The sequence below is a fragment of the Haliotis rubra genome, unplaced genomic scaffold, assembly GCF_003918875.1.
Source record: "Haliotis rubra isolate DU_JTF1 unplaced genomic scaffold, ASM391887v1 Scf450, whole genome shotgun sequence".
NCBI lineage: Eukaryota > Metazoa > Mollusca > Gastropoda > Lepetellida > Haliotidae > Haliotis > Haliotis rubra.
In genome coordinates, this window is record NW_025767136.1 from 185,449 (window position 1) to 257,537 (window position 72,089).

Genomic DNA, 72,089 nt, shown 5'->3' on the forward strand with positions numbered 1-72,089 from the left:
AACTATGTCACTTGTAACAGTGGAAGCGGTAACTATTGCAGCTGTAATTGTGGATATGATAACTATGTCACTTGTAACAGTGGGGGCGGTAACTATTGCAGCTGTAATTGTGGATACGATAACTATGTCACTTGTAATATTAGGGGCGGTAACTATTGCAGCTGTAATTGTGGATATGATAACTATGTCACTTGTAACAGTGGGGGCGGTAACTATTGCAGCTGTAATTGTGGATATGATAACTATGTCACTTGTAACTGTGGAAGCGGTAACTATTGCAGCTGTAATTGTGGATACGATAACTATGTCACTTGTAACAGTAGGGGCGGTAACTATTGCAGCTGTAAAAGTGAAGGAGATAACTGTCTCAGCTGTAACAGTGGAGGCGGTAACTATCCCCGCTGTAACAGTGGAGGCGGTAAGTATGGCAACTGTAACAGTGGATACGATATTTATCCCAGCTGTAACAGTGGAGACGGTAACTACCCCAGCTGTAACAGTGGAGACGGTAACTATCCCAGCTGTAACAGTGGAGACGGTAACTATCCCAGCTGTAACAGTGGAGACGGTAACTACCCCAGCTGTAACAGTGGAGACGGTAACTATCCCAGCTGTAACAGTGGAGGCAGTAAAGGCAACTGTAACAGTAGAGACAATATTTATCGGTAACTATCCCAGCTGGGATTTGTTCCGAATGTCAATCAAATACTGGCCAAGCTGAGCAAGCGTTATCAGTTGGTTCTGGTGTTTTATTCGGCGCCTTACCCTCTCCTCTAAGACAAAGTAGGATAGGAGTTCTGGAGTACTGCAGTGTTATACTGCATCGTGAAGGATGTTACAACAGTTACAACATACTGGCGGACAATATCCTGCTCCAACTACATCCCTGCATCGAGGGTAGAAGATGATGTCGGACAATGTCATCCCAGTAACGTACGCCATTCAAGTTGATTTGACAATGATTAACTGAGTTCTCCTATCAATCGTGATGCAACCCCACACCATGACATTTACACCCCTAAACTGACGTCGTTGAGTAACGCAAGTCTTCTCCTAGACACCTTTAAACGCTTTCACGACCATCAGAGCTGCTAAGATGCAATCTGGACTTGCGAACGGAATACTGTCTCTGTCAGTGTTGCCTGGACGCTGCCAGTACCAAGCCGAAGGTGCCTGGCGGTGACGTAGAAGCAAAATTTGGCGTATCGTCGGACCTCGTGCGATCCTGTGATTATCCTGAATATTGCCCTGATTCTCATATTGCGATATATTGCAATAATTCAAGAGATATTGCAATACATATTGTGACATATTGACTGGAAGGTTTCTGCCCAAGTGCGTACATCATAAATTCATAATAGCTCTCTGTGTGCGACATTGTCTTCTTAGTTGCTGTTACACCATACTTTCAGGCTCCCCGTCCCCATTGTATATGGGTGTATGCCAGTGGTGTACAGATAAATGATATAAAGCCTTAATGTGGAATGTTTCATTGAAGTAACTGTATTTCAACAACGTTTCGCGAACATAATGATAAGGATAATAGTACATGTATAACATGATTTTCATGGTCAGTCTTGTTTGCTTCAACAGAATGCACTTCAATGCAGTATGTAATTATTTTTACTGTTTGTCACTGATTCATTCAGAGTCAACTCCAATATAAACATGTGTTAACATGAACTGTTGTAAAATGAAACAAACACATGATTTTGGTGAACTACTTGAGCTTAAAATCTCACGTGACCTCTAATAACTAAGATCCTTCACTAGAATGTCATTTTACAGTCCTACAAAATGTATAAGACTTTGGCCTTTATCATAAATTGATAACATATGTCCCATTATGAAACATATCAAAAATAACAAAATAATGTGAATTGTGAAATGATCACCCAGAGCCAGTAGCTCTACTTATAAGTCCAAATAAAAGATTTGTCAAATGTTTTAAGGGCATTTAGAAGTGGAATGCATGTCAACTTTTTTATTGTGAATATGCATGACCTGATGGAGGAGCAAGCATACACTCCGAAACGTTGTGTTATTCACAACAATAAGTTGATATCCATAAATCTTGCTTTTCGTGAAAGATTGGTCCATTTGATTGGCCCACTTAATTCTTCCAAAACGTCACATATGAAACCATTCAAACCCCAAAACTTAAAGCATTTGGTAGAATATTTGGCACTTTTGCAGCCACTTATAAAGACACTTCCACTTGTAAAAAGTTACATGAAACAGAAAAGTGACAAAAGTATATTTGGCACTTTTAGAGCTCATTCTGTTGCTGTGGAAATCAAGGGTAGATAATTCAAAGGGAGCTAACTCTGGATGACCCAATATATTGCAGAAATTGAACCATGTCGCGATAATCGTATCGCGAGATACTTTACCGATATATACCGGTTTACCGGTAATATTGCACAGCCCTAGTGACTAGCTCATCTCAACTCAGAAATTGTTACTAATGTGGTTCTCTTGAAGAAAGCATCAGCTCGATGAGCTGTAGCTCTGTTTGAAGCTGACCCAGACAAGTTCTTGCAACAATCTTTGACTACAGATGAAACTTGAGTTCAACAACAATCAAGAACAATCAAATTAAACGCTCCCATCAGCTGGACATCATGGTGGACTACGTTCTGATAATGCTGCGCTTTTGAGACAATCACTGCACAAAATTTTTATTACAAGACGGGGAAAAGTGAGATTTTCCATTAAAACATTCAGGACAGTGCATATTAAGGTCATCACCATTGAAATTCCTCCAACATCGTCAGCAGATGTGTATGGGGATTAAGGTGAACAATACATGAAGCCTTGTTGTCTTCAGTTTCCTCTTGACCTCTTGAAATGTGAGACTGAATAAAACGTCTGAATAAAGTTCTACACTTTTCCCACAAGAATACAAATAGCGTTGCCGGAGTTACTTCCCTTGTGGTTGGTGCTTTAATTCTTCACCAACTATAAGTAGAGACGGATGATACTACATGTATGAAAAGCTTTGATATTTCTGAGATTAAATACGCAAAATATTCCAGTAACGTGATATACCACCTTAATATGATTGATTTTAAAGACACTTTTCGATTCTAACATATGTGCGTTGTTCACACTAAATATGAATGTGATTGCTAGTTAGGTTTGGGGATGTATACAGTTATCTTCTCAATGCACAGAATCTTATAGTGTACAAGTAGTAACGGTAACATTTACGAGACGTAGGGGTTCCATGTCTTCCTCTGAACATTCATTACTGGCTGTATTCCGGTTCCGCTGTACAAGGATAACAAATTCTTCCTTCCTGAAAATCATTTCAAATCTCTAACAGTGATACATGTACTTCAAACGATACGCAGTGAACAGCTTATATACGAAAACTCAAAATCAGGACATTCAGAAAAACATTATCTGAGAAGATGTCCTGATGAATGATGGACTTTAATAGTGCTGTGGAAGGCACTGACCGTTTGAATCAAGTCTCCAAGAAAGGGAGACTACTCCTGTATACTTAGTGGTAGCTGACAAACGCATGATAATAATGGCCATTTACAAAGCGCCAGTTTATATGCACTTGTTACCCCGGATAACCCAAACTGCCTGTGAGGCGCTAGAAGGTTAACAGTCAAATGACTTATCCCACCGGGTACCCATTAACTGCTGGGTGAACAGAGGCAATTCATGAACAAACTCACTTGTCTTAGGTGAGACCACATGCGTCATGTGTGTTTCGTTGTGGGCAGGACAGAAGACTAAGAAACTCCCAGGACTCAAGCTGCCAAACACGGTCACCCATCCAAAGACTCTCCGCGTCCTACATTACTTAACTGCGACCGATTTGTGTCCCCGGCTCTATACACAACCATTTCATTAGTTCTCAGTTTCACCAATGATGGGAGGTGTTCAGCTCAACGCCAAAAACCGCCTCCATGGTGTAGTGGTTAGAGCGTCCGCCCGGAGAGCGGAAGGTCGCGGGTTCGATCCCCGACCGCGTCATACCAAAAGACGTTAAAATATGGTACTTGTTGGTCCCTGCCTGGCGCTCGGCATTAATGGGTACAAAAAGGACTGGTCGGCTCGGAGTCAGTATAATGTGTCTGAGTGGGATATTCATGCTTCACTGCGGCATGGTATCTCAGTGAGCTAGCACTATAAAACCAGCTTCAGTCTGGGCTAGTACAAGCAGTCGCACATACACATACACACGCATGCACGTCGTCATATGAGCGAAATATTCCCAAGCACGACGTTAAACCCAAATTCACCTCACCTCACCTCACCTCAACGCCAAAAGACGATCATAAGACGGTGTTACTATGGAATTGTACCCCGTGGTATGTAACAAGACTTACACTGTTGTCTACAGAACCATTGACAAGCCATGTCTTCGATAAATATTACATAAACCGTTATCAACCAGGAGACAAAGTACCCTAGGTGGGCATTTGAGCCCGGATCCTCAGCGAATTCTTTAACCAGTAGGCAACCACGCCGTCCTTCTAAGAGTGAGTGAGTGAGTTTGGTTTTACGCCTCTTGTGGCAATATTCCAGCAATATCACGGCAGCGGACACCAGAAATGAGCTTCACATATTGTGCCCATGTGGGGAATCGAATCCGGGTCTTCAGCGTGACGAGCGAACGCCTTAACCACTAATCTATCCCACCGCCCTTCCTCCTACGATAGCTACCCAGATAATAACATACGATACAGGAGGTATCTTCCTCTCTTGTTAGTATTCATTGTTATTAGTAATAACAAGCTATGTCAAGCACCTATCTCCCGAACAGCCATACTCGGCCTACATTCATTCACTCTAGCTCAAGGGTGGGACGCTCCATAGTGTCGGGTTAGAGCATTCTAAAGCGAGAATGATACACCCCCAATTAACACGCTTGTAGACATTTCTTTTAAAGTTATACCTCTCTATAAATATACATTTCATACTTACATACACACTTATCGAAACAACATTTTAGAGTGAGTGAGTGACTTAAGTTTTCCAGCAATATCACGGCGGAGAACAGAAATGGGCTTTACTAATTGCAGCCATGTGGGGCATCGAACCCGTTTCTTCGGCGTGAGTAGAGAACGCTTTAACCACTGGGCTACCCGACCAACCCTTTAAGAAAAAAGCCACGGAATTTAACGTCGAAAGGGGGCCCAGTGAGAGGTTTAGAATGTGGACATAGTAGACTTGCTTCTTTGAGAGCTATATAGCATTACATTTGTGGGCGGAAGGGAAAATAATACTCTAGGCCTGAGATAGAGAAGCTATACGGACAATATGGGCAGAAGTAACGAATAGAGTGAGACGTATTTTACAGACGCTTCGTTTAACACCCACCGATAAATTTGTTTTCACAAGCCGCACCTGCCTGCTGTTGTCTCGTCGCCCGCCGTGCACGAGACTCCCGACAAATTGAAATAGACACGGTCTCTTGTCAGTTTTTGTGTTTGGTGTACATTTCATAGTCTAGTGAACTTCCGGCAGCGACTGTGCATGTCTGGTTGTCGGTCGAGCATGACCGATAATGCACACGGTGTAACAAGTGAAGACAAAGGCTCTTTATATTCTTGAAACACTTGGATTAAAAATGTAATTTTATTTTATATTTAGAAATGGTAAATAAAGGCTGCACTAAATAAAAGACGTATGGAAAGATGATGCTCATGTGATTAATATACATGTATAAAAAACTGTCGAGCATTATTCTCTCAGTGGAATTTGTAGAGATAAGAAGAAAACGAATAGTAAGAGTGGGTGAGTATGACTTTACGCCGCAATATGACTATTCCAGCAATATCACAGCGGGGGTCAGCCGACATGAGCTTCACACATTGTACCCATGTGGGGAATCGAACCCGGGCCTTTGGCGTGACGAGCGAACGCCGTACCATTAGGCTACCCCCATCGCCCCCGAATAGGAAGAAAACGATAATATGGAGACAGAATGTACAAGAGAGAGATGAGAGAAGAATATGACCACCACCCCCTAAAATTAAAGTAAGTAACCAAGTAACCCCCTGCATGGCATGTACAAATTTAATGCCAACCGCCTCTAATGCCTCTCTCTCTCTCTCTCTCTCTCTCTCTCTCTCTCTCTCTCTCTCTCTCTCTCTCTCTCTCTCTCTCTCTCTCTCTCTCTCTCTCTCTCTCTCTCACACACACACACACACACACACACACACACATACACAAACGACAGTCCTTGAAAAACGTAGACTGTCCTACAGACCCTGAAGCAAACATATCCAAGAAAGCCTACGTAAGTCTGGAAAATGTTGCGAGTCTAGATCCTTTGTATTGTATTTATACTTTTAATTTAAAAACTTTTATTTTCTGTAAAACATGTACATTTCAGAGACTAGCTGTTAGTCTATGAAAAACGTAACTACTGTATTTAGTAGTGTCATCATTGTATTGCCACGTTCCCTGTCATACACCTTCCAGCAGCAATGTACAGTATGCGGCGCGCCTTGAAATATATACAGCTTTGAAATATGCAGCCTGTAAATGATCCGATATGACAGACACAATTGGGGTATTATTACCAGTGTTGTGTTGCAGAGGCACGTATCATACCTATCCCAAGTATAAACTTTACAGTGAGGATTATGTATACAGTACACATGTACGTGTCATGCAGGACCTCGAGACGAGGATGTAATAACGGATGAGAATAATGAAGGATGTAAACTATTACCTTGCCTCATGCCATGACCTTGTCTGATTCCATGTCCGTGTCGACAAGATGACATTATATAAAATATAGCCGCACTAAATGAAACTTTCTAAAATAATTAACAATTAAAAAGAAAAAAGGTGACACATGGTTGTTTTTTTATATATTTTAACAACGTATAAAAATTATACATGAGATGTACACATGTCGCAGGTTCATGTTCAGACTCGATTATTGTATAAATAGTGATGTTTCAATGAGCTATGATGGCTGACATGTTTACCCCAAAATTAAAAATCGACTCATGTCTGATTGAAGTCAACAGTTTGACAACTGAGCAGACTTGCCTAACGACACCAGAGTGAGTTGGAATGGTACAGATGTGGTACAAGGTACAACATAGAGGTACGGGCCATACACAATGTCAATATGACATTCCCGACGAAGTGGTTGATAAAACACATTTCTTTTACTATATGTCGGAAAAGGATATATAACCCACCTCAAAGAGTCTCTAAAGAAACATACTAATGTAAATTCTAAATCACGAAGTGAGATTAAAAATAGTAAAAAGCAACTGACTCACCCTTAAGTTTAAAATAAATATTTGCAGGAATATTATACGTGTAGAAATAAATCTCACAGTTAATGTTTAGAAAATATTTTTAAGAAAAAGGTCATTGAACTTTTAACTCCTTTCTTGTGTTTCTGATTGTTTTAAATTTATTTTGATGCTTTAGTTTGTGAAAACTTTGTCCCTTTGGGACAAGGCGTGCTGTGACTAATGTCATCAAAGCAGATTTTTTTCAAGGTCCGTCTATAAACAGTTTTTATTGGCACAACATTCAGCGCTGCATCAATCAAACAACCATCTATCACGTACATCAAAAACCAAAGTGAGGCCAGTCTGTACACTGGCGTGGTCAGTTTGGGAGACTCTGGGAAGGGCGTCTGTCTATTGATGACAAATTACAGCGTACTCGCATTTCAATCACGGTACTAGTTACATAGGCAGGTACGTAGCTCACCTCTGCCCACTATAAATCTAATAGGCTGTTGATTATGCATACTGTATACTGTAAGATTTTGAATGGGCTTGTTTGATATGCCTGTGGTATTTTGTTGACCCCGAGACAAGGAAATAAACATGGGCGTTTCGAAACAACTTAGATAATTACTTATATTATTGTTCCAAATTTACAATTGGAATCGGAAGGTAGTTCTAACAATCTGTGACACAGTGTGATAAGTATTACACGGAATCGTATTTTCTTCTGGAATCGTGTGATGATATACCAAGCTGTCCACTAACAATACTTTAATCTCTTTTAGTGGCATTTAGAAGTTGGTCTGATGAACAAGCGAAATATTCGCTATGGATATACAACTTCTTTCTTACAATATATGCTTCGTTTCGGTGTAAATGCTAATGCCGTTATTAAGCAGGTGATATATCCATATCCAGAACTATTCCTTTGTTCAACAATACTTTATGTGATGTTCCAGTTGAGAAGAACAAAACTATGCAAAAGTGTTTCAGTTTATTTAAAAACAATCTGAGTAAAGAAAAAAACAATATTCTCGTAGTTTAACACCGCACTCAGCAATATTCCAGCTATATGGCGGCGGTCTGTAAATAATCGAGTCTGGACCAGACAATCCAGTGATCAACAACATGAGCATCGATCTCTACCCAATTGGGATACAATGACATGTGTCATCCAAGGCAGCGAGTCTAACCACCCGATTTCGTTAGTCGGCTCTTATAATACGACAAGCATGGGTTACTGAAGACCAATTCTAACCCGGATCTTTACGGTGAAAATGAAAGGTAGTTTAACTAACCCCAACGAGTGGATATAATAGTATGTGACATTCTCTAAGTGTGAACTGACCTGTTTGACAAACAATTTACACACTGACCCAGAATTTACAGATAAACGATCTGATTCATTCGTTCGGACAGACATCCGAGATAAGGATATCCTATAATGAGGATCTGATTGTCCAGACTACCGACCATCCTTCACCTCGGGCATCTTCGTGACCCACATGTTTCGTCTTGACCTACTTTGTTGTGACGTAAGTTGCGGGGACAGACTAAAGCGACGCATACCTGACACGCTCTCTGATTGTTTGGGTGCAACAGAGAGGAAATACCGTCTTGATATGTCTCTTCTTAAGTTGTGTTCGGTGAGCAAGAGCTCTTAGCCCAACACCATACAATTGTACAAAACTATCCGATCTTGTAAGAATCGTCAAAATAGGCTTTGAGGTCAGCTTTTGAGAAAGATGATCACACAAAAGATCTGGGTTTGAATCTCAGCATGGTAATATATTCACATACAGAAACACAAAGTCGACACTCCTCTGATTTACATGGTGGTTAATTTGTTTTTCAACTTCGATATTAGTTCTTCTGAACCACGATGTTAAAATGTTGGCTCTTTTCTTATTTTCTCTGATTGTCAACAGGATTTGTTCCAAAGTTTCTGTGACAAAAGTCATTTGTGCTTCCGTATTTCAAAGATCTGGTGATTGGACCCCTAAATGCTGCAGTCTTCCCGAAACATTGCCGAATACAATGGCATATTATGAAGGACTTGTTGCTTTCATTGTTTCCATTTTGTCCAATTACGCAGACAGACAGACAGATTATTTATTTAAGTCTCACCTCACTTGTAAAATACAGGACATATATAAGATATAATACAGAATAAAAGTGTACCACCCGTTTAGCTCCTAACTTCATCTTAAATACATGTAAATGCACGTCAGCATCAGCCTCGCTATTTGTCAGCAGTGTGTGCCATGAAAGTTCTGTATTCTCATTGGCTGACAAAATGTCATTCTAAGGTTTTGACCGACTATTCCCATAACCAAAAACTAGGGATACATTGTCCTGACTAGTATTTTATAATTCACCAGTTTTCGGGGAATAACTTATCTGCGTCGCGAATATTATCTCTGGGATCTTGTATGGAGACTTGATACGTTATTAATTAGAACTAGAATCCTAATATTTTTCAACAAAATAATTCCAGTGTAATTTTTGTAGCAGATAATATCTATATCCCCCGTTTGAAGCATAATTATTTTGTTTTTAAATCCCAGACAGCCTACAGTCACCCATTTGCCACAAAAGGAACTGCAATAATAATTTTTAAGGACTGGTCATATATTTATAGGGGTGGGTTTGCTGGTTGGAACTGTATCACATTTTGCTAATAAATAGTATTCTTGTTAAATGATATGGTCTGTTTTTAAATGTATTTTGACCTCAAGCGGTGCCTCCGTTTCGCTTGATTCTTCTTCTTCATCTTCACAGGAAGACTGTCCAGCAAGATGTAAAATCGGATCGTATTGATACGGTCTAACATCCATTTCAGAAATGACATCAGAAACATCTTTTACTGCTTCAGAATCCATGGACACCGTTAAGTTGTGAAGTAAAATTAAAGAGGAAGCCATCAACAACGTTAACAGGCACATATGACGTCATGTCACGTGATACCCCTCTGCTCACTTGCGGTTAAAGGTTACGTAACTCTGTCGCCAGAGCACTGCAGTGACGTCATATGAGGAACGATTTTCAGTTAGTTGTATAGAAAATGTGTAGCACGCTCATCATTTTGATGATTTCTCGACATCAACGACGACATGCCGAATCGTTGCTTTCTCGTGAATTGCTCCTAGGGTCGGGCGATGGTGTCCCCATGCACAGATTTCCACGGTGACCCCACAGTTCGTGCTAAATGGGTTATGTTTGTGGAGTGCGAAGCGAAGCGTTGTGGAAGCCTGAAACGATATCTTACTTGTGTTCAGATCGCTTCACGGAAGTTAAAAGAATCAAAACTACTTACTAATTCTTAGTAAAATATGCATATGATTGATGACCATAAAGATTTTCTATGACACAACTTGTAACATAACGATTTCTTCCTAGGAAGTGAGTTTGTGGTCGAAGTAACAACAATATTGTAAGTAGTATTATCATTCACACCCACCTCGTTGCCACGAGAGAAATTATTTATGATATATGCTATGTCATGCAAAATCCTATTGGCCATCAATAAAATACATATTTATTACCAGTAGAAAGTAGTTTTGATTTTGTAACTCGGTGAAAACAAACCTAAATACCATTTATCCCTCAGACTGAAGCGGATGTTCCCGACAGGGTGCCGCCATTTTAAAAATAAAAACAATCTGTTAGAATTAATGAGATTATAGTTTGTTTTCATCAAGTTAGAAAATCAAAACTACTTTCTACTCGTAGTTAAATATGTATTGGAATCATAACCAAACGGATTTTGCATGACACAACTTATGACATAACGATTTCTTCCACGGAAGCGAGGTGGGGGTCGAAGTCACAATACTGCGCGACAAATTCCTTCTACATTCCATGGTTAATGTCCATCACCAGTATGTAGATACTAGTTAATGTGCGTCTGTATATATTTGGTCTTATAATCCTAATTATTTATTATCATACTTGTATGCATTTTGAAACTAAATAAAAGCAGACGATCTGCTGATACTTATATGATGAATTTATAACAGAACTGTAAATATCTAGACATTTTATAGTTTGCCAATGTGAATCATAATTCGCACACACACCCTAGTGCGTATTATCTGTCTCATTACACTTCGGCGAAAACAATGGATTCTGTTGAATGCTACGACAAATGAATAAAAACAAAATGCAAATATTAAAATTAAAACAGATTAAAGTTATAGGAACAATATCAGGCCATTACCTTGTTCGAGGAATGTATCCATCAATATCCAACAAAAACTGTTCCCAAATGATGTGTCTTTTAACAGTTTAATATATACGAAAAATTGATAAAATCTTTTCAGGTATTGGTGTATGATCTCATTAGTCACCCAAGATAGCACACCTGGCAAGCTAATTGCATAATGTCCGTCTTTCTTTAAAAACAGTAATTTAGTTAGCCAATAATTGGCAATCAATCAATGTATTGCCGGTTAATCCTTTGAAAGAAGGACGTTGTTTTACGCGAACACCGACACGACAGAGTGTATTCAGTATAGAATGGTAGTATCTAACATACATAAACACTACCTTTTTGACAATTCCGCTGTGTAAGATAAAAGTAATTAATCAATCAGCATGTTATCAGTTAATCCTTTGATCAGTATGTTTATAATGTTGAATATTTACTCAGACACAAGAAATGCCAAATAGAGGACAGCTGTCAGAGGTAATCTACCGTGTTACCAATAATTATACCTGTTATAAATTCATTAACTGACCATCAAGTGAATTAGATGACAAAATAACACGTGTAGGTTTATACCACCTAACACAGGTAACAAAAAAAGGAGTATTAATTGCTGTATTGCATGTGAAAACTTATGGGCCGACACTGTACTTTGAGAATACAAACAGATTTTTACATGACATGATTAATTATCGAGGTAAAATGGGATCAATTTGGATCAGTCATTATACAAATAGGGCCTAACGACACCAATCGATTTTGACAAAATCGTCTATGAAAACAAGTTGTAACCTCGGAAACTAGGCAAAGCAGGAGGCAAATTAAATGGACAGTAGATTGTGAGAACATATAGCTTTCGTATTTTCCACAACAATTGTCACGATTTCAGGTTTATACAAGCCTGCCAAAACAAGATAATTTAACCCCTAAAATGTAGATGAATTCTGCATCGGCCCCCAAAGCTATTCCTCATATGACGTCACAGATGCCGCTCTGATTGGTTGAAATTTCGTTCGCGGGTTAGAATTGTGCACTGTTGTCAAAAAGGTCGATTTAAGTCAATTGTAGGTCGGGAAACTAGTGTAGTTTTAATGACGGGGTTTCATTTATAACGATGCCAGTTGAAGTGATTTATGCGTATTTGTACCCCTAGAAGGTTTATGTGACCTTTAACTGTCGGCTGTTCCGTAATAGGCAGAACTACGAGTACGTTTTTTGTGTTTTTATTGCTATTTTACAAACTTTTTGTTCAATTTTAATCACGGAAGGTGACTATTAGAATATCCTTTTCAAAATATATCAAAAGTTTTGTTTTCGTTCGTAATCTCCTTTAAACCAACTAAAGATAATACTTACGAAATGGTTGTAAGATTGCTGAAAATGGCGTAATACCAAATTCACTCAGTAAATGGTTTGTTTGTATTGCATTTGTTTGGTTGATTTTTGTTGTTGTTTCTGTTTGTTTGTTTTGTTTCGTTTTGTTTTGTTTTTGTTGTTGATTTTTGTTGTTTTTCGGTAGGGTTGAAGGTGGTGGGGAGTGAATACAAAGTATCTCGTCATCGTAACCCGACTTTGTTGATCATTCTAATACCCTATGGTCTAATGAGCTGCTGGTTGGTCTGGTGTTGTCTGGCCTCGCTCGATCGTGTACAGGTTGTCGAGATAATTCTATCAAGCTGACCACTATGACATTAAACAACAGTCATCTATTTTAAGAGATAATAGGATCGGGAGACTAACGATTCTAGGACGTTTAATTCAAGTAAACGAACGTATGCTCTTGAAATTGTTATGTAAAAAGTACAAACGTTATCAAAAGAAAGTGACTGAGTGAGTTTAGTTTCACACCGATTTTAGCAATATCACGGCGGGGACACCAGAAATGGGCTTCACACATTATACTCATGTGGAGAATCGAACCCGGGACGAGTGAACGCTTTAACCACTAGGCTACACCACGGCCCCTTATCAAATGAGAACCATTTATTGCTTGCTTCAGTTTAGCTACCATCAGTTAGTGTTGTCTGCAGTCAAACGCCCTTTTGTCGAAGGAACGGTTGTGTCGAAGTAAAAGCTGCGAAGAGTGTGTATTCCTTCCTTTGTCACTTGTTGCGGTTGTCTCGAACATCGGATAACTCGAAGAATTTAGGTTCCTTCGTCTTTTGGCCGTCAGTTTGTGACATGTCTGCCTGTCAATTCACACAACTGGAATAGGGATAACAGCGATCTTGTAGAGTTTGGGGATTTTTGTATCAAATACCAGTCTGTAAAATACTGTTCAATGTCTCCCTGCGTTCTTGACGAGAAGACTTTATTCACAGCACCGAGTCAACTATTAGCGTCACGCTTAGAGCACACAATACGTCCTTTGTAGAATACATGCTTTATTTCTCTTAGACTGCAATTAAAAAAACCGGACCATTACCCGCCATTATATTATCTAGGCTAATACTATATTCATTGTACCTACAGCTTACGTATTTAATACAGAGCAGATTAAACGAAGAAGATATATAATTTTAAAGCCACGCTTACAAACAATCCACTATGGTTGGTTTATATACAGAAACCTTTGTGGCACACTTTTCTCCATATGGATCATTTGGACACATGTCGTTTTGAAAGGAGGCGTTTCGTAAACCATCACCTGCATGCAATTTGTGTTTTAAGGTATACTTGTCACCTATAAAATGGATATATTCACCCAAACAAAATAACAAAATCATTTCCAGTTTCATAAGAAATTCCGACTTTATCATCCAGATTGTTTTTCAGGTCCGCCCTAGTTGTTTCTCAGATCCACCCTAAATGTTATCCGTGGTCTTTGGACTTCCTACCACTCTCTAGTCTATTTTACTATACTAGATATCAGTAGCTACAACATCGGTCTCTCACATTGGGCCTAAGCTAACACGTCATGCCAGAATTGCCCAAGGCGGCGGTAAACCCAAACTTCTAGGCGATATGGTTTAGTTCTAAACATAACATTGATACAGTTTAACTTTAATATCCATTGTCAATATTTCTCCATCAAGAGGGCTTTGTCAATATTACGTTCGCAAACATGCTCAGTGGTCACGCTAGTCTGTTTCTGAAAATGAAGAAAGGCTCTTGGCTCCTTTTCATTATATGTTATGTTTATGTTATATGAACAGTATGTTTCTGTAAAAATATGTTTCCTTGAGACAGAGTCTGTGGCAGCCCCGAGGACAGAGCTAGACATGCTACACATGTTACCGTTTCACGTTTCACACCTATTGTGAAACTCTGACCTCACAGAAACTCTTATGTTCTGTTACAGAACGTTTGTTCTGGTACCTGTATTCCAACAGGTCGCTTACAACATTACAGATCATCAAGCTGCCAGAGAAACAATTTGCCGAGGTGCTTTAGCTTAAAGGGAGTAAGCTTGGGCAAATTGACAGTCCAGCTACTTATTCAAGTCGAAAATTCGCTGTCTTTTTTTCTGCTGACATTTTACTAATTTTATCAATACGTAAAGACCTCCTCTTAGACAGAGAATGTCCTTGTTTCACCGGGTGGTGGGGTAGCCTAGTGGTTAAAGCGTTGGCTCGTGACGCCGAAGATCCGAGTTCGATTCCCCAGATGGGTTAAATGTGTGAATCCGATTTCTTGTGTGCCACGCTGTCATGTTGATAGAATATTGCTTGCTAAAAGCGGCGTTACAGCTTTACTCACGCACTCACTTCTGACCATCATCATCATCATCATCATCGGGGCTGTGGGGAAGCCGTCCCACGGCCTAAATCTTTACTCACTCATATTGCTCCGATCGACACATTGGCAATGGCTTTCCACATAAATATTGAATTATATAAATGTTTTGCTCTACCGTTTGTGGTGTGAGAATATGTAACTCTAAACGTGATTATTATTCTTAGGATGACTCTGGCGATGTCGCCTAAGTAGGTATATATTTCCTGTCAAACCACTAAAGTATTTTGTTTGTTTCAGTGTCCCTTGACCATGGCGACCGCTACTATCACCTCTGCCTTATGGACACTGCCGGGCAGGTCAGTATAATCCTAACAAACACATGATAAACTTCGTTACGTATTGAATATTAGTAGCATGGATAGATTTGTCATGTTTACATTTACAGGCAGGATATTCTGATCAGTGTTTATTTTTCACGCTCCTGGAGGCATCGCGTATTTATTTATATATTTTTTACCGTTTATTTTTATTTTACTCCCTGTGAATCTGTCTGGGGGACAATCGAGACTGGTTGTTTTAAGGTGTTGATGTTTTATAATTACACTTGCGAATAAGTTTGATTTAGCAAAGCTTTCAATAAAATTCTATTTACATCCGTAGTGCTAGACTAAGTCGGAAGCCAGTACAGGGGATCAGAGGCTGGAAAGATATTGTATACTATAAACTGATTAATAAACGTCAACATATATATAGGTATGAATTTATAGCAGACTGAAATAGAAAGTTATTTCTGAAATAGAAAGAATAATCTTGGGAAAATGAACAACCTGTAAAGTAGAGGAGATACGATGTTCATGTTTTTAGTCTCAAAGTTCTTCAAGAGTGAGTGAGTGAGTGAGTGAGTGAGTTAAAATTTAACGTCATATCGACAATTGTTCGACTATACAGTGACGAGAAACAATTTTGTTTAACTATAAGAAATATATGTAGTAATGGACAGTAAAACATTAGCAAGTTATCACAATTTGAGTCTAAAAACTAACAATTTCAAATGATACAATACTTTATTCAATACAAAGATCAATATTACATATAATACCAATAAAATACGAGCTATATACAACCAGTCACCAAAGCCAGACCATCTTACTGGAGATCATGGGGACTTACAGTACCTTGGCTTCCTGCATGAACCACAGCAGAATTTAAGCCATAACTTTGATCACTGGCAGTTGTAGGAAAATCTAGCCATAAATTAAAACATGTCAAAATATGTTAGCATAAAATACTGGTTATCTGCAAAGTGCAACAATACCATTTGGTCTAACATGCTATCATCAGAGGACAATCTTTTACAATACTTCAACCCCATTAAATAACACTGCTACAATAATATTAGTTATCAATTGCATCAACCATAGTTAAAATTCATTCATTCTAAAGCTAGTATACAGTCCTAGTTCTTTTAAAAAAACTTAGAATTAAATGAGAATTTAGGTTGCTAAAATGATCTTGTATGTTTGAAACTTGGTAATAAGTATCGCTTGTGAGAGAAAATTCTACGCGGTGAAGCAAATAGTGCTTGACTGTGATTCTGTCATCACAAGGGATACAGAATGGAGGATCCTCTGCCTTCAACATTTACTCATGATAAACTTCGTTACGTATTGAATATTAGTAGCATGGATAGATTTGTCATGTTTACATTTACAGGCAGGATATTCTGATCAGTGTTTATTTTTCACGCTCTTGGAGGCATCGCGTATTTATTTATATATTTTTACCGTTTATTTTTATTTTACTCCCTGTGAATCTGTCTGGGGACAATCGAGACTGGTTGTTTTAAAGGTGTTGATGTTTTATAATTACACTTGCGAATAGATTTGATTTAGCAAAGCTTTCAATAAAATTCTATTTACATCCGTAGTGCTAGACTAAGTCGGAAGCCAGTACAGGGGAACAGAGGCTGGAAAGATATTGTATACTATAAACCGATTAATAAACGTCAACATATATAGGTATAAATTTATAGCAGACTGAAATAGAAAGTTATTTCTGAAATAGAAAGAATAATCTTGGGAAAATGAACAACCTGTAAAGTAGAGGAGATACGATGTTCATGTGTTTAGTCTCAAAGTTCTTCAAGAGTGAGTGAGCTAAAATTTAACCTCATATCGACAATTGTTCGGCCATATAGTGACGAGAAACATTTGTTTAACTATAAGAAATATATGTCGCAATGGACAAGAAAACATTAGCAAGTTATCACAATTTGAGTCTAAAAACTAACAATTTCAAATGATAAAATACTTTATTCAATACAAAGATCAATATTACATGTAATTCCATTAAAATACGAGCTATATACAACCAGTCACCAAGGCCAGACCATCTTACTGGGGATCATGGGGACTTACAGTACCTTGGCTTCCTGCATGGACCACAGCAGGATTAAAGCCATAACTTTGATCACTGGCAGTTTTAGGAAAAGCTAGCCATAAATTAAAACATGTCAAAATACGTGAGCATAAATTACTGGTTATCTGTAAAGTAATACAATACCATTTAGACTAACGTGCTACCATCAAAGGACAATCTTTTTACAATACTTCAAACCCCATTAAATAACACTGCTACCATAATATTAGTTATCAATTGCATCAACCATAGTTAAAATTCATTCATTCAAAAGCTATTATACAGTCCTAGTTCTTTTAAAAAAACTTAGAATTAAATGAGAATTTAGGTTGCTAAAAGGATCTTGCATGTTTGAAACTTGGTAATACGTATCCCTTGTGAGAGAAAATTCTACGCGGTGAAGCAAATAGTGCTTGACTGTGATTCTGTCATCACAAGGGATACAGAATGGAGGATCCTCTGCCTTCAACATTTACTCATGGGTAAAACGACTATGACCAATTCGACATCGTCTCATTACAACTTCATCATGTCTGGATTGACATCCCAAGTAGGTCTCTGGAATCTGGAATCTGGAATCTGTGTGTATGGTATGGTATCGCATCTCCTCCTGTTTATGCCCTGGTTAAGCTCGGCATATTACCTGTAACATCGGGACAATGTCTGCTCTGTGACTGCGAAAGTGAAGACATTGTTAAGCATCAATTGCTTTACTGTGAAAGCCTCATTGAACAAAGAAATGTGCTAAGTGAGACGTTGTTTGCTAACCTCAACCTTGACACCTATCTCAGACTCGAGGACACTGCTAGTGATGAAGCTAAGGTCCTGACATACCTCGGTGCCATTACGGATGTGGTCCATGATATGACACTTGACAGCTGGGCAACATTCATGAGCATCGTGGCTAAAAATGTCAGCTCATGGAACTTAAGGTGTATATTATTTCTGTGAAATTATGTCACACACAATGTAAATACAGCTCTTTATATTTCTCTTCTGTTGTGAAAACCCTGTTGAACTGAATTGTCATATGTATTGTCTCTGTCGCCAGTGCGACTGACAACTAATATAATCTAATGTACTCTCCAAATCACTGGGGGAAATAAAGAGTATTCATTCATTCATTATCCTAAGGTCTGTTTAATTTCATGAAGTTTATTTATACCTACTTGGACGTTCCACTTTGTTTGCATTAAATGTTTCATGTACTAGTACTCTCTGATATAAGGTTTAAATCGGAGTATGGTATCAAGAGTGGAAAAACGGCTTTTCAAGAGCCGCTTTAGCTGCCGCATCAGCTTTTGTATTGCCAACTATGCTCACATGACTCGGTAAACAGCGAAAGACGATGTCGAACTGGCCAATGGAAAGATCATTATATAACTCTATAATACCAAGAAGCATGACAATGAATCAGAAAAGATAATAAATTGTTTAGTATCTGTTCAGTATACTCCAAGGCTGTCAGAATAGCCTTAGTTTCAGCAGTGTAAATTGAGCTATTATCAGGTATTCCTAAAGATATTGTTTTGGATCCAATGAAAGCGGCACTTGAAACCGTGCCACCATCTTTGGATCCTTCCGTAAATACAGAACGATGAGAATCATATTTCAATCTCAATTGCTGATATTCCTGTTTATAAACCAATTGATTTGTGTCGTCTGATTGTTTAAACTGAGTAACAGTTAGGTCCACGTTTGGCCTGATTAACTGCCAAGGAGGAGTAGGTAACAGCTGAAATGGCGCAATTATGTCAAGGTCAAGATTGGCAGCTGAAATGTGTGGTTTGAGCCGTATACCGAGTGGAGGAACTAGTTTAGTATTTTTCTGAAATAGTGCCTCATACTGTGGGTAAAACACGACTCATAAACAGTGTGTGATGGATTCGAGCGTAATTTAGTAATATACTGAAGAGATATTGGTGCGGCGGGTTTGAGAGAGGAGTCATCAGCTTCCACATACAGACTGTCACTTGGAGAGGTCCTGAAATCTCATATATAGAGTATCAGGCCTTGGTGATGTATTGGATCTTATATTTCTAAATCACTCTTACATGCTCCACCATATATGATAGAGCCATAACCCAGCTTCGAGCGAATAAGAGACCTGTGTAAGTGAAGGAGGGTAGACTGATCCTCTCCCCACATGGATTTGGACACGACTTTAATAAATCCATCGCCTTCAGACACGTTGCAATAAGATATTTAATGAGTATCTTAAAGGTAAGGTCAACAATGATACCCAAAACTTGGCTTCTTGTACTACTTTGATTGGAGTAGCAGCTAGATATAGCTTGGAGTCACTATGCGGTTTATATTTCCGGCAGATATGAATGCAAATCGTTGTTAACTTTGAGAACTTAAAACCATAATTCATCGACCAAGCATCTATCTTATTGAGACAGAGTTAAAACTGTCTCTCAATAGTCCGCATATTTTTCCTCGACATGAAACATTAAAATCATGCACAAACAAAGGCCCGCCAACAGAGTCATGTTTCGATAAGCTATTGATTTTTATACTAAACCACGCTACCGATAATATGCTACTTCGTGGAACACCCTGAACTTGATCATAAATGTCTGACAAAGTGGATCCCACACGTACCTGGAAATTTAAAAACCGTGATAGGAAATTAATCTCAATCCTATCTCATGGAGGTTCTTTAAAATTCCATATTTCCAGGTGGTATCATAAGCTTTTTCTAAGTGAGAACAGTTCAAACACCTTTTGAAATCACTGGTACGTTATTCAGTGACATGAGTGGTTTCACTACAATGTGCACAGGTTATATTATTTTTGCAGGAATTTACACCATGGCCAAATTTCCCTCAGTGGATTAGGGATATATATGTCAACATCTATTTTACAGTATCCTGCTCTGACTGATTTTGGTGCAGTGGGAGATGATAAGGAAAACAGGTACGTATTTGTTTGGATTGTTTCAGTACCTTGACGCCTGGTGAACCTTTTCACAAATGTAACACTTTGCACCCTCATTTCAGAAACAATATCCAGTTCGATATATCATTAAATAGTCTATCCCGATCTCTACTAATTCCTCTCCTGGTATTGAGAGATCTGTGAGGAGATACACTGACGGGGACTCCGACAAATTCATCAATTGACAACAAGTTTGTTTCTTGTTTGGCACATCGTGGCACATCGTCGCGAGAAAGGATGGAGACGTTTGCACAACGTGAACAGCCAGGTGTGCGAGAAAGGATGGAGGTGTGCGACGACACATCGTGAACAGCCAGGTGCGAGAAAATGACGGCACAGCATAACTTTGCCGGCACTTGTGCACGTGCTTCGCGTACACCTGTTCCTCTCTTGCACTCCTCCCTCGTGACAAATAGTGAGTGAGTGAGTTACGTTTTGCGCCGCTTTTAGCAATATTCCAGCAATATCACGGCGGTGGACACCAGAAATGGGCTTCACACATTGTACCCATGTGGGGAATCGAACCCTGGTCTTCGGCGTGACGAGCGAACGCTTTGACTACTAGGCTACCCCACCGCCCCAACAAATAGTGAACTGTGCCAAAATTTTAAAGATAGTTTCTTAAACAACTTTTATATTTTTAGGACATAAATTCTGCCAAAAACTCACAGAGCTGGTCTGATGTTTTGATTATGATCAGCGTTTCATTGAGTATTATATGTTTATTAGTTTTCGAGTTAGATTGCAATTCATCGGTCCACTTTTGAGACAAAAACGGACTATATATAGTCACGACTATATACTGAACAACATAAGTTATGAAACATGTATATTCTAGGGTATACTTGGCAAAATTGGGCGCTCAGTCTTCGCTATGAAAACAAACATCTCCAAACATCTTCATGAGCACTTCTGTTTGTGTAATAGGACATGAAGTCATCTCATAGATGACATCCGTACCTTATCATCATGCTTTGCGGGTTAACCTCTTTGGTCATGTGGACAAAGCTTCCGGTTTCGGATAAGAAGGTCCGTAGTTAGAATCCCAGAACGTGACTTGGAAATTTTAAGGCCGCTATATTTGTGTTCAGTATATAGAACTGTATACCATATCCGTCACAGAGTGTCACTGAATGTTTTCGGACTGTCTGATATAACCATACACGCAGGCTGTGCTGTTGGCGTCTCAACTTGCCCGGGCTGGGTTTTCCATTATGGTGGGTATTTCGAGCATGAAGACTAATTCCTAACAACGGGGAAAGTACTATGGTTATACAACTTTATTATTATTGTAAGTGACTTCTCCTCGTAGATGCTAACACCGTTATCAAGCGTCGTTTAAATTAATAATAAAGAAGTTGTACATCCATAGAATTTTCCCGTTGTTCAACACACCTACTTCTAAATGCCACTCAAAGCAGACTAATTCTACCACAGATAATTGATAACATTTTATTGTACATTCCATTACAGCACAAGGACACATACGTGTCAACATCACATACATTTCTACAGCACTCAGTTGGAACCAATACAACAAAACCCCGTTAATCCGCACATCGTTAATCTAGACCCTCTTCCAGGCGTCTTCGAGAACGTTTCTGTACAACGGGTTTACTTCAAAGTGATGTTTGGCTCCTGGAATATGTTACGGTGGCATGTTTCCATGGTAACTGTATTCCTGATTAACGGCTTTTTATGAAAGACATTGGGCACCCTGACGAGACACTACATGGTGAGATTATAACATGAAACGTCAACTTGCAAACATCAACGGAACATTTCGGCCATAGCATGAAATCAATTACACTGGCTCTCTGGAATATGTGGGAAGACAATGCTAGTATGTATTGTATGAGTTCTGTATGGTGATGGGAAGCGTGCAATCGCTGGAGTAGTACGTCTTTCGTCTGGAAATCCTGATTTATGGGCGAAGACATTTGTAAACATGAACTTGTTTATAAAGGGACATCCCTAACAGTTGTCCGTTAATTACCGTGTACGTGAAATAGGGTTTGTCAACACAATGTCATTTATTAAATGTATAGCGTGAGGTAGCCTTGTGGTTGAAGCGTTCGTTCATCACTGCGAAGACCCGGGTTCGATTCCCCACATTGGTAAAAGGTATAAAGCCCATTTCTAGTGTCACCCATGATATAGCTGAAATATTGCTAAAAGCGGCGTAAAACCATTACATGTTCACAATCAACGGTCATGTAAATGGGTAAGAGTCAACATTATCTATCCCCACATGGGCACAATGTGTGAAGCCCATTTCTGGTGTCCCCCGCCGTGATGTTGCTGGAATATTGCTAAAAGCGGCGTAAAACAAAACTCAGTCAGTCAGTCAGTCAACATTATCTAAATACTCTAGATGTTGAGCAATAACAAAGTCATACTTTGGTCAAATAATGTTTTAAGGTTTATGGAATGTATTAACTGCATTGTGTGCACTGTAAATATTTGTGGTGTGGTTCAGTGTGAAACACGAGCACTAAGAACATGAAGATACGAAACAATTGGTCAACCTCAAAACGAAAACAAGGATGGCATAAATTAAATCACATCTTCTCAAGCATGTAACGAATGTTAACAAACAAATAAACAGGTTATTTCAAAGGCAATATTTTGAGTTAAAGGAGTCGTATTTTTCTATGCTAGAATGTTTTAGGGCTGCCAATTCTGAAACTAGTTGAATCGTTCCTCTCTTGACGTGACGCGTTAGTTTGAATGGAGCGTTTACAGAGTGTGTAGCGGCAGTTAACTTTGGCAGTGTTCGGAGTTTTGTACTTCTATTCTCTGTAGGGAGCCGTGGTGGGTCATTGATGTCACGGAAGGATGTGGAGTGTCCTGCACTTTTATTTCTGTCACGTGACTTTTGAGGTCATTGTTAACAGCGACTATCACACAGATGAGTCAACAACAGCACATTCTCACACAATAACAAGCACCAACGTCCTCTCCTCGATGCAGACACGTCATGCTTTGGGTGAGCACTCCCACATTCTTGAACCAGATTTCTATACATTTCAACATACTTTGTACAGAAACAACAATGTGCAACAACAATGTGAAACAAGAAATTTGGCAAAACAGTCATTCAAAAGCTCGAGGTCACTTCTGGTTGAGCTGCCTGTCCATATGCGCCTGCGCAAAGTGGACGAAGAGTTCTGACATTCTGGACGCCATGTTTTTTTTGTGTCACAGATTTCATCTTCTCGCTCACTTCTCGTTCTTCTTGAATAGCTGCTTGAAGCTTCTCCAAAACTTCTTCTTCTTCTTCGGACACACTGCCGTTGTGAGCGCCCCCTGGAACACGTTCTTCAAACCGTCCCCTGTCAGGGACGAGCACTCTACATAAGCTTCCGCGCCGACCTTTCTGGCCAGCTTTTTGGCTTGGCTCAGGGATACGCATTCACCCGGATACTGAGCATCGTCCCTGAGATCCGCTTGAGTTCCGACAAGGATGAAGCGGGTTCCGGGTTTGAATTCCTTCAGCTCTGGGATCCATCGTGTCCTGACGTTAGTGAATGAGTCTTGACTTGCCACGGAGAAGCAGACGACAAACACGTCAGTGTTGAAGTAGGACAAGGTCCGCAGACGATCATACGTTTCCTGAAATATTGAAGAGAACGTGATTAATCTGACAAACTAACAATGAATAACACTTATCTTCGATACCTACCTCCCTTACGTTATGTACATACATACATACATACATACATACATACATACATACAGACAGACAGACAGACAGACAGACAGACAGACATACAGACAGACATATAGACACACGCAGACATGCATAGACATTTGCATACACACATATATACATACATGTACATACATACAGACAGACAGACAGGCATGCATGCATGCATACAGACAGACAGACAGACAGACATGCATACATACAGACAGACAGACAGACATGCATACATACAGACAGACAGACATGCATAAAGACATGCATACATACATATATACATGTACATGCAGACAGACATACATACATACACACACATACAGACAGACAGACATGCATACAAACATGCATACATATATACATACATATACGTACGTACATACAGACAGACAGACAGACACACACACACACATACATACATACATACATACATACATACATACATACATACATACATACATACATACATACATACATTTCTCTTAGAGACGGTGGACTGGAAATATAGAAATAGAAAATATACAACCATATTTCATATGTTTAAAAATGAATGTTCTCCCAAAATATAACATTATGATTATAAAGGACGGTGAATGTTTACCGAAAAATACATATTTTGTTTTTAAAAGGGTCGTAAAAGCTTTTTATCATTTTTCACAAAGAAAGGAACAATGCAAACCTTCCCAAAGGCGAATAAGATGAATATGTCACAGGTTTGACGATTACGTCACAAACTATAAAAACAAGCATTACCTGCCAACCGTGTTTAAGACAAAAGCACGCACTTTATCAGAACGAGGCTCGTTGACCTCGGCTATTCACCTGTTCATAACTACACCGTGCTATAACTATCATCATCACATCCCAAAACGTGCCTCCGTGGCCTGGGGACACTAATATAGCTTTTTAGCTTTTTATTTCCTTTTAGCAGCATGACGTAACACTAATAAGATGCGTGCCCAGATGGTTCGCTGATTATTTATCCGTGTGGGGGCGCTTCCGACTGTGTTTTACATCCTTGATTATTTTATTTTGACACATTTATGGTTTTCAAACACAGATTCCGGACACATTTGCTACGAATAGTCTCTAGAAATATTCATATTCTTGAAACACCGACCTTCAATATTTCCTGTCTCGGTACTCCCTAATAAAACTAATTATAGGAAACTGAGGTTTGTTCTCATATTTATATTACAAAACGGGACGTGTTTGTTAGGAATATACTGACCTGTCCGGCAGTGTCCATAAGGCAGAGGTGATAGTACCGGTCGCCATGGTCAAGGGACACTGAAACAAACAAAATACATTAATGGTTTGACAGGAAATATATTACCTACTTAGGCGACATCGCCACAGTCATCCAAACTATAACAATCGCGTTCAGAGTTACATATTCTCACACCACAAACGGTAGAGCAAGAACATTTATATAATTCAATATTCATGTGGAAAGCCATTGCCAATGTTTCGATTGGAGCAATATGATTGAGTAAGGATTAAGGCCGTGGGACGGCTTCCCAACAGCCCCGATGATGATGATGATGATGATGATGATGATGATGACGACGACGACGACGACGATGATGATGATGATGATGATGACGACGATGATGATGATTAACATTGTTTACAGTAGTGAGTGAGTTTAGTTTTAACGCCGCTTTTAGCAATATTCCAGCAATATCACGGCGGGGGACACCAGAAGTGAGCTTCACACATTGTACGCATGTGGGGAATCGAACCCAGGCCTTCACCGTGACGATCCAACGCTTTAACCACGAGGTTACCCCACCACCCCTGAATACAAAAGACCGACAATATTTTATTTCACAACAGGTGTGTCAGCGACGCATGGCTGCTTGCCTGGCGTATACTTCTCAAATACCATGCCTTGCATACATACTGCAACCCGATAGCATAATCACTGACACACCTATGTGTATGCATACTTCAATATATCCATTCAGGGTGTAACAATGTCATGCACAGATGATGTACGTACTTCACCTGGTAATTACAGATAACAGATTACCTGTTTACACATTCCGTTGCATCCTAACCAATGATTACCGGTAAGAGGCGCGTGACAGGTGTGTTTGTCAAAACGCTGGGTACTAGATAACCATCATCATTTATCGTAGATACAACTGTATGTAAGTGACCCTGAGGTGAATGTTGTTTTTCACAAATGCTTCAGTCACATGATAAAGGTGAACTCATTTAACAAGCTGTTACTTCCATCAGGCGCCATCATCGTTCGTCTACACCTGTTAGTTACCTACAGACTACCTTTCTATAACAAATTGGTTCTAATAATAATTTATAAAATGGTCATCCCTGGACGCGATATACCTACACGACTGATTCCAATAATGACAATAATGATAATAATAATAGTTATAAATCAAAACACATACAGAGTATGCCTCAGACATCAAGACCTCAACTGAACCCACGTGAAACCTTTAACTCCAACCAGCTACAGCTATAAAGAAATTTAAAATAATTTAAACCCAAACTTGCCAGCGGGGAACCCTAGCGTTAAACGAGGCTGCATCTTCGTTTTTATGGACAAAAAGCGGTGTGTCTTTTATTCTTAGGAGTGGACATACCTAAACCACGTGACACAAAATTCCTCGCAATCACGTGACAACTTATACCCGATTCGAATTTGAATACATGGCCGGGTTACGAGTAAGACAGGTGCTAGAGGTATTACATATTTGGAAGATTTGTACGTGCAAAGCACACAATAATTAGGCTTACATACATACATACAAACTTATTCTCTGCATGTGGTGCATAATAGTCAGGGTATCATGAAATGGTTATTAATTATTTATAATCATATTTTCTTTTGTGGTCTTTTAATAGCTTTACAAAGAAACCCGTGTTCTGTGAAGCTAATTCTAATGCCCTCCGTAGTTTACATTCTGAAACTTCAGTCTGTCTCTCCGCTTCGTTTCGCTTTAAGAATGCCAGTTTTGTATTAACCTTGTCTGGGTTTTTAAAATAAAAAGTCGTTAATAGGATATATATTACACGCGTCAAAGACTGAGGGCAGCTTTATAACAGACTGGGTAGTCACTTGTTATTTGTCCATTTTCGAGTACATTGTATGTCTTTATGGCGGATTAAAGGAATTCCCGAGGCTATTCGCATGTACATGAGAATTGTGAAACTTGGTTTGATCCGTCAAATAAGAATGTGGACTTTGTATTGGTTATTCAACACAGGTTGGTAAGTGCCTCCTCACACTCCCGACAGGCTGTTGACACACACACGCTAATGATCCGCTGGTGAAACTGGGACCGTGAAATTGACGCATGGGTGTCAGTTTTATTCTGTCCAGTGATACAGAGAAGGGGTTTGAAAATTCAGGACGTAACGGAATTCTTTCATAGATTGGCTGCTTATGGTACTTGAAACTATATCAAATATAACTTTATTTGAAATATACTAGTATATTTAGTGTTTAATTGATTGTTTCAGAGTGGAAATATAGCTTAACCGCGTTAAGGATGATTAATTGTGCACGTATTGTGTATATTAAATATGCTAACAGAGTATTTGAATCAGGTTATGCTTCTTGCGGATACATTAGGGAGGAATACACCGGTTAGTGGCTGAAACTTATGTGATTAACATCACTACAGCAACTTGTCGTTATATAAGTACAACAATCAGCTTCATATTTATGTTAACTTTTGGTTCTTCCGAATCTTCATGTAACGCCGAAACAGGTCATACACAACGCCCCAAGGTCGAGTGCATGCACTTAATTTTTCAGCAATCCATTCTCGCAATAAAATATGTATATTTGCTTGATTAGTTTGGTATATTTTACTCCAAGGATATGACTGTAACTGTTCCGAATCCTCATGCAACGCCTAGACAGGTCACACAAAACGCCCCGAGGTCAAGGGCCAGCACTTCTTTTTTCAGCAACGCCCCGACTTTTAGCTATTCTCGCGTGGCCATTCGCTGACCACTGAGGGACAATCGGGAAACAATGTCACTGCCCAGACACTTGACATATGAAAACAATTACGTGGTCTTGAACCTTGGGCGGACTCTCACGTCTCGCGAATAGCTGGGAGAAAAGCTGAATGTAAAACAAAGCGTATGAGGAACAATTACGTCATGCAACGTGCTCCGGTGTGGAAGTCGACGTGAGCGCTGCCTGTACCTAACACTGGGTCTTGATGTGGGATGTGTGTCTGTGTGGCTGCAGGAGGGAGGGTAGTCAAGGTGACTGTGCTGGACTAACACCGTGAGAAATGACATAATCGATTTTACGCACTAAGCATAAACAGGGTCGGAGCTAGAACACAACCTTGCTGTAACCCTGATTTAACCAAGAGCATGAGTACTTTTGTGTCAACTGGTGACTCACACGACCCTTGGATATATTATAAAACATGTGTACCTGACATACAAAATACTGAATATGTATGAAGGTTGTTGTACACATGTGTAGGTACAGCAACATACGTCACACAAGATACTGTATGTCGTATAATCATATGCTTAACATTTCCAGTACCATGTCCAATGTGAGATTGGTTATAACGCAAGTATGCATTTGATGCTAGTAAATAGTAACTAATATAAAACAGCTCCGTGTCAAGTGTACGCTGGGTTTTGAAAAATCCTGTATGAGAATCTTTTAATTTCCGATTTTAGTTTCAGAAAATATCAGTGTTTGTGGATTACTTCGCACACATTACCATACAAAACATCTTATTGTGTGATCCTGTAAGCAATAGAGAAGTTATTCCTTTTAAAAGCAATACCAGAGAGAAGTGTTTCCTTTTAAAAGCAATACCAGAGAGAAGTGTTTCCTTTTAAAAGCAGTACCAGAGGGGATAGAGCTGTAACACTTGTTGAACTTGGTGTTGTCATAACTAACAAGAACATTCGCTATTTCTTGTCCCATTATTTATCAAAGTAACTACAACCGGAAAGCTTCCAGCAGCGACCTCTCACAGCTCACCTAATGTATCAAGTCTTCTGCATTACACAGCAGGGGACAAAAGAGTCTTACAGACCACAGAGAAGAAATAAGAGGATTGCGACGTGTGGGGATATTAATCTTCTTACCTATTATGACTATGAACGGTCAACGCTGGCTCAGAAAACCTTGCGATACAATGCCTTGTATGTGTTAGGGTTAGGTTTTATCATTCATATATTTTGTCTTTCTAAAAATATGTATTCCTTGGTGCATATGCTGCACACATGTGTAGTCTCTGTTACAAACCCCATGACATATATACTGAGAGAAATAAATAAAGGAACACAGGAAAATCAAGCGTTCCTTTGATATTTTCCAGTTTTCACCACCAGCTTTGAATAGCGCTGTGGGAGGAAATCTGAGAAAGAAATAAAGGAACACTGCCATGAAGTGGTGTTCCTTTATTTGTTTCCCTCAGTATATTTAAAAGAACTCTCGCCACTCCTACTCAGTTTTATATTTATCCCTTTAAGCTCAAGAATATTATAAGAGAGGGTTCCTTTGTGAAAGTTTTAAGCCTCTGCATACCTTATTTCGTGGACTGTATGCCGCTCTAATTGTTATGCTTATTACTACCTCTTTGGTAGTGAAATGTGTATAAACATCTGTCAGCTGACTGAAGTTACTACTTATTTTTCATTGTTAATCGTCTTGTTTATCATCCGTTGTCTTTGCCAGACATCATGTGGCCTGTGTATGTGTTCATGTATCCATTGACAACCGTATGTTTGAAAACGGTATCTATACCGAAACGTCGCGATTGTACAATAAAGAATTGGATCAACCATAAAGACTTATCATCCCTATTACTTACAACTTTTAGAAAACAGTTATCTATTTTATACACTGACTGAATTAAGTTATCAGTTATCTTATAAACTGATTGAAGTTACTAGTTATTTTATAAACTGACTGAAGTTATTAGTTATTTCACAAACTGCCTGAAGTTATTGGCTATTTTATACACTGACTGAATTAAGTTATCAGTTATCTTATAAACTGATTGAAGTTACTAGTTATTTTATGAACTGACTGAAGTTATTAGTTATTTCACAAACTGCCTGAAGTTATTGGCTATTTTATACACTGACTGAATTAAGTTATCAGTTATCTTATAAACTGATTGAAGTTACTAGTTATTTTATGAACTGACTGAAGTTATTAGTTATTTCACAAACTGCCTGAAGTTATTGGTTATTTTATAAACTAACAGAATGGAGGAAGGAATTTAACGTCACATCAGCAATACTGTAACATGTACAATTCATACATCAACAGTATTGCATTCAGAATACATCAACACCTGACTGCAGCCACAGACTGTAACATATTTACGTCTAGTCAACTAATGTGGCTCCCGTTCAAGACCGAATCACTCAACGAAGTACATAAAATAACATGTGCTGCAACAGGCTAAGAACAATACATTGATCGTTTGAATATTGCTTCACACTTCTCTGTCAATCAACAGTCAGGACCGTGTGTTGTTATTTGAACTAATTAACAGTCAGTTTACGTCCACGCTTGTTTGTCAGTTCACGTTGACAGGGATAAGTTGACAGATTTATTGTCTGAGACAAATTCGTGTTAATTATTTTCTAAACGACCGGCGAGACGTACCATCAGACGATAGTCTGTTGGTGTTTTCAAATTAAACTTTCAGAATTATAACTTCATGTGGTTCTATTTTATCATACAGTCATATCCAACAAGTACCTTAGATCACGGATATGTATCGACATACAGAATTGTGTTTAGAAAGCTATAACTCTCATACCATTTGATTCATTAGTTTGTGAACTAAGAAGAATATATTAATTGTGAATAAACTTTTTTAAATCATAAACACTTATTATATTGTGTCCTACCAGTGAAAATCTACATGCCAAAAACATCAAATGTTGATAAAAACTCACCAGCGTAACTGTCAAAACAGGTAGGTATGTACTCTTCCAGGAACCGTCCATCAATATATCGGAGAAGCATGCTAGTTTTCCCGACTCCTCCATCGCCGACGACGACACATTTAATTTCTCCGCCGATGTTTGCAACCATGATGTAAGTAATGTCTCAGACAGCGATATATTTGTGCCTCGTGTCTCTTCAGCCGAGCTTGTATCTACTGACTCACTCGATCGCCTGTAGCGGTTTTGACAAGCCCCGCATGACGCCGTAGTCACGTGACAGAGAGGATCCCGGGATTTCCGTTTCTATATTTAGCACTCCAGCGGTGAATTGTTGTCGGTTACACTTCATCTCAAAGAGGATTACTCACAGTGTTTGGGCCCGACGTATATTTTGCGACAATCAACGAGGGTGTCAGTTTTTTAGAAATGGCGACAGGGCGTGTGCTTCAAGATTGGTGTCAATTAGTATTGAGAATCAGTCATACCCCGGTTTGTAGGTGACGAATATATACAGCGCGGCTACTGCTAAAGTTCACATGTATGAATATAGAATCTGAACTTTTTCATTTGAGTAACTTTTTTTTTTAATAAAAAAGTATTTATTCATAAATAAACTATTCCTCCAAAACAGTTTTAAGTAAGTATGTGGTATGGGGTATGAAGAATCTTTACTGACGTGTGATGGGGACTTAAAATATGTTTTTAAAAAACCTTAAATAGTTATTCGATGGTGATGTATCTAGTTGTTTTTGCTGTGCACTGTTTCCTATTAATTGTTTGATCGTTTGTAATTTGTTTTGTTACATCAAATTTATAGTGTTTTCTATATTTTACCAGTCTGTTCATGTTCCAAAATAATTACAATAGAAGCAAAAGAACACATCTAACAATAGACAATTAGGAAGTTCAACAAATACCCCATATATTTTGGAGGTGATTGGATATAGCAGGAAACAATGGTAAATATAGGAAGGAATCTAATTAACCCCACCAACCAAATAACAAGCTGAATTCCAAGATGATTGTAACTGGTGAGGAGAAAACTAGATGACAATTGACTTGTTTTGACAGATTCTGACTAAGTGAGAGGACACCTGACAATCATATGAACTATCTTTATTTACAAATCAGTGGCGCCAGTCCAGATTAAAGAATGTGTTAGTGATTAGGAAGTTAGTGTTTTGGCTGTCTGTTTTGTTAGTCAGATGTCTGATGTTTGTCTGTAAGTCGGTATATTTACGTGTCATGTATGAGAGGTAAAACAGCACACAGTCAAATAATGTCTGTACGTGTTGGTTCAGTTCTTCGTTTTGTACACAAAGCTGTTAAATTGGGGATATACCTGAAAGCATGTTTATCAACAGCGCTTAAAAAATATCACTTCAGCACAAGATTGAGAGGTAACTGTCGTCGTTAAAATCGATAATTGCCAATCAGCTGTAGAGATTGTCATACGTTCGGAAGTGAACTCAAGAGCGTATGATTTGTGCATTGAGTGTCAGTTGTAATCACTGCCACACACGTCTCAATCTGACTAAATAACACTGGATGATTAGTATTGTAATTAACAACGTGTTTAATTATTCACGCGGCCAGTGACAGGAGTAATTAACATATACATAATTAACAGATTCCGTGATAACATAATCAGATGTGTCACATTCGGAGGAGATTACAGTGAAATGCATTGACAACAGTGCATTACACAACATGTTCATTTCACGTGTACTACTGAGGGTGGTGATATGTAGATCGGGAACAGATTGCACTTGTACGACCCGTGAAGATCCGGGCTAGAATTGATCTTTAGCAACCCATGCTTGCCGTAAGAGGCGACTAATTGGATCGGGTGGTCAGGCTCACTGACTTGCATGGTTGCCATCGTATCCCAATTGCGTAGATCAATTCTAATGATGTTGATCACTGGATTGTCTGGTCCAGACTCGATTATTTACAGGCCGCCGCCATATAGCTGGAATATTGCTGAGTGCGGCGTAAAACTAAACTCAATCAATCAATTGTAGTTGTACATCTGTACTCATATACGGTACATTTAACCTGCTGCAAGTGTTTGGTTTAAACATATATTTATATTCAAATTAAATTGAATAGGGATCGGTGAACAAGCAGATGTTTCAGCTGAACAATTTGGCATTGTTGGAGTTAATTACTTCTCATTTACTCCATTTTATTATTATATTTTAAAATAATTATGATTCAGTATGTGAGAAAGACTAACGTCGGCACTTCCTCTAAACTAACCCTAAATACTTCCTCTAATTACATTACTCAGCGTAATTAGGATATTGAAAGTAACCGTAATCGTATTAATTTATGATGATTCTCAATTGTGTCTTTTCATGGTAATTATTATATTTTTGAAATATCTGAATCATAAATATTGACACGCACCTTGTCACTCAGTGCAGCTGGCATCTTGACGCATGTCAGTGTTGTCAATAGTGAAATGAACAAGTGTTACTGTTATGACAGAGTGAATCAGTGCCCGGTGATATCCAGGTCACGCGCCATAGAAGGGAAGCCGTTATAGCGCAAGACGTATAAGGCCACCCGAGCTGGGTAGATCCATATTACGATGGTTTGGGTGGCATATGAAATGGAAAATAATAATCTGGTACGGTGAATCACTACTATTTTAATATTGTGATTCAGTTTTGATGTATAGTGCTAAATGAGGTATATAGGCTGTAATGTTAAACGGATTAATATACTTTGGATTAAGATTAACTTACATTATTAATACACCTGTATGGCAATATCATTTCCTGTATTAGATATACATTGCATTGCCTGTCTGGAAATGTCAATTTTATGGACACTCTTTGTACTGATTTCCTGAAATGAATCCACAGACAACATGATGGTGCATGATGGTTTATCGTGCAAGCCTACTGATACACCTTGCTGTTTGACATGGATACCGCGCTCAAACATTCACTGTGTTCGAGCCTACATGTCCTTGTTTTATTCCAAGGCAGGGTAACAACAAGCAGCATTTTAATGTCTTGTGGTAAGACGCGGCACTGGAATCAAACCACGGACATACAGCCGTCCAGGCAGATGCCTTACCCACTAAACCACCACTGTAGTTTTCATTAAGTTTAATTTTAGCAATATTGTGTGTGCGTGCGTGCGTGTGTGTGTGTGTGTGTGAAGAATCGAACACCCGGTTGTCTTTGGCGTGATAAGCGAACGCTTTAACCGCTAGGCTACCCCACCGCCCTGCAGTTTTCAGCATTTTGTTTAATTACTAGTATTCAAATCACAGGAACAAGTGAGTGAATGAATATTGCTTAAAGCCGCATCGACTAGTGTCCGAAATATTAACAAGTGGTCTACTGGTTTAAAGTGCCACAGTTCGGCTTACAGAGTAGATTCGTTGTGTACAGGGCTATATCCCCACACGACGACTTCGTCAACGTTGGAAACTTGTGTATAAACAAGATGTGAATGTCTGTGTCGTTGACGAATGTTAACATTAACCAGCGTGTAGTCTAAATACGTCATCAGTGGACTACACCGTGTCCTCACATTCATCACTGTCCCTCCGATAAGTGTATACCCCTGTGTTATCAACTACGTACGTGTACTGTGTTACAATGTATACATCTATGTACATTTGGCTACATCACCCCATTTCCTTTTCGATCCAAACTTAGTTTGATAATATCACATCCTTGTCTATGTATGTAGTGTTGTTTGTGTTAGGAAATAATTTGCCTCTGTTCTATACATTTAGCTGATCTAATGCGGGGTAGTGGTGTGGATGTGGAGTTGCTGTTGAATTAGACAATCCCTGTGTTTGCTTCGTTCGTACGTCCGCCTTGTCGTCCGTTCGTTCATTTATTGTTAGCTGTTTAACGCCGCACTCATCAATATTCCAGCTATGTGGCGGATGTCTGTAGAAAATTGAATCTGGACTAGACAATCCAGTGATTGACAACATGAGCATCGATCTCGTTCATTTATTGAGAGAAAGCGACAGTTTGTGGTAAAAATTGTAATTTGTCAAATTGATGTTAAAGTAATAAGTAACAGTTTGTGGTAAAAATAGTAATTTGTCAAATTGATGTTAAAGTAATAAGTTACAGTTTGTGGTAAAAATTGTAATTTGTCAAATTGATGTTAAAGTAATAAGTTACAGCTTGTGGTAAAAATAGTAATTTGTCAAATTGATGTTAAAGTAACAAGTTACAGGTCAACAAATATAACACATGTATTATAATTTAAACCCCTGAATAAAAAAACATTTGAAAACGTATGTTACCTCCATACTGAATAAAAAACACTAGATAACATTAATGTTTGGGGAAATAGTTTTTAGTGATAACTGAACACACGTATTTCACAAATTGGTCTCCAAAATATTCATGATCCAAACATATTTTGTTCAGTAAGATATAAACCATTAGTAGTAAGTAATACTGGAACTTAAAATAATACAATGTTGCGAAAAACCCAACCAGTTCATTACAGTAAATTGTGCCAACGGACCATATCCGTATCGACCTTTGTTCAAGGTTCCGAAAATCTCAAAAACATTACTCTGAAAAAAATATTATTGTCTTCGTAAGTTGAGGAGTGCTTAGTGATTATCCTCACACAAACTCACGAATCGGGAGACAATACCAGCTAATTAACAGGCACAAAACATGTCGATAAACAACTAATCATTAAATTCCGCATGACAGATACACGACTGTTTTGTTAGCTTAAGCTGTACATATCTTGTCAATTTCACGGCGAGTGATGTCGGTTTACCTGTCAGGATTGACGACTCCGCTTGTTAATAGCATGTAAATAAACAAGCTTTGTTACAGAGGACTGACGCGAGGGTCGTTAGACCGACAGAAGATCTGGGTCGAGCGTAATTAGTTTCAGTCTAACGGTTGTCTGTTTTGTTGGTCTGGCATGTATCTGTAAATCTGTATATTGACTTTTAAAGAGACTCTCTGTCTGTATATAACACAAACAAGCATTACTTAATTCTCAACTAAACAACACATATGCAGAAGAAATGTATTGAAAATTATTTTTGGTAGTTACTGTTATATCATTTGGTGAAAAAATATACATTGTATATATTTCGAAAAAAGTAAAATTTTTGGGATTTGGGCTGGCCAAGTACTTAAAGCTGTATCTCGTGGTGCAGAAGACGCGGGTTCGATTCTCCTCATGGGCACAATGTGTGTAGACTATATCCTGTATTCTCCGCAATGATATAAAATCGGCGTGAAAACTTGCTCACTGTCACCAAGTATAGTCTATAAGTGAGTTGATCACTGTATTGTCTGGTCCAGGTTCGAGTATTTATAGTCCGCCATATCGCTGGACTATTGCTGAAACAAACAGACAGTGATCAACAGCATGAGCATCGATAATCCATTGGGATACTATGACATGTGTCAATAAAGTCACAGGTTTCGTTAGCCACCTCTTACGACAAGCATGGGTTGCTGAAGACCAATTCTTACCCGGATCTTCAATAAATGTTTATGGAAAGGGCGGAAAACATTTGCTTAATCCATTTATCAGACCTTTTATATCAATAAAATATACTTATGAAACACACTGTCAACGTGTCAGATTTGACGCCAGTCAGTTACCATATTACGATATATGTGCTTTTTTACAATCCATTTTTTTATTGCATCCTGGTTTATTTCGCTAAAAGCTACAAACGTCCAACGCAGAGTATTTCCATTTTGAAATCTGTAACGCATAACGAAGCACACCAATCACCTGTCATCATAAATCACGGCGTGTGATTTCACTGTCAGTGAGTGTTGTCAGTTGCACGTCAATCACGTCTCGCTGTGTATTGACAGCACGATTATCCAGCCTAGTGTCCGCCCGCGGCCCGGCATCAAACGTCAGCGCTAACTATCACGTGTGTTAATATGATTATGAAGTATGATGAAAATGCCTCTGTCTGGGCTATGATTCCAGGTCATCACCTGGTTATGGGAATGCCAAGGGATAATCGTGTGTGTACGTGTTTCCTAAGTCACGCTGACAATTCGGTCACCGTAAAGGATACGTATATCGGTGATTATGGGTAACAGATGCGGGGACTTGCGTATGCTGAAGATGCATGCATATTCACATAACCAAACACCGCTGTGTCTGAATTAACTTCTTCGAGTTGTCCGATGTTCGACACAACCGCAAAATTGTGACCAAAGAACTAGTACGCAGGGGCTAAACTGTAACTTTGACAACCGCAAGGTCGACGCAACGGTGATGGACTACCACGTGAAAGAAAGTACACCCATGGTTTCTAAAATGAACCAAAGAGACTCAGCAACAGAATGCACCGACCAAGAGCAATCCCGTTAGTCGTCTCCTAATACAGGGGCGGTGGGATAGCATTAAAGCGTTGGCTCGTGAACCGGGTTCGAACCACATGGGTGAAATTTCTGGTGTCCCCGCCGTGATGTTGCTGGAAAGTACGTAAAACCAAACCAGTCAGTGGTACAGACGATCGCGACCCGTGAAGAAAATCAGTAACCCATGCTTGTAAAGAGACTAACGGGAGTCAGGGTCGCTGACTTGGTTGACAGATCGGTTCCCATGCACCGACTCATGCTGTGTGTTCACTGGATTGTCGAGACCGATTAACGGCGTAAAACCAAATCACTCGTTAGTCGTATCTGAACAAACCTAATACATATATCTGTCCATACAATTCATTTATAAAAGTGTACAGAACCATTCAAAACGAATTATGAGAGATAAAAATGGTTTAAAACAAGTTTTAACCATATAATAATACGTTTTAGAATAAGAAAGCAGAGCTGTATTAAAACATATAGAATGACTCAGACAGGTCAAGTATGGACGACAAATTCCACAACGGTGTATTTATAGTAGGAAGTACATTTAATGCAGATCGCCCGATGTGGACTGGTTCGAATCGGATCGCGAACTGAAGGAAATAATCTTCACGGTGTAAAACCAGCACGAAAATTTGATCCTGGAATGTATAGTCTGCTAGCTGTGCTTCAATCAAGCACAAACATTACGGCAACATTTCGATAGGTACAAAGATGAATCCTCTGTAGTGAAAACTCACAAAATATACACGATCCATAATAAAGGTTACACTAGCTGGTCGATCACTGAACCATAAACGGTCGATCACTGAACCATAAACAAGCCAGCCTGATTTTAATCAGATCCATCAAATACTACTTACATACAACCGTTAATCACTCATTGGACCTGGGGATCAAAGCGTCTAACAATGGCCAAACAATCGCTACATTTAAGCAAAGAAAACAAGCAGTCAAGGTACTTGATAACAATCACGGGGTGATTAGTCTTGTAAATCCAAGGTTTGTTTGTTGTGCCTCGTGGGAAAAACAAATGGCGACACACACGGCACTGACATGCAAATATACCTTTGTCCTTGACAAAACCGGAGCGGACAGAACTCGGTGGAAATCGTAAGCTTTCAACATGTTGTCAGATAAGGAGAAAGGTAGGGATTATAACGTAGACGAGGATTAAACCTGGATCCGGGCTTTCAGCTAGAGATCTGATAACTTTATCCAGCCCATATGGCACTTAACTGCGGGCAAGGGAAAGTTTACCCATTTTGTTTCTGTGTACTTGAAAAGTGAAAGAACTAGTAATACATATCATTATGCTGTTTTACCACCACTCAGTTTTGCAACAGTTTCTACAAAGTAAGCTGCAGCTGAGTAATTGTGTGTAAACTGCTTGGGTATCGAAGACAGGGTTAAGAAACGAATTTGTGACAAGAAGACTCAGATCTTGTTTGGAAAATGTAAATTTGCGCGTAAAAATCCCAATTTATTAAATTTTCAAAGACGAGATCTTTGAGATATCATAAGTCACGCGAATGTTTCCGTATCCTTTACTAATTTTAACATTTTGTAATAGTTTTGATCTAATCAAATATCAAAATATCTTTTTATAAATCATACCACCTCCACCACCACGTCATCATCATCATCATCATCACCATCATCATCATCGTCATCATCATCATCATCATCATCGTCGTCGTCGTCGTCGTCATCATCATCATTATCATCATTCCCCTAAACCGTCGCCATCCTATGTTTTTCTTGCGAGTTATGAACACAACATACTTATACCTGATTATTTGCAAAACGTGCGTCAATATTAATGAGAACGCTTTGATGTTGACGGTGATCAACTACACAATTCATTACCCCGTTGACACATTTGGAAATCTGACACCCTTAACACGGAGGTTAATTACAGGCCTTCCTGTCGCATCAAAGCAATCCGAGATTAAAGACAATGGTTACCAAATTCACGCCATGAAATGTTCCATAAAATCAGTAATCCAGTGCAAAAATAATCGTTATGAAATCCCTTGTTTACATAAAACCAATACTTGACATCAATCCAGCCGACGTCGTTGACGCCCGAGGGTGCAAGTGTGTGCCCGGGGGTGGGTGCGAGGCAGGGCGGCTACCCCGGGGAAATGAACTATTGTTTAGTGCTATTATCCGCGGGTTATTGACGTTACGGAATAAGCGGGAGTTGTGTGTGTAAGGTTTTGAGTGAGTGAGTGAGTTTAGTTTTACGCCGCACTCAGCAATATTCCAGCTATATGGAAATTGAAATCAATAAGGCACCATCAATCATCATTTTAGAAAGATAACGTAGCACGGTATACTGGCGACTCATGCCCCAAAATACCATACACAGTAAAGAAGATATATTTGTTACAGCAAATTTAAAGACAAATTTCTTTAGGCATTACTCATCTTTGTTTGTTTGTTTGGTTGGTTGTTTTAGCCGCACTCAGCAATATTCCAGCTATATGGCGGCGGTCTGTAAATAATCGAGCCTGGACCAGACAATCCAGTGATCAACAGCATGAGCATCGATCTGCGCAACCGACCACCCGATCTCGTTAGTCGCCTCTTACGACAAGCATGGGTTACTGAAGATCAATAAAGACCTTCACGGGTAAGGTACTTTTAAGCCGCATCGGGGACTTAAAACAAAGTCATATAGACAATTCATTTCATTACATTTATGACAGTACGCAGTAGATTCAAATCTACCGTTGTCATGAATATTCCGTACAATAGCAAGTCCAATGTCAATGGTTTGAGAGTCACATATGTGTCATATATGTATCACCCAGCACGACGGACACACTAGATTTATTTGTCTGTCTCACAGTCCCTGAACCACATTACTTTCCCTAGTGCCAAGACCTCCCTGCAATGCTAAAGCTCTACATAAAGCAAGTCTAGATTTCCCCAGCCACTCTTGTTCAATTATAATCGGTTTATTTGTTACTATCAAAATTATACATATTCAGGGACTAAGCGTTAGTCTACAGATTTATCTACATGCCCCACATAAATATTGTACAAAAATATATCGTCATTACACCTATCATTTCATTAGTTCTTTTATTTTTGGTCGGTAGTGTATCCGGAAGTGTCATAGATCTAAAGTTATCAAATTTAATCAAAGCAGTAAAATCCCTTTATCAAAATTCTTTCACTAAATCTGTCAAATTGCGACCCATTTCCCGGCTTTCATAACAATTTATCAACATATCCTGTTATTGTAACCGCTAAATCACTGTGAGAAATGTACAATTTCAGTGTATACTATATCGCCCAGCTAGCACTTTCCTGCGTGGCTTAATTCATTTCACTGTAATTAACACCCAGAAGTACTTGACAAATGACTGACACGCCCATGGCGATGTCTATTTCACACCGGCTGCAAGTGCAAGATACGGCTATATCGCTCTGTTTGCGTTTCCGGAAGTGAAACTAACACGTTTCGGAAAACGCAATGACGTCTTGCGCAGTCGTATAGGTCAAAATGATAGAGATTGGAAGTTGGAAAGAACGAATAACTAAAGTGGATATCAGTGCCTTGTTTGTAGAATTGTACTGAAAGTGAAACAAGCTTTGATTTATCCTGTTTCGAGTCAGCTGTTATCAACGCAGTTTGGAAATATACCAAACATCAGCGACATCTATCGTCATGTCTCATCACTGCCTGTTTGTTGTCAATCCATTCTTGTTAATTAGCGAAATTTACTCCTGTCGCCATTCATTTATTGGCGTAATGTCCTTTTTTTGCCCAAACGTTGTAATACAAGCTTGTAATGAAATTGAAACAAGCTTTAAATTATCATTGGATACGTATGGGAAAATCAATTTATTCCTAATATAAACCTTTTATTTCTGAATTCATATCTAGAGCCCAAAACACATATTTACAGGAATGGCATTCCTCGTTGTCTAGTGGCTCAAAAACTTACCTATATTCTCAATTTAAATTTATTTTTGGTGTTGAGCCATATCTCCATTGCATAACTATCAAGAAATTTCGTATTGCCTTAGCGAGGTTCAGGTGTAGTTCACACCAACTGAATATAGAAACTGGTAGATATATAAAGAAACCAAAAAACTCAAGATTGTGTGAAATGTGTTCCTGTAACTATGTAGAAAATGAGTACCACTTTTTACTGATTTGTACTGCCTATGATGATCTACGTAAACGTTTTATCCCTGTCGATGTTTTCACCCATCCAACCTAGTGTAAATTTAATCGACTGATGAGTAATGCTACTCCTCTTGTGTTAAGAAATCTTGCCATGTTTATCTTCTATGCTAACAATCGTCGTCGCTACAGCTTGAAGGCTGCCAATGTATAACGTTGTACCATGGGCCGATGGCCTACATTCACATGAGTAAAGACTATACTATACTATGTTTAGAATGGATTTTCTTTATCAACCCTGTTTGGTAATTTACCAAACATCACCTCTGGTAATTTACCAAACATCAGCGGCATCTGTTGCAATGCCTCCACATCACAGCGCGTTTGTTGTAGATCCATTCTTTAGTAGTTAGTGAAATTTACACCTGTCGCCATTTATCCCCAATACTGCGTGTTCATGGTAAATGCTTGTTTGGTAATTAGCGAATTTGCGGATTATTACAGGTGTGTAGAAACGTTGTATAAATCATATCACTCTGTCGCTTGTTGTCAGAGTGAGTGATTATGCTTTTACGCCGCTTTAGGCAATATTCCAGGAATGTCACGGCGGGGGAATTCTAGGAATGGGCTTCACACATTGTACCCATGTGGGGAATCGAACCTGGATCTTCGTCGTTACAAGCGAGCGATTTAACGACAATGCCACCCCACCACCCCGTTTGTTGTCAGAAATCAGGTGATTGTACTACAAACGTTACAACTGCATAACCTTGTTACAACCTTGTGACCCGTGAAGATCCGGGGTAGAATAGTTCTTCAGCAACCCATGCTTGCCATAAAAGGCAACTATGCTTGTCGTAAGAGGCGACTAACGGGATCGGGTGGTCAGGCTCGCTGACTTGGTTGACACATGTCATCGGTTCCCAATTGCGCAGATCGATGCTCATGCTGTTGATCACTGGATTGTCTTGTCCAGACTCGATTATTTACAGACCGCCGCCATATAGCTGGAATATTGCTGAATGCGGCGTAAAACTGAACTCACTCACTCACTACAACCTTGTACTCAGATCCTGATCCACTCCAGTCTCGTGTACCAAGGGTTACCATTCCATAATGGTTTCCTGACACTGTAGCGCAAGCGCAGCTTATCACCATTGCCAGACTGTTACTATTCCCATATCACCAATTTGACAGGTACAATGACGTCACGAAAATCTGTGATTCGAGGTTACTTTCATACATGACCATTTTGCTTTTTCTTGTGTTTCTTCGAACAAAAACGTAATCGATATTCCTTCTGTTGGGTGATCCGAGGTCAAGCAACTACTTCCGGTTACTATCACGCCGTGCACTAGGGGGCGCTCTCATGCGGCTTCCTCTGCAGGAGGTGGGCCAGTCACAGCAGGAGTTAACTGTGATGTACGACTCAGCAATTTTTATCTTTTCTTGCGAAAACATAACAGTTTGGTAAAATCGAAACAGAGTATCGACGGCTTGCAAATCACGCACCGAGTGCAACTGAAAATAGATTTCTACTGGTGCAAACAGTAAGCGAATAAGTCTCTCTCAGCCATATTACATTCCCCTCTGTCAAACCCTAACTGTCATACAAAAGCCCTAAATGAAGCTTTTCTAGATATTCCAATCTGAAATCTTCCCCTAACTGGGGCTCCTCTTCTACGTAATGTAATCAGTTGCTTGTTTGTCACAAATTATACATTCACGCTTATTGGGACTTATTGGGAAGGCCGGATTAGATTCTCCATAAGTGTACATTGTGTGAAAGCCAATTTTTGTGTGATATTGATAAACGCGACGTAAAACCATACTCATTACTCTTTATGATATATCTTTTAAGTAAATTGTGGTATATTACTGACGATACTTTCAGTCCGGAACTAAAATACACCCCTGAAACGAGAATAGAAATACCTTCTCGGTTCACGAGAATGGTGCCTTTTGATTTGCTACTCTTCAAATATTGAAGGGGCGGTGGGGTAGCCTAGTGGTTAAGGCGTTCCCTGTCACGCCGAAGACCCGGGTTCGATTCCCCACATGGGTACAATGAGTGAAGCCCATTTCTGGTGTCCCCGCCGTGATATTGCTGGAATATTGCTAAAAGCGAAGTAAAACTTAACTCACTCACTCACTCAAATATTGAAATTGAAACAGTCACTAAGTCAAACACCACTCACTCACCAAACTAAAGAAAATTACCTGCATATCCAAATCACCCATCAACTCACTCACTCACTCACTCTACATTTGTGTATACCAGTCTGACCCAGTGTCCCTCTCCGTCCAGACTGAGGTTTAACAATCTACAATACCATCTCTGTAACCATTCAGGAACCCACTGTGTACGTTCACACATGACCAGGTGCTTGTATTATAGGTCAACTGTGCCACAGGATTCCACCTGTTGTCACATCGACGTGCTCGTGCCACTGACCCCCAGCGCCTGCGGTCAGTTCAAAGTCCAGTATCCAACCACGACGGGAAAAGAGCTTCCGCCTCGTCTTTGAGCAAAGTACCAGAGTATTCAGCTGACCGTCTCCTGACCCACGTTACATGCCATCTCACAACGGTCATCGTCTAACAGCATAACGGTCCGTTTGTAATATTAGGCTATTTTAAACCTCGGGCCACCGAGGAGCCGGCTAGATCCGCCAAATCCCACACTCTTTCTATACTTAACCTAACCCTGGTCATCAGTCACACACACGGCGACTGTGACTAATCCTTTGATAGGAGATCAACTGGACAAGACGTGGACTGGGGCAAGGTTCGAACTGTCGGTCAGTGGTTTGACTCTCAATGTTTAAGTTCTTTACATGGAATGACTAATTCCAGTATCAAGACTCCGTTTTCTTAGTTCTATTGCAAATAATATAAAAAGGGCTTTACAGCTCACATTAATATTTTCGTTGTCCATTTTAACAATATTTTTATTAAAAAAACGAAATCTGTCTTAAAGTGCGTTTTTGATAAACAGGAACAACAAATAAATATACTACGGTTGTATCGAATCCAAAGAAACCACAAATTGTAATTCGTTATAACCATAATTCGTTATAACCATATTTCGTTATAACCATAATTCGTTATAACCATAGTTCGTTATAACCACAGTTCGTTATAACCATAATTCGTTTTCGATTAAGATAAACAGAAAGTGGTCTGGCTTTAAAAAACCAGTTCGTTATGTCAGTCAGTTCGTTACAAGCGTGTTAGTTATAAAAGTAGTTTACTGTAGTATACCTTAGAGCTAGGGCAACAAATACTAGACGTATGTATACAGGCTGGCTCGCAAAACAAAGTAATGCTATACACCCCTGTTTGATGGTGGACTAAAATAAAACAAATAGTTATTCAATGGCGATCTGTTTGATACGGATATCACAGTATGTTTGTTGCTTGACGCGGTACTCGGCAATATATTTCAGCCACAGTACTAAGACCCAGTCAGTGACAGTATATACCTTGATGGCAGTTTTTAGCGTTACAAGTCCCTGTTATTTCAGCTATATGACGTTGGTCTGTGAATAATCGAGTCTGGACCAGAAAATCCAATGAGTGACATCATGAGCACCGATCTGCATCTATCGATCTAACTGGGATACAATAGTGAGGGTCAGCGAACCTGACCACCCGATCCCGTTTGTCGCCTCTTACGACAAGCATGGGTTGCTGAAGATCAATTCTAGCCCGGATCTTCACGGGTGTTTGGTTTCACGGGTGACATTTCATGCATCATATCAACGTGTATTTCGCTGTCGATCACTGGATTGTCTGCTTCAGACTCGAATATTAACAGACCGTTGCCATATAGCTGGAATGTTGCTTAGTGCGGCGTAAAACTACAACAACCAAACAACCACAAAGGATTAGCTAGGGGTGGGTATTGCTTTTTATTTTTATATTGCGATATATTGCGATGCGAAAGCATGTATTGCGATATGTATTGCAATATATTGCATGAAGTATTTTTAAACAAAGAACTAATTATAATCGGGTGAATGTTTGATTTATGGAGCAAAAACACAACAAAATCACTATGCATGATTAAGCTTGGCACAAATGAAACAATTTGGCACAAATGAAACAAGGAAATATCCGAAGATTTCCGAGTGTTACGAAGTTTTCCGAATGCAAATCAAAATACCGGTTTTCGATCAACGTATCGCAATACGTATCGTTTTCATGTCTGAACCGGTATATACCGGTAAACCGGTTATATTGCGCAGCCCTAGGATTAGCCCAGCAACTTTCTGATAACATTTGTAAAACTCTAATGTGACGGTATAGGCAACAGAAAGCTAATGTTAGGAAACATTACACGTGTATACAGAATCAACACTGTGTGATAGAAATAGTCTTACTGTGTATACATGTGGGTTTTGAGAGATGAACTTTTCAAAGCGTATGCCATCGTTACAATGTACTTAGTCCCATTCATACATATGCATGGATAACGTGATATCAGCAATGATCATACTAGTTATAATATAGAAAGTTATGTCGATATATCTTCAGTTATTCATGGGTCATCTCGGTCATTGTCCGAGTTGCGGGGGCTGACCATCTGACCCCCATGACGTCAGGCCATGACTCCCGCCAGCAACAGTTATTATTAGGCAAGCCGTGCAATATACGTGTTAACGACCTGAAATATGTCAGATATATTCGTGATATTTGGACAAGTAATGAAACATACATGTTATCGACCTGAAATGTGACATGGATTTATTCATGATATTTATACAAGCGGTGAAATCTACATGTTAGTGACCTTTAATATGTTCCGGTATATACCCATATTTAGACAAGTCATGCATTATATAGTAAAACAAAAGGGAATAGGCATGTAAGCATAGTTTTCAATCAAAATGTTTTATTTAGAACGCAACTTTTGTGGTTGGGATGTGTAATGATGAAGCTATTGCTTATTGAATTTGATCATTATCTTGAAATAAGAATGATTGCTTATGTCTGCTTAAGATCATTTTCAAGATTGAGTGAGTGAGTTTAGTTTTACACCGCACTCAGCAATATTCTAGCTATATGGCGGCGGTCTGTATATAATCGAGTCTGGAGCAGACAATCCAGTGATCAACAGCCTGAGCATCGATCTACGCATTTGTACATGAGGGGTGGCGAGCAGGGGCTTTAATTAGTACATAAATTTTAGGTACATACATTGAAAGCCCGGGTGTGTGTGTTAGAGTGGGGGGTGGGTGGGGTTTGTCATTGACATCGTACATGCTGCTCCATAGAAATTCGCTCGTCACGCCGAAGACCAGGGTTCGATTTCCCACATGGCAAAAATGTGTGTGAAGCTCATTTTTGGTGTCCCCCGCCGTGATATTGCTGGAATATTTCTAAAAGCGGGCTACCTGAAGTGCATCAGGAAAAAAGTCACGATGTCTAAAGGAAGAAAACAATATGCCTGAAATATGTCACGGATATATTTAGATGAGCCATGCAATATACACGCTATCGACACCGACATAGGTTACAATGACATACCTTCACATTCCACCCCCGTCTTTATTGTCACGTTAAGTCCTACCCAGAATATCACAGTAGGGATTGAATTTCAGTATGTAGGTCATCTGATATAGGTTCACAGTACATTAACATCGGAGACATTACTAGAAATGATTAGCGTCAAGAAAATGTGAGGAGGGAGGTGAGTTTGAGAGAAATTGACTGTAAAAGACAATACACAAGCATGTATGAATAAATTTTGAAACGTCACTAGCCAGGAGGGCTAGATCAGTAAAAATGTTCCTACCCCACATCATACTTCATTCATGTGCATTAAATAAAGAACAAATTATCTGAGATTTTCAGCAAGGCCAGTCGGGATAGCTTTAACAATATATTACTGGCCCGATTCACAATCAGCCAGCATTTGGCTAGCGGGCCAGTAGCTATTTCGACAGCTGTACACTAGGGTTGAGTTAACTGTTATCATATTCGTATTAATGATACTAATACTAAGTGTTTGCAAAGTGAATCCTAAAAACTCAGTCTGTTCTCTTTGGAGGTAGAGCTAGTGAGTTAGTAGTGTTTAATGCCGCTTTGGAAAGGATTTCCGTTGTATCACCGTGTGTCAGTGAGTGCGTGAGTGTGCTTTTACACCGCTTTTAGCAATATTCAAGGAGTGAGTGAGTGAGTTTAGTTTTACGCCGCACTCAGCAATATTCCAGCTATATGGCGGCGGTCTGTAAATAATCGAGTCTGGACCAAACAATCCAGTGATCAACAGCATGAGCATCGATCTGCGCAATTGGGAACCGATGACATGTGTCAACCAAGTCAGCGAGCCTGACCACCTGATCCCGTTAGTCGCCTCTTACGACAAGCATGAGTTACTGAAGATCAATTCTAGCCCGGACCTTCACGGGTCAATATTCAAGCAATATGACGGCAAAATCCAAAGTGATGCATACATTAGGCATACATAAAAATAACACCAGGTCGAATGCTGGATTCGAACCCACCAACATAAGGGAGGTAACTCTGCAGGGCGACTGTGCTGGTATGTGAGTGAGTGAGTTTAGTTTTACGCCACACTTAGCAAAATTCCAGCCATATGGTGAGGGTCTATAAATAATCGAGTCGGGCCCAGTCAATCCAGTGATCAGCGGCATGAGCATTTGGGCAACTCGGATACGATGACATGTGTCAACCAAGTAAGCGAGCCTGACAACCCGATCCGACAACCCGTTTTTTCATTGGATTGAAGAGTAGCCATAAGGTTTTTAAAAAAATGTGTGTATTTCTTTTCAATCAAATGTAAACACATTTTGTCGTTAGCGTTTGTAATGATGAAGTGTTTGCTTGTTGAATTTGATCATTATCAGGGGTGATTGTTTATATCTGTATAAGATTATTACACCACACACTTTCAAAATCGAGAATCATGAAACCTTAACCACCCCAACCTCAAAACCACCCCAACACAAATAACAAACAAGCCGAAGACAGACACAAGGTCAAGGTTGCAAACAGGCGCACAGTTCCCATCGTGCGGTCTCAAAATAACGCTCGTCTAAGCCACATGACGCACATCCCTTGTAACCTGCAACCATTAACCGACAAATATACAAGAGGTGGTGCAAAAATCGGCATCAAGTTTCCGGATGACAGTTGTTTATTTGTGTGTGTCGAAAGAATTCGGCTGCACCTGCAAGTGGTAAGGGTGAAGGTCGGAATTCGTAGCTATTATAAATGAACCCTGCTTTCGAGAAAATATATGTCATTCGAAACTTTACATTGGAATGCAGTGGAGACAATTCTCAGATGCAAGGTTCAGACACAGGAATGAAAACTGTCCTTCGTCAGATTCGTCATTGGCGTAGTGATTATATGTGTGCTTCTTGCAATATGTAAACACGTGCGCGAGCTCGTCACACGAGGTCACAGGCTTGTTTCTTTGCCACGCCACGTTCAAGTTTTCAGTTGTATAGTGGTAAATAATCGAGTCTGGACCACACAATCCAGAGGTTGGCATCACGACCATCGATCTACCCAGTTGTGATGCAACGAGATATGATACGGATATCGCTGTTTGTTTGATGCTTAGGACCCTTGAAGATCCGGGTTAGAATTGATCTTCGTATACTTATTGCGTAGATCGATGCTCATGCTGTTGATCACTGGATTGTCTGGTCCAGACTCGATTATTTACAGACCGCCGCCATATAGCTAGAACATTGCAGAGTGCGGCGTAAAACTAAACTCACTCACTCACTGTTTGTTGCTTAAAGTGGTACTCGGCAATATGACATCGGCCTGTAAATAATCGACTCTGGACCAAACAATCCCGTGATCAATAGCATGAGCATCGATCTACCGAACTGGTATACGATGACATGTGTCAACCAAGTCAGCAAGCCTGACCACCCGATCCCGTTAGTCACCTCTTACGACAAGCATGGGTTACTGAGGACAAATTGGAACCCGGAACTGAGGGGTCCCATCTATCAGTATGAAAGAGTAGAGAGATACGTATCAATGTCAACTTCTGTAATATGAGAAACACGACATCGGTGTATATTCTTACTCCTTCATCAGGTTCCGAAACGTTGTGTGCTCGTATTACAGAAGTAGTTATCCAAGAATATCACCCTGCATGTGTATCACGTTAACATATTAAAAAAATTCCAGAAAAAGTATCATTGCGTTGCTGAGGTCACAGCGACCTCTTGATGAACCCTGCAATGGTTAGGAGTCATCTCATCATCACTCATCCTGGAATCGATTGATTACGATCAGTGATTGTTTACATTCCCCAGGTTGGCGTTTGTTCATGTGTAGACGCAGATCACGTCTCCCTCTCGGCGCTGCGATTTTGGCACTGCACTGGATGACTTGCTTGCGTTGAATGACGTCAATACCCCACCCGTTTTGTTTGATTGTAATACCGCCAGGTATACTCCAGGCCGTGTGTGAAAGAAAATCGAGTCTGGACCAGACAATCCAGTGACTGATATCATCAGCACCATCCGTGCAGCTGAGGTGATATTACATGTATTAATCAAATGATAATAATACCAGTCAGTTCACTCAACAAACAAATGTTGATGTGGGCTTATGTTCTCACCCGAATTCCCAAATCGTCGGAAAATCGTCTAACGGGATCAGGTATTCCAAGGTGGATCCATGCTCATGATGTAAATCACTGGATTGTCTGGTTCAGACTCGTTCATTTACAGACCACCTCCATAGCTGGAACATTGCGGCGTTATACAACAAAGAGTCGATCAAACTGTGTATATATTAGTGGTGGTCCGATTAATTGAAATAATCGAAGGTTGGTCGCAGTGACTAAACGACCAAGCAATCGATCATGTTTTCTCATAATCGAACACAAACAATTCTGGAACACTTGTTTGCATTAACAATATTTGTCACAAGGTTGGTTTTGTCTGTTATTTTCATGACCACTACAAGCTCGTTCCAAGTCATGGTTGAATTTATCTTCAAGACTCCAAGAAATTAATGTTCCTAACCTACTAGTCATCCTTTAAAGATGTGAAATTTGCCAATGCCTTTTGTGCAATTTGCAAAAACACCAAAGAACTACAGGGTTTTTTCTTTCTTTTTTTGTCCATTAACAAAAATAATCAGGAAAATTTCATAAATGACGCTAACCAATTATTTTCGATGATTGATCGGTTGTAATGAACCAATCATCAATTATGAGATTTTGACCAATTCCCAGCACTAGTATATATGGTTATTGTAGAAAGCCTTTATGAACTTGATGGTATTGATCATCCGGGTTACCACATATGGTCAACAATGCTTCCCTGGAGACTCGCACAGAAGAGGTCCACAACACCCTATTTCCTCATGTCAGTGGTATCTTGTTTGTTTAAAGCCGCCACCAACGATATTCCAACTGTATGGCAACCATCTGAATCACATCATTCGTCAATAGCTGCATGTCAGAACCAGACAATCCAGTGATGGAAATCTTAAACACCCATCAGCACAAGTGGAACGCAATGACGTCCACAAACCACGCAAAAGAGTGTGACCACAGTCGCATCTAAGGACAAGCATTGGTGACCGATGGCCAGTTTTAATTCGGGTGAGTGAGTGAGTGAGTTTAGCTTTACGCCGCACTCAGCAATATCCCAGCTATATGGCGGCGGTCTGTAAATAATCGAGGCTGGACCAGACAATCCAGTGATCAACAGCATGAGCATCGATCTGCGCAATTGCGAACCGATGACATGTGTCAACCAAGTCAGCGAAACTGACCACCCGATCCCGTTAGTCGCCTCTTACGACAAGCATAGTCGCCTTTTATGGCAAGCACGTGGGTTGCTGAAGACCTATTCTACCCCGGATCTTCACGGGTCTTAAATTCGGAAATTTCACGGTAGATACGACCGAACATAATTAACAAGCAGGAATCAAGCTTTTACTTCGAGACAACCATAAAAAATCGACACATCGGTGTTCAATGCATACACAGGCTGTCGTCACTCAGCTGGAATACTGTTCCAGTTAAAACGAATGAAAACACAAGTTCCAATAATCAACAAACTTGTTAGTAACATGACCTGTCTCATGGACAAAAACAAAATTATACAACATTAATACAAGTGACAAATACATGTGTATATTACACAAAAACGAATGATACATTCCGTCAAATAAATGAAATATCATATGCTAGTTGATGTATCAGGGGCATGCACTGTGTATCAGACCCCTACTCAATATGCTGTGTTATACTAATCGAGTGAGTGAGTTTAGTTTTACGCCGCTTCTAGCAATATTAGAGCAACATCACTGCGGGGGACACTAGAGACGGGCTTCACACATTGTACCCATGTGGGGAATCGAACCCGGGCCTTCGGCGTGACGAGAGAACGCTTTTACCACTAGGCTACCCCACCGCCCCCTTGAACTAATCGAGCAGAGACTAAATGACAGTCAGTATATGAACTATATGAACTATGCATCTGGGTCACACTGTGTCTGTCAGCCATCAAACTATGCAGTCAGATGGGTTCACACCGCGTCATACCAAAAGACGTCATGGATGTCATCATTAATGGGTACAACACACGTCCGATTTCTGTCATTTGTTAACACAGAGTGAGTGCAGCCGCACATACACATACACGCATGCACGTTGTCATATGAGCAATACCTCACTTTTAGCAATATGTTAACGGCAATATGAGACGGTGGACACCAGAAATGGGCTCCACACACTGTACCCATATGGGGAATCGAACCTGGACCTTCGGCGTGAAGAGCGAACGCTTTAACCACTAGGCTACCCCACCGCCCGTAAAACGCAATGACTTCAACGTTAGGTGCCACAGGTGGGGCAGGACACGCTCACCTTCATCCCAACACCTGTCGTCTCTATGTGATAGTGATTTATGAACTCTTGCTTATAATATTATTGAAAATATACAGCCGATTCTGCATATACCAGAGAGGATGAAATATCTAAAATAACTCGTTTTATGAACATAAAACATCTTTTGTCCCGCCAGGAGATTATGGAGCAGTTCCCCGGATGTAATATCTACATCAGTTTTGACATGGTTCGGATTACCGAGGTTCACGTTTTTTCATTAACTATGCTAACAAACCACTCAAAGCTCCAACACCAAAAACACATCACGACTTCACATGTGTAGTGAACAAGGTGAGATTCGTAAACACCTCACTACGTGAAAGACTGGGTTTGTGAAACGCAGATCCTATCGCTATCACGAGCGTGACACCTGCTGATTGGTTGACTGGGATCGGTACAGGAATAGATGCCAATCAGCCAATCAGGCAGCCAGCTGTCGCCGCCGGATGTATTCCATATCCTACTGACCTGGACAGTTATGCAAGTACGTGGTTAACCATGTTGTCTTTACTGGTCAGTTTACCCCCGGCTCGTGGGTTCAGATCCTCTGGTTAGGATACGTGGTTTGTTAGCTTCAGTTCAGAGAGCGTGTTCACTCGTTGCCTACTGTCATTGTGACTTCGTCAAAAGATTCAACTTGCAACCACAACCTCTCCTAAAACGGAACGATTTCCACCGTAACCCCCGTATATTTTTTAATCATTCTATGCTTAAGAATATAGGCTTATGGTTTTTTTTATAAATAGGCTAAACCTAACCCTAAATCTAACCTTAAACGCTAAACCCTAACCCCTCGAAATAATCCTGATATGTATACTATCCCCAAAAAGAAACGCATAGGCGATTTGTATTTTTCAAAATCTGTTAATTACCTATTCTGTTCAAACAATCGTCAAAGTATGTAACAAAAGTGTTGATAACATGATTTTAGACAATTGCACAAGTGAAAAATCGACTTTACCTGAAAATGTTGATTTTGATGAGATTTCTTACAAGAATTAAAAAGGCATCGCCACAACGCAACAGAAATCACCATGCATGCAGCTGAATGGCTATGAGCCAAAGGCTAAAAATCCAGATTACTTTCGGAAATTGGCATTCGTTTTGAAGGAGTTTCAAGGTCAAATCACTACGCCACGTCTTGACTCTGCGACACGGAACATCGCCATTGAAAGAATGCACGCTGGAGATTACCAATCTTCTGTTGCCAGGCGTCTGAATGTTCGTCTGAGCACGATATCACGGCTTGCAGCTCGTTACAACCAAACATGTATAACAAATGACCGTCCCCGTACAGGCAGACCTCGAGTCACCACTGCAGCCCAAGATCGGTACATCCGGGTACTACATTTGCGTGATCGTACTGCCACGGGTGAGAGCACAGCAGCCAGGGTGCCTGGACTTCGGAGGATATCCGGTCAAACTGTACGGAACAAGTTGAAAAAGATTGGTCTGGGAGCCAGGAGACCCGATGTCGGGACCATGCTGCGTTGTCACCATCGCGCTCAACGTCTCCGTTATCTAAAATTATCCACTTGGTTGAAAAGACATTTCCTTCTTCTAAACTGATGTAAAAAATCATGTACTAAATTTTATTTGTGGACGAGTTATACATGTTTGAAAATAAAACATTTTCGCAACAGATTTCTGGCCTATGCGTTGCTTTTTTTGGATAGTATAGAATACATTTCAAGCGGGGGTTACGTGTGGAACTCTTAGCAATAAAACAACCACCCTGATCACCACTACCACTACCCCTACCATCACAACCACCACCACCAAAACCATCCCCACTACTACTACCGCCATCACTACTCCACTACCTTCACAAACACTACCCCTACCACCACCACTAACACCCCATTACCAACCCTGTTATTCACCACCACAAACACTACCACTACCCACCACTACCAGCCCTACCACCACCACCACCACATCACTAACACTACCACCGCCACCACTACCACCGCCCCTCACCACACCACCATCACCACTACCACCACCACCACTACCACTACTACCAACCACTACCACTACCACCGCCACCACCACCACCACACACCACTACCACCACGACCACCACCATCACCACCACCACCACCACCACTACCACTACAACTACCACTACCACCACCACCATCACCACTACCAGCCCTGTCACTACCCACTACTACCACCACTACCACTACCACCACCACCACTACCACTACCACCACCACCACTACCACTACCACTACCACCACCACCAATTACCACCACACCACTACCACCACCACCACCGCCACCACCACCACTATCTCCAATACCATCAAATAAAGAAAGATACAGCTAAGTTTTACTGAAAGTCAAAGCAAGTTATATTATTGATGAGTGTTTTGACTACTGTAAATGTGTTTCAATGGCGATGTTGCTATTGTCATTGTACAATTCCGAGGAAGGGGAGGCAAGGTGGTAGTATCAATATTATTTAAGGAAGGTTGATTTTTAATTAATCCTTGGTCGATGGTTAAATAGGTGCCTGCTGGGGAGGGAATATGTATCCACTCTTGACCATAGAATGTGCAAGAGAAGACAGGTCGATGCCAACACAGATCGCTGACTTTGTCTTTGATGAATTACTTTAAGGTTGGCGTGAACGCGTTTGACAATTGGCTGCTGCTGCGCTTGACAAGGGATGAAGTAAACAAGATACTCTAAGCACAGAGGCTTGTACATGTATGGATTTCCTTTGTAAAGAATATTACGCGAAACATATACAAAATATCATAAGATATATTCACGGTAATAATACCCCAGTGGGTCGTGGAGCTTTTATCATCAAAAACTTAAAAAAGGAAGGGTTTCAAATATCGAGAATGTACAATGATATCCAAAATACAAAGATTACTATATACTAGTGGTGGTCCGATTAATTGAAATAATCGAAGATTGGTCGCAGTGATTAAACGACCAAGCAATCGATCATGTTTTCTCATAATCGAACACAAACAATTCTGGAACATTTGTTTGCATTAATAATATTTTTCACAAGGCTGGTTTTGTCTGTCATTAAATTGACATTTCATAATCACTTTAAAGATGTGAAATTTACAAGCTCGTTCCATGTCATGATTGAATTTATCTTAAAGACTTCAAGAAATTTATGTTCCTAACATACTAGTCATCCTTTAAAGATGTGAAATTTACAAATGCATTTTGTGCAATTATCAAAAAACACACCAAAGAACTACATGTTTTTTCTTTATTTAGAAAAATAACCAGGAAAATTTCATACATGACGCTAACCAATTATTTTCGATGATTGATCGGTTGTAATGAACCAATCATCAATTATAAGACTTTAACCAATTCCCAACACTACTACATACTAGACTTCATTTGAGATCAGTCACAACATGTAGAAAGTGATATGCGGTTAGTAAATGGGAGAACGTATAACAAGGCAATATTACCATCACCACGGTTACTGCTGCTTCCACGACTACAACTACTACTGATATTACCATCATCACGGTTACAGCTGCTTCCACGACTACAACTACTACTGATATTACCATCATCACGGTTACTGCTGCTTCCACGACTACAACTACTACTGATATTACCATCATCACGGTTACAGCTGCTTCCACGACTACAACTACTACTGATATTACCATCATCACGGTTACAGCTGCTTCCACGACTACAACTACTACTGATATTACCATCATCACGGTTACTGCTGCTTCCACGACTACAACTACTACTGATATTACCATCATCACGGTTACTGCTGCTTCCACGACTACAACTACTACTGATATTACCATCATCACGGTTACTGCTGCTTCCACGACTACAACTACTACTGATATTACCATCATCACGGTTACTGCTGCTTCCACGACTACAACTACTACTGATATTACCATCATCACGGTTACAGCTGCTTCCACGACTACAACTACTACTGATATTACCATCATCACGGTTACAGCTGCTTCCACGACTACAACTACTACTGATATTACCATCATCACGGTTACAGCTGCTTCCACGACTACAACTACTACTGATATTACCATCATCACGGTTACTGCTGCTTCCACGACTACAACTACTACTGATATTACCATCATCACGGTTACTGCTGCTTCCACGACTACAACTACTACTGATATTACCATCATCACGGTTATAGCTGCTTCCACGACTACAACTACTACTGATATTACCATCATCACGGTTACAGCTGCTTCCACGACTACAACTACTACTGATATTACCATCATCACGGTTACAGCTGCTTCCACGACTACAACTACTACTGATATTACCATCATCACGGTTACAGCTGCTTCCATGACTACAACTACTACTGATATTACCATCACCACGGTTACTGCTGCTTCCACGACTACAACTACTACTGATATTACCATCATCACGGTTACTGCTGCTTCCACGACTACAACTACTACTGATATTACCATCATCACGGTTACTGCTGCTTCCACGACTACAACTACTACTATTACTACCATCACCACGGTTACAGCTGCTTCCACGACTACAACTACTACTGATATTACCATCATCACGATTACAGCTGCTTCCACGACTACATCTACTACTATTACTACCATCACCACGGTTATAGCTGCTTCCACGACTACAACTACTACTGATATTACCATCATCACGGTTATAGCTGCTTCCACGACTACAACTACTACTGATATTACCATCATCACGGTTACTGCTGCTTCCACGACTACAACTACTACTGATATTACCATCATCACGGTTACTGCTGCTTCCACGACTACAACTACTACTGATATTACCATCATCACGATTACAGCTGCTTCCACGACTACATCTACTACTATTACTACCATCATCACGATTACAGCTGCTTCCACGACTACATCTACTACTATTACTACCATCACCACGGTTATAGCTGCTTCCACGACTACAACTACTACTGATATTACCATCATCACGGTTACTGCTGCTTCCACGACTACAACTACTACTGATATTACCTACTAATATTACCATCACCACGGTTATAGCTGCTTCCACGACTACAACTACTACTGATATTACCATCATCACGGTTACTGCTGCTTCCACGACTACAACTACTACTGATATTACCATCATCACGGTTACAGCTGCTTCCACGACTACATCTACTAATATTACTACCATCACCACGGTTATAGCTGCTTCCACGACTACAACTACTACTATTACTACCATCACCACGGTTTTTGCTGCTTCCACGACTACAATTACGATACTGATATTACTATCATCACGGTTACAGATGCTTCCACAACTACAACTATTATTACCACCACCACCACGGCTGCTGCTACATCCATAATTGCAAGAATTCATTTCAACAAAAGAATATGGTTCGATGGACATGCGTGATTTTCTGCAAATGCGTGATACTTGAGTGGTTATTACACTCCCGAGCTTCCACGCTGCCAGTTTGTTCCTCAACATACGATATCTACCATACGTGAGTAAATGAGTGAGTTGGGTTTTACGCCGCTTTTAGCAATATTCCAGCAACATCACGGCGGGGGACACCAGATATGGGCTTCACACATTGTACCCATGTGGGGAATCGAACCCGGGTCTTCGGCGTGACGAACAAACGCTTTCACCACTAGGCTACCCCACCGCCCCATCTACCATACTGTAACCCACCCGAAGTATAATACACAGGCTGAAACCCTGTACAGGATCTGCAGAAACAAGTTGTCCCACGATGCTTTGCCTATCGTTGAGGTTTAGGGCCTCATTCAAGTCCAGGAGGAGTTAGATTGCTTGAAGGTCTTTTCCCAGCGCCCGTACACGAACAGGGTACACTAATAGCTAGCTTGTTTTGTGCAAGATGTTCACAGGTAATCATTACAGGGCACTTCTACCTCAGAGTTTAGTTCCTCCTACGGTGTTGTTTAATTGACTGAACAGGCCCAAACAACCAACGTGTACTAACAGCAAAAAGAAACTGTAGACAGAGGAAATCAAAATATATATTTAAACTACATGTGCACACAGCTGATGTAAACACAGTAATTAGTTAATTCAATTGGGCACATGTCTGCTACGTTTCGTGATGTCAGTGGGCACTAGCAACAGTTTTGTGCATGTGCATCTCGACAAATGCATGGGGCATATGAATATCAAAAATTGCTGTCGATTTGGGAAGTGTGTTTGTTTAAAGTTTGATTGTTTAAAATATTTAACGGCTAAAGGGTCGCACGTCATGCCACGACTGCAGAACGTCATGAGGCTAACGGGATGGTCCATGGGGAACATCTCAACGTCAGGTGGGGGTGCGTTTCCATTGCCCCCGAAACACATTTCAGCACCGTTCAGACGTTATCCAAATAATTAGACATTCTGTTCTGTCAACTTCTAAACATCCACCCATCAAAGTTTATAAACTTTTCATTGTTCAATATTTTCAAATTTAAAAATAATTTTAACAATGTACGCTTTCTTTTCCTGGCTCGTGTAGTTTATTAGTGCAAATAAAGTCCGATACAGGTGTGCAGGAAATAATAACTCGAGTTCAAACACAACACATTACTTGCAGACACGTGCCACAGCACCCAGCGGCAAGTCTAGTACTGTGACGATTTGCCCCGAACATCTGGTGCCACAGTTTGTCAGTAGTGATTCATGCTTATGATAGAGTGGGAATTGGACTCGCCTTTTGGCTGAGAGTTCCGTATGATCATTGAATGGGTTTTGTGAGTGTGTGAATGAGTGAGTGAATGAGTTTAGTTTTACGCCGGCCGCACTCAGCAATATTACAGCTATATGTCGGCAGTTTGTAAATAATCGAGTCTGGACCAGACAATCCAGTGCACAGCAGCATGAGCATACGATGACACGTGTCAACCAAGTCAGCAAGCCTGACCACTCGATCCCGTTAGTCGTCTCTTACGACAAGCATGGGTTGCTGAAGATTCTAACCCGGATCTGCACGAGTTGAATGGGTTTTTGTACTTGGACGCAATGATGAATCACCTATGTTCTGCCGAGGGTACCAAAGCAATAAGTACCCAAGCTGTGATAATGCTGGAATACTGCTAAAAGCAGTGTAAAACTAAACTCACTTACTCACTCGTTCCTCAGCGCCAGGCAAGTACCATCGAGTTAAGTCTTTTGGCATGACGCCAACAGAAGCGGCGTTTCACTTTCATTTATTCGGCTGTAACGGATTATTCGCAAAGCCTGTTCAGTCAACAAATTCATCAAAATGACATCATGAAATGCACAATCCCTAAAACAATTGAAGAGTGGACAAACATCAGCCAATCTGTGCCCCAAGTGTTTACGGAAGTAAAGCACGGCCACCTGCCTCCACGAAGTGTCAGTACCAACACTAAGTTGGGTGCGTGTAACACGTGCTGCACGGACTACACGTTCTGCTCACGTACCAGTTTGTGATCGGTTACAGTCCGCGGACTAAACGCGCTTTGATTGGTCGCTGCTCTTACCACTATTTTGATAGCTTCACAAACCTTTCACACTTCACTACAACGGACATGGTGATATTCCAGCAGATTACAGAATACACAGATAACGATGACTGTTCAGTTCGTGGAATTGGTGGTGATATAACCTCTGCCATGTTTGTGATATATTCTTTTGTGGCAATTCCCGATACGTTTGTCACAAAGTGATATAAACACATGATTTGTTCTTTCATTATTATGGAATGAAATTGGCACCGAGTGTGGATTTCAAAACAACTGTTTTTCACAGGTGAGTGCTGACAATCATGACATGATATATTTTCATCCCATGGTATCATAATCCTATTTTCAAAAACTATTTCCAAACAGCAAAGGAAAAATATGTTGTTGTTTTTTAATATTTTAAATGTTGCCTACCTTTATGACGTCTTGGTATCCCATGGTATCATAATCCCATTTTCAAAAACTATTTCCAAACAGCAAAGGAAAAATATGTTGTTGTTTTTAATTTTAAATGTTGCCTACCTTTATGACGTCTTAAAAATTCGAAACCGTTTAACTGACGCTATATTTTCAATGTCTGTAGAAAAGCTTATGATATTTTAAATCAGAAAATATTTTTGGCTTTAAAGTAAAATCAGATTTTCAGATTTTGTTGAACAGTATTGTAAGACTTGTGATCTTTTATTTCAGAAAAAGAGATAAAAATCGATAAAAAAGAATTCAACGACCATATGAATCGGGCCGTGGCGTTCGATAGCGTGTCAATATCACGACACAATCAGTACATAAAATCAATACACGTGCCCAGTGACAGGCGGTGTGTCGGATCGAGACAAGCATTGTTCACCCTGTTCATTGTGGACAACTGTATGTTCTCATCGGTCTCATCAACAGACGTATCTGGGCGAGTAATACACATTTGAACCTGTCGTGAGGAAAACGTCACCAGTTCCACATTTAAAGTGTTGCCTTGTTGTTTTGACTTTGGCGAGAGTACATTGCAAGTGGATGGTGTAAACTTCGTGAAGAAACTGTTGTTTTGGATGACAGATATACGTTGAGTAAGTTGAAGATTGGTGTGGATTTCAACAGTAAACTCAGTCAGAGCTCCATGTACAAGAGTGTTATCATTTCAGATAAATGCGGATAAGTGTTATCATAAGAGTTCCTTCTGGGTGAGCGTTATCAACTGAGTTCCTTCTGGACGTTATCAACTGAGTTCCTTCTGGATGAGCGTTATCAACTGAGTTCCTTCTGGGTGAGCGTTATCAACTGAGTTCCTTCTGGGTGAGCGTTATCAACTGAGTTCCTTCTGGGTGAGCGTTATCAACTGAGTTCCTTCTGGGTGAGCGTTATCAACTGAATTCCTTCTGGGTGAGCGTTATCAACTGAGTTCCTTCTGGATGAGCGTTATCAACTGTGTTCCTTCTGGATGAATGATATCACCGATGTTCAAAGTGATATCATCTTATGGCATCTGAACAACATATATCTGTGTTAACTCAGTTTCTTCATAAATAACATTGTAGGACCTGGACATTGATATCATCAATCGACAATTATTAAGTTCCATCCCACAAACCCATTCCCCATAACTGGACATAAGCCTCATCGTGACATCGTGAGTAAATATTTTGTAGTTTGTTTGCCACTATCCAAGAATCAAGAATGAATTCTACCAACACAACCCCAAATTCAACCACTAACATAATTCTGCCACAAGAAGCCTCAGCGAAACTTATGTGGCAAATATTGTCGCCGATTCTACTTATATTCGGCACGGCCGGTAACATCCTATCTATGATTGTGTTGACCAGGCAGGCGATGCGAAAGTCTAGTATGTCCATCTACTTGACCTGTCTGGCCGTGGCTGACCTGTTGGCTCTATATTCAGGTCTTTTGAGGCAGTGGATCATCTACACCTTCAACACCGACATCCGGGAACTCCACCCGCTGATCTGCAAGGTCGTCACGTGGATGCTGTACTTCAGCCTTGACCTTTCTGCTTGGATTCTTGTTTCCGTGACGGTGGAGCGCGCCGTTTCGGTTTGGCTGCCCCACAAGGTGAAAGTTATATGTACCAAAAAGGTTCTTGCAGTAAATATTCTGGTGCTTGTCATCATTCTCATGTCGGTGAATGGACATTTCCTGTTTGGAAGGGGTCTAATAGTTTACGAAGGAGTGGTGTACCAATGCGCAAACCAGTCAAGGGATTATGCCAGGTTTTTGGATTACATCTTTCCATGGGTGGACCTGTGTTTCTTCTGCCTGGCGCCCTTAGCATTTCATTTAGTCGGTAACGCTCTCATCATAACGCGCCTGCTAGCTGGCATGCGCACCATTACCCGACTAAACATGGCGACGACCGAGCAGGCAACAGAAAGACGGCGCCAAGTCTCGTCTATGACGACCATGTTGCTGAGCCTCAATCTGGTCTATCTCGTCTGCACGCTGCCCATTTCTATCTATCTCATCTACACGACATACTGGGAAAAAGACACGTCACCGGAAGCTAAAGCACAGCGCCAACTGATGTTCGCATGCGCAAATCTTCTAATGTATTTGAACAACTCTATGAACTTCGTGACCTACACAATCAGCGGGAAAAGGTTCCGGTCAGAGCTGATTTCTCTCTTCAAGCGTAAAATGTTAAGGTCGGGGTCACTCTTCACCACCTCGACCTCCTCATCCAGCGTATCTAGGTCCCGGTATCGCGGATCAACTAACACATTGACAGGTACCAACCTGTAACTGCATCCTGGTCCATCTACGTCCACGTTTACATTGATCTTGGACTCGAAAAACTCCGACGTTTTCTATTATGGAAAAACAATTCATATACTACTTGTGGTTATGAAGATTATTCGTCAAATTGGGACTGTGGGATAGCCTAGTGGTTAAAGCGTTCGCTCGTCACGCCAAAGACCAAAGTTCGATTCCCCACATGTGTACAATGTGGGAAGCCCATTTCTGGTGCCCCCCGTCGTGATATCGCTGGAATATTGCTAATAGAGGCGTAAAACTACAAAACCAACTCAGTTCTCGTCAGAATTTATGGTCAGTCTTTAAATGTTTAATCATTGGTGGGAGAAGGAGAAAATAGATGCAATAATTTTATACTCTTTGCAGCTAATTGAAAATTGAGAAAGAATTGTCCAGCGTTTGAAACACTTATAACAGTGTTTCGTTATTCCTCCTGAAAATTATATAACTTTCCTTTCGCACATGCTAGTTTGCGTTTTATATCTCAAAATCAAACGAGGGAACATCTCAGTCACGTGATCTCCTGTCTTGGGAGACCATTGGTGAGTTTACTTTTTACGCCGCACGCGACAATATTCCAGCTATATGGCGGCGGTCTGCATATAATCGAGTCTGGACCAGACAATCCAGGGATCAACAGCATGAACATCGATCTACGCATGTGTCAACCCAGTCAGCGAGCCTGACCACCCGCTCCCGTTAGTCGCCACTTACGACAAGCATGGGTTACTGAAGATCAATTCTAACCCTGATCTTCACAGGTCTGGGGGTCCATGGAGTGTACCCGTGAACATCCGGGTCGATCACTGGATTGTCATGTCCAGACTCGATTATATACAGACCGCCGGCACATAGCTGGAATATTGCTAAGTGCGGTTTTCTAACAACCAACCCACCAAACAAAAACAGAAATGAGTAATACCTATAAAACATTGTCTGTAAATTTGTTGTAGCAAATATTTCTTCTTACTGTGTATGGTATTTTGGAGCATGAGTCGCCAGTATACCGTGCTATATGACCTGTCTAAAATGACGACTGATGGTGACTTATTGATTTCAATTTCCGACATTGAATGTTTGATCGTTCACACAGAGGTCCCATGGGAGTTATGTATATACACCCTGCCTGCCAATCAATGCCAATCAATGTCTGTCACGGCATGGTTTAAGAAAACACCGTCTTGCAATTGACAAGACGAACACGTCGTCCTTCAGGAAATAGTACTTGTACACATCTGTATAATATACACATCTCCAAATAATATATTCTTTTTGTCGTGCCTTAGGAAATAGTACGCATCTGTTTAATGTGCGACAACTCCAAATAGTACCATTTTGTCTTGTCGTGCCTTAGGAAATAGAGTACCATTGTGTCTTATTCATCCCTCAGGAAATAGTACGCGCATGTGATTTAATCCCTCAGGAAATAGTACGCATGTGTTTAATGTGTGGAAACAAATTTTAGGATTTATTGATGCTATAATTCGGTGGGCACTGAAACCTATATAGCTCCTGCTGGATGAAACAAACGATGGATAACTGTGATGTTTTCTCAAGTTTGGGTTTAGCGTTCAGTGTTGTGATTATTTGTGTCATTTCATCTTGACCGCATTAAAGTATAGTGCCCGACAAACACCACGTCCACTGTTACGAGCAATCATAGAAAACTAGATTGTTTATAAGAGACTTTTCTTCGGTGGAACAATAACTTTTCTGCTCAAGTTCAATATCAAGATCAAGCATTTTGATTCATTCACGGCCTATACCGCTAAGATCATTCTGTCCACATGTTTGTTTAAATTTGTACGCAGTTTCAACGATAGAGCAATCATGTTTTTTTCATAGGATATTTATAAAAATCCTAGACATACGAGGATGGACAGATGACGCTAAACGATGCTCACCAGAATATGTGCGTGAGTTTCGCCAATAACAGTTTATTGGTTGAGGTGTAAATAATGACAGAGATTTACGTAGAATGTGTCTGAAGCTAACTGATAATATATTCTTGCAGCAGCATCGGGGCGGTGGGGTAGCCTAGCGGTTAAAGCGTCCGCTCGTCACACCGAAGACCCAGGTTTGATACCCACATGGGTACAGTGTGTGAAGCCCATTTCTGGTTTTCCCCTCCTTGATATTGCTGGAATATTGCTTAACTCACTTACACACTTGCAGCATCGATGCGATTGTACTCGTATATGACACATGCAGTAATTGTCGAAATATGTTTGGGTCAATGTTACCCCTGTGGGTTAATGCCCCACTGAAGTCACGATATGGCTACTTGTTATTAACTGTTCACTGGGCGCAGGCGTCTGATTGTACAAGTTTATTGAGGATTTGTACATTTATATTTCTTTTGTGCTTGTAAAGATGACGTTGTCACAAATATATGCGTAATAAACAATATGTGTATCATTAATATACTTGTTGACGTGTTTTGTTTGTTTTGTGTGCTTGTTGTTTTACGCCGCTCTCAGCTATATGGCGGCGGTCTGTAAATAATCAAGTCTCGATTGCCTGGTTGACACATGTTATCGTGTCCGTAGATCGATGCTCATGCTGTTGGTCACTGGATTGTCTGGTCCAGACTCGATTATTTACAGACCGCAGCCATATAGCTGGAATATTGCTGAGTGCGGCGTAAAACTAAACTCACTCACTCACATTCACCCACAAGGAAAAGTGGGAAAAACAGGTAAAGCATTCGTAAAATGTTGAAGACGGGCGTTATATTTGTTGTTTAACAACCCAGTTCTTCAGATGTATAACTGTGGTCTGTCCCTATTATTCTGAAAGCCGCAAGAAGATTATTCCATCCTACTATCATGTTTACCCATCACGTGTTAAATATTATCAGTTGTTGACATCAATTGACGAGGATCACATACTAGCTTTAAGCATTTACCTGAAACGAAACTTGCCAGTCTGAGTATATCAACTCTACAGTACTCAATGCTGTTCTTCTACATTGTACACCGCTGTGCACTGTATTCTTGTATATTAACTGTACTTTAGGCCATGTGGCCTCCATACTGAATAAATTGTCATTGTCACTGTCACTGTGGTCTATGAAAAAAACGAGTTTGAACCTGAAAATCTAGTGATTGACATCATGAGCATCGCACACGATTAGACGCATCGATCAGGCCAGCGAGCCTCCATCCAATCCATGTAATCATGGAACCCTTACATAGTGATGACTAGAGTGAGAAGTATTGGTTTGCTCTGAATAAAAGTATTGCTCTTAACTCTTTGTCCACTACTTCATACTCTGTTCTCTGATTCTGAAACTATATGGAGCTATTTTCTGAGACAAGTAGATGCGTGCGAACACGGCAGTGGGGGCACCATATTATCTATTCCGGTTTTCATGATGCTATGGATATTTGGTACAATGCCATCAAATCAGTGAGTGAGTGAGTCCAGTGATCAACAGCATAGGTATCGATTTACGCAGTTGGGATACATGTGCTAACCAAGTCAGCGAGCCTGACCACCCGATCCCGTTAGTCGCCTCTTAGGTTACTGAAGATCAGTTCTAACCCACGGGTGTATCAAATCAGTATGATTATCCTTTTGTATCAATATGCAATGGATAATCATCTCCATAAAATACTTTTCGAAAACCTGGATACTGTTTTTAACTAATAATGTGCAGGTCCTAAACATTCTGCTTCTTCGTATATCAACCAATTTCATTAAAACAGATGTCAGCCACATTACTCTTAACAGAGCTGTTAGTAACTTACTGACTGACTGACTGACTGAGTTTGGTTTTACGCCGCTTTTAGCAATATTCCAGCAACATCACGGCGTGAAGGGGACACCAGAAATGGGATATGGTATTTTTTATGATTGATATTACATTGTTAAAAGATAATATTTTGTTACTGAAATAATAAATTATTATTATTGAACCAAATGTTCAAGTAATCCCACGAGTGATAACAGATGGAGCATTAATTTCAGAACCACCAGAGATTCAAATCACGGATCCTGGCACAGTAAGGGACGCAACTCCCGCTTAACGAGCGCGATCGGACAAAAATAATAAGTATACAAATTGATATGTTTTCAAAGCTGACAGTTACATTAATTTCACTCAAAGGGAAAATATTTTCTGTGTGCGGGGTCAGTCAGTCTTTGTTGTTATATTCTAGCCACATAAAGAAACATGTGCACACAGAAAATTCCCTTTGAGTGAAATTAATGTAACTGTCAGCTTTGAAAACATATCAATTTGTATACCTATTATTTTTGTCCGATCGCGCTCGTTAAGCGGGAGTTGCGTCCCTTACTGTGCCAGGATCCGTGATTTGAATCTCTGGTGGTTCTGAAATTAATGCTCCATCTGTTATCACTCGTGGGATTACTTGAACATTTGGTTCAATAATAATAATTTATTATTTCAGTAACAAAATATTATCTTTTTAACAATGTGAAGCCCATTTCTGGTGTCCCCCGCCGTGATGAATTTTCTGTGTGCACATGTTTCTTTATGTGGCTAGAATATAACAACAAAGACTGACTGACTGAGTTTGGTTTTACACCGCTTTTAGCAATATTCCAGCAACATCACGGCGGGGAACACCAGAAATAGGCTTCACACATTGTACCCATGTGGGGATTCGAACCCGGGTCTTCGGCGTGACGAGCCAACGCTTTAACCACTAGGCTACCCCACAGCCCCTATAACAACAATATGTGAAGTAATATGGGTAAAATATGTGAAGCCCATTTCTGTTGTCCCCCGCCGTGACATTGCTGGAATGCTGCTAGAAGCGGTGTAAAACTATTCTCACTCTCACTCACTCACTCACTCGCGTAAAGAACGTAACGACTTTGGTTTTGAGGCAGTTTTTTAGTCGTGTACAACTCGTATGTCGCGAGATTCTCAGCGAGATGGATTCGTCAAGTGAAGACGCTGGCGTTAATGTCAGTATACATCTATATATCGCAGTCACTAAAAACGATGAAAAAATACGCGTGGGTTTACAACTGGATTCTCAGGAGAAAAACCGTTCCGTTTCCTTTCTGGTAGGGTCAAGTATCACCAATATGGTGTCAGTCAGACAAAGGGAGGTCACTCTGAGGTGGACACAGATCTAAGCGATTTTTATAGATCGAGCGCATGCGACTTGTAGGAGAAATTATCAGAATTAAGATAATATTATTTGATAGAAAAAGTTAAATACTGTAAAAAAGCTATGTTTAATGATTTTGAAAGGAAATGGGTCATGTATCAAAACTTAATTAATCTGTAATCATGATTTAAACACTTATTGAGTATGTATACATTGGGGTGAATGTGTGAAAGTATATGAATTATCCGCTCTTTTTTAAATTATCTTTTTTTAATTTTATTTATTTAATTTCAGTTACTTATTTCATTATTATTTGTTTACTTATTTGTTATGTTTTTTAAATTATCCTTTTTTATTTATTAATTTAGTTAGGAAAATATATTCATGTATATTTTTTTTCTCTTCATTATCATGTCCATGATGCATTATAAGTTGTTCACTGGTTTTGAGGGGGACATGGGTTTTATCTTACCTCACACATAAATGTCGCTTTCTGATCGGCTGAGCGCTCTTCTATTATTTTCAATGTACCCCGCTCACAAGCGAGTAAAATTTCAATGTACCCCGCTGTCAATGGCAACTCATTTGTTACTTCGTGGTAGTAATTCTTTATCTCGAATTACATTGAATCACGTATGATGTACGGAAATTACCAATGTTTTGCGAATGCAAATCGATGGAAGGGAGAAAACTCTAAATTTGCTTCGGTAATTTCCGTACATCATACGTGATTCAATGTTATTCGAGATAAAGAATTACTACTACGTAGTACCAAATGAGTTCGGCATTCCCAGCGGGGTACATAGCAAATGTTACTCGCTTGTACAAGCGGAGTACATTGAAAATAATAGAAGAGCGCTCAGCCAATCAGAAAACGAAATTTATGCGTGAGGCAAGATAAATACGCATACATATACGGATGTACGGATATACATGTATACCTCATGTAATATCTCTACAGGAATTTGAATACATTTTTTAATTCTGCTGCAACTAGTTGGGTGTTTCATGTTGTAACCGTGTCGCATGCTACAAGTTGTTACCACAAGACAAGTCGCACCGTGTGAACGCACTTTTAGATTCAACCTGTGTTAACCAATGTTAACTTTGGTCAGTGATCGAAAAACATCGTACACAATGTTTGTGACTTATAAGTGACAATCAAATCAAAGTATTTAAGTCGGTTTTTATTTATTTTTCCATTTTGTATTTTTTGTTTGATTTGTTTTGAATAATAATCCCCAAATACCAGGTTAGTGCTCTCTTTCGTACGTCAGTGTAATCAAAGTTGAATTATTGATATTTAACTATTTATATCAACAATCGAAGTTAAATTCCCCAGACGCATATTAGAAGAAAACGACTATCAAATACTTATTTATATCCATTGCAATGTTTTATCAATGATTGCGTTGGCTCGTCACGCCGAAGACCCGGGTTCGAATCCCCACATGGGTACAATGTGTGAAGCCCATTTCTGGTGTCCCCCGCCGTGATGTTGCTGGAATATTGCTAAAAGCGGCGTAAAACCAAACTCAGTCAGTCAGTCAATGATTGATCCAACAAATGAAATCCAATCGGTTTAAAAACGAAATGAAGTAAAGGCTGTTAATCAGAGTACCGCTCAAAGGGGTTCAGTAATTGTATTTACGAACCACCCCCCCCCATCAATCACTCACTCACTCTCTCGTTTGTTGTCGATGAATATGCAGAAGCGGGCGTAAAATATGGCTTTAGAGTTGAGAGCCACGCGGATCAACGCGACGCCACGATACAAACTCTGATCTGTAAGATGCAACGAATGGTATTGTTTTTCTCTTGGTAACGATATTGCTGAAGGCGATGGTGATGATGATGGTGATGATGTCGATGCCGATGACAAAGACGGCGACGACGACGATGATCTAAAGTACGTTTTCCAATATAAAAATAAATTTATATTGTGATAATATCCAAGTCTTCATGAACACCTGGTTCAACAAACATTTACATGTAAAAAAAGTTAAAAATCGGTCACAATATATTTCCATTTCTAACAAAATCTATTCTGTATAATTATTCTGACAATGCATATTGTTTTTTAGCACAAGAAAAAATAACACAATGCCAATAATAAAGCTATATCATGTGACGTTTATAACGGTTTTGTTTGAATTATTCTAAAATCTGATTCTTTCCCGTATCACGCTACACGTTTCTAACAGTCAGGGGCGGTGGGGTAGCCCAGTGGTTAAAGCGTTCGCTTGTCACGCCAAAGACCCGGGTTCGATACCCAACATGGGTACAATGTGTGAAGCCCATTTCTGGTGTCCCCCGCCGTGATATTGCTGGAATATTGCTAATAGCAACATCTCTGCACGGCTGTACAGAGAGGAGCAGCTTACAACCCTCTCAAATATATTCGTATTATTAAAAATGTGATCAGGTTGAGAACGTTCCAGTCTCCTCAGATGACGCCATTCCGGATCAATATTTCGACGTGTATTTATTTCAAATTACTTGCCGTTCTTCATCATTCTTTGCAATCATATTAATGCAAAGAATGAAGGAGCATGCTTATATGTTTCCGGGTGTACATTAACATAAATATCCCAACACGTGTAAATATGATAAACCAGCCGAGAATAGATGTCAAATATCAACACTCACTCACTCAGTGAATATAATAAAAACTGTACAGCTCAGGAAAACCTGATCTCTGGCATTAAGTATCAGGCTCTGTGAGGTGACGCCAATCCCTAAAGCATCTCTGCAATAGGATCTGTGATAGGTTCACTAGATCAGGCTAGATACTTTTGTACAGAGCTGTACTGTTGTGTATATAAGCTGACTACAAAACCCTAAAGCATCTCTACAACAGGACCTGTGATAGGTTCACTAGATCAGGCTAGATACTTTTGCACAGGGCTGTACTGTTTTGTATATAAGCTGACTTCAAAACCCTTAAGCATCAGGCCTGCAACAGGACCTGTGATAGGTCCAAAACCCTCACTAGATCAGGTGGACTAGATACTTTTGTACAGGGCTGTACTGTATATAAGCTTTGTATATAAGCTGACTTCTAGATAAAACCCTATAAGCATCTCTCTAACAGGACCTGTGATAGGATCAGGGACTAGATCAGGCTAGATACTTTTGCACAGGGCTGTACTGTTCTGTATATAAAGCTGACTCCAAAACCCTAAAGCATCTCTACAACAGGACCTGTGATAGGTTCACTAGATCAGGCTAGATACTTTTGTACAGAGCTGTACTGTTGTGTATATAAGCTGACTACAAAACCCTAAAGCATCTCTACAACAGGACCTGTGATAGGTTCACTAGATCAGGCTAGATACTTTTGTACAGGGCTGTACTGTTGTGTATATAAGCTGACTCCAAAACCCTAAAGCATCTCTACAACAGGACCTGTGATAGGTTCACTAGATCAGGCTAGATACTTTTGCACAGGGCTGTACTGTTTTGTATATAAGCTGACTTCAAAACCCTTAAGCATCTCTACAACAGGACCTGTGATAGGTTCACTAGATCAGGCTAGATACTTTTGTACAGGGCTGTACTGTTTTGTATATAAGCTGACTTCAAAACCCTTAAGCATCTCTGCAACAGGACCTGTGATAGGTTCACTAGATCAGGCTAGATACTTTTGTACAGGGCTGTACTGTTGTGTATATAAGCTGACTTCAAAACCCTAAAGCATCTCTGCAACAGGACCTGTGATAGGTTCACTAGATCAGGCTAGATACTTTTGTACAGAGCTGTACTGTTGTGTATATAAGCTGACTACAAAACCCTAAGGCATCTCTACAACAGGACCTGTGATAGGTTCACTAGATCAGGCTAGATACTTTTGCACAGGGCTGTACTGTTGTGTATATAAGCTGACTTCAAAACCCTAAAGCATCTCTACAACAGGACCTGTGATAGGTTCACTAGATCAGGCTAGATACTTTTGTACAGGGCTGTACTGTTTTGTATATAAGCTGACTTCAAAACCCTTAAGCATCTCTGCAACAGGACCTGTGATAGGTTCACTAGATCAGGCTAGATACTTTTGTACAGGGCTGTACTGTTGTGTATATAAGCTGACTTCAAAACCCTTAAAGCATCTCTAAGCACAACAGGACCTGTGATAGGTTCACTAGATCAGGCTAGATACTTTTGTACAGAGCTGTACTGTTTTGTATATAAGCTGACTTCAAAACCCTAAAGCATCTCTACAACAG

At 40.0% G+C, this 72,089-nt stretch overlaps 2 protein-coding genes across 2 annotated transcripts; one reads left to right on the forward strand and one right to left on the reverse strand.

Moving 5' to 3' along the window:
• Nucleotides 1-22,874: 22,874 nt before the first annotated feature.
• LOC124289888 (cell division control protein 42 homolog) lies at nt 22,875-31,332 on the reverse strand. The gene is made up of 3 exons (XM_046726560.1): nt 31,118-31,332; nt 25,413-25,471; nt 22,875-24,090 (listed from the first exon to the last, which is right to left on the reverse strand). The coding sequence occupies exons 1-3, from the start codon at nt 31,254-31,256 to the stop codon at nt 23,698-23,700; spliced, it is 591 nt and encodes a 196-aa protein (XP_046582516.1). The 5' UTR covers nt 31,257-31,332; the 3' UTR covers nt 22,875-23,697.
• A 28,161-nt stretch (nt 31,333-59,493) lies between these two features.
• On the forward strand, nt 59,494-63,237 carry LOC124289892 (FMRFamide receptor-like). The gene is made up of 2 exons (XM_046726564.1): nt 59,494-60,299; nt 60,704-63,237. The coding sequence occupies exon 2, from the start codon at nt 61,682-61,684 to the stop codon at nt 62,762-62,764; it is 1,083 nt and encodes a 360-aa protein (XP_046582520.1). The 5' UTR covers nt 59,494-60,299; nt 60,704-61,681; the 3' UTR covers nt 62,765-63,237.
• Nucleotides 63,238-72,089: the final 8,852 nt, after the last annotated feature.

Excerpts from the sequence above, each read along its gene's own strand:
- LOC124289892 (XM_046726564.1), top strand. The coding sequence starts at position 61,682 with ATGAATTCTACCAACACAACCCCAAATTCAACCACTAACATAATTCTG.
- LOC124289888 (XM_046726560.1), bottom strand. The coding sequence starts at position 31,256 with ATGGTTGCAAACATCGGCGGAGAAATTAAATGTGTCGTCGTCGGCGAT. Across the intron at positions 25,472-31,117 it reads CTGTTTTGACAGTTACGCTG|TGTCCCTTGACCATGGCGAC; the intron begins GTGAGTTTTTAT and ends TGTTTGTTTCAG. Across the intron at positions 24,091-25,412 it reads TTATGGACACTGCCGGACAG|GAAACGTATGATCGTCTGCG; the intron begins GTCAGTATATTC and ends TCAATATTTCAG.